This window comes from Drosophila kikkawai, chromosome 3R (genome assembly GCF_030179895.1).
Source record: "Drosophila kikkawai strain 14028-0561.14 chromosome 3R, DkikHiC1v2, whole genome shotgun sequence".
NCBI lineage: Eukaryota > Metazoa > Arthropoda > Insecta > Diptera > Drosophilidae > Drosophila > Drosophila kikkawai.
The window spans coordinates 13,737,150-13,795,919 of NC_091731.1; the positions used below are offsets into that span (position 1 = coordinate 13,737,150).

The window sequence follows — 58,770 nt, forward strand, 5'->3', positions numbered from 1 at the left end:
GTACGTCTATATGGTATGGATGTTACAAAATCAAATCAATATCTTTTTGGGGCCGAAAGTAACAGTGTATCGCGGAGCCCAATACCGACTTAAAGTCAGATGACATAACGTTAAAATCGTATTTAATTTCCAGCAAAAACTGAGAAGCTTTACCTGGGAGAAGAGCAGAGATTAGAGTTATCCATTAGATTACTTTCCGCTCCTCGGATACTTTGGCAAAATAATAATATAACACCCACCACTATTGTGCATATGTAGACCTAAAAAGAGATCTTATATAAATATAAGCAATGTACATACATGCGTGCAGCAAATAATACACAGTAAATGTCGTAAAGAGAAGTATAAATAAGTATCCAAAGGCCCATGGAATGCAAGAAATTATGTAAACTGATATAAACGAGGCGATCATCATTCATCGAAACCCACTCACCATAAAGTAAATAAAAGTAAAGAGAGAATCAAATGTACAAACGTTTTATATTTTTTTTCTTTGCAACTTAGACACTGGATGCTGTGGGAAAGGCATCGCCAATTGCCGCATTCTCCTCCAAATGATTGGCAATTGTTTTCCAAAGCTTTTGGCCGCTTTGCTGCAGCATCTCCAGATTTCCAATGATATATAGACCCCAGCGAGCTCGGGAAAGAGCCACACACACGCGATTGGGTTGGCGCAGGAACCCGATTTGACCGGATGAATTGCTGCGCACCAGAGAGAGCAGCACAATATTGGCCTCCAGACCCTGAAAACTGTCAACGCTGGCTACTTGGACACTCGTGCGATATTTTTTGGGAAGCTGTAATGGGTTAAAATTATTTTGTATCGTATAATAAGCACTCAGACCTTGATATTTGGCCTTTAAGCAGGCTTTAGAGCAACACAACTTGCACTATAACCTTTTATAAAACTGAATACAAACCTTCTTCATAATGCACTCCACTTGTGCATTGTAAGGTGTTAGAATCACAATATCGCTGAGCTGGTATCTGGACTTTTCCACAAGAAACACCGCCAGCTTGGCCATCTGCTCAGCTTCGTACAGGTTTTCAAAGGACATGTCTGTTGATTGCTTCTCCGGTTGGCTGTGTTGTACAAAGAAGAAGTTCTGCTCCATGTGACGGACATCTTCGTAGGCTTTTACAGAGTCCGAGCTGAGAAGAGTGTCATAAATGCTCGGCACCAGAAGCTCAGCGATGCACGGCCGCATCCGGTACTGCGTATTGAGCAGAGTAAAGGGCAACCCGCCCACAATGAGGCGCTCGAAGAGGGAGACCTGAGGCACCTGATTGCTGCCGCTGAAGGGTTGCAGCTGCTTGTGATCGCCGACTAGGATCACGTGCTCCGTGTGCGGCGTGAGGCAGGCCAGGATATGAGCCTCCTGGATTTCAGCCGCCTCTTCAAAGACCACGCACTTGGCCTGCAGCAGTCGGAATAAGAAGTTAAGGCGAGCAGCGCACGTGGTGGTCATGACCAGCAAATCCTTATTCCTGGCCAAATAGTATTGGAACACAGTGCGCAATGTCTCGATCCGCTCGGCCACCTGTTGCAGCTCGTGCTGAGCCACCAGTGTCTCCTGGTAGCTCTCTTCGCTGCCATCGAAGTTGGTGTACAGATCCTGCAGCCGCTGGAACTTATCCTTGTACTCGCAATTCACTACCCACCAAATTCGCTTGAGGCGTGGTGGCACCAACTCCGGGTTGACCATGGAACGAACGTTAAACTTGGCTATTTGCGGATCCCTCGACTGACTGCCAAAGCGCAGGACCTCCTTGGTGTATCGCGATATCTTAACCAAGAATTTGTCCAGCGAGTCGTTGGTGTAGGTGAGTACAATGATGGGGCCGGTGCCCAAGGCCTTTGCGTTCTGTATCAGACAATTGACCAGCTCGACAGAAAGGTGCGTCTTGCCCGTGCCTGGAGGTCCTTGTATAATACAGAACTCCCTCTGCAGGGCATCAGTAAATGCTGTCTGCTGTCTGTCATTGAAGGGCAGATCCTTGGGCAAGCTTTTAAGGGTAAAGGGTTTCGCATTAAAGGAAAGCTTAGTTCCAGGCTTAATGTAGGCCGGCGGTTGTATCTCCGTCTAAAGAATAAGGAATGTAATATTTAATTTTGAGGAAACTTGGGCTACACACCTCTCCCTCGACAATATAACGACGCATTGCGAATTGCTCTGTGCTGCAGGTGCTCAGGTAATTGTGGACCCTTAAGTACGGCTCAAAAAACACTGGCGTCTGGAACATAATCAGGGGTCGATCATAGATTTTGCCTATGTTGTGCTGCCTGACAATCTCGACACTTAGCTGAGAAAGAAACAAAACAAATATATATTTGAATAATTGTTGAGAATATTTATATTACTAACACATCCTTTTTGGAGTCTATGTGTGTCTGTGTAGCCCACGCTGACCAGGATGAGATCCCCAAAGTCCAGGCTCGTCGTAAGGCAAAGCAGGGCGCCAGATTTGATATTTTTTATGTAGTTTATCAATATTTTCTTGTTGTCCTCAGGAGATTCCAGTTTCATAAAGACCAGGCTGTGGCGCTGTGACTCTGCAAACTCGGGATTTAAGACTAAGGTCGTTCCGGGCCACAGAAGACCTTGACACTCCAACGCCTTTATATCATCTCCAGATCGAAGCCGCTGCACAAACTCCAGTAAGGGAGCTTGAAAGTCTTGGCGCAGTAACTGCCGCTGCTTTCTTACATATTCCTCCACATTGTTGGACACAGGAGGATTTTCTTTGGTTACTTCTTTCCCCAGGCACTGGTCCAGCGTTGGGTAGATCTCACCCTTCACTCCTTTTGCGGATTGAGTGCCGTCAAAGGGTTCAAGGCCACCAAACGCTTCGCTTTTCGAGAGAGGTGCCAGCTGCTTGTAGAGCTCCACCAGCTCGTAACCTCCGTGGCCAAGAACTCCTTGCCTATGGGCTCTCAAGAGTAGCCACTTCATGTTCCCCAACAACATCTGTTCCGATTCCGCATCGCATTTCCCACCAGAAGCCTTTGCCAGGAGGGTCAGCAACAGGCGCTTGACCTTCTCCAGTAGCACCGACTGCCGGGCGAAACAGGATAGGAGCACGTCATCAAAGCCGCACAATTCCAGTTGACAAAGCGACTTCAAAACCTCCACAAAGAGGGAGACACGTTTCAAGCTATCATTGGCCGCCAGTTGATTGACAAACAAGTCTCGATCTTCGGAGAAGAAGTAGAGGAACATATCGATGGGCGACATCTTCAGGCCCTTAGTGAAGTCGGTCAGGGCGAAGCGATCGGCGGCGACTTTGCTGCCCCCATCCGTAGCACTGGCCTCCAGGTTCAGCTGTTGCAGGTAGTCCCCCACTGAAAATGGACAAAGTGCATTAGCGCCAATAAGTGCAAAGTTAAAAGCGCATGACATTCCACCTTCGGGCGCATGATATTCTATGTGCTCCTCATTCTCCTTCAACTCCTGCTGCTTCACCTTGTGCTCCAAACCCTGGACAAGCTCGTCCTCATCCTGATTAAACCAATCGTCGTCTTCGGAACCGGACATGGCGCTGGGTTTTGGGGTCAAATAGTCGAACGTCGTTTTCCGGCCACTTTGTTTACAAAACAATAAAAAAGTCCGGCAACTCGGCGGTGGCTCGTGGGGAAAATCCAGAATCCGATAACGATCGGATGACCGATAATAATAACAAAACAGCTGTTTTTGCTTAAAATATTGAGGAATTTTTATATTCATCGAATGGTCACACTGCGACTGGAAGACGCATATTTCTGTGGGCGAAATCCGCAAATTGTTTTAGCTATTGCGCTTCTTTTTGGGTGCTTCGGAATTTCCTACTTCGTCACCTTGAAGAAGACTCCTGTTTAAAAAAAAACTGACCAATCCAGAAAGGTTTGTAATACGCCATAAACCCGGAATCGTTTACTCTAAAATCGGCGCGCTTTTTTGTTAGAGCTAGATAAACATACCAAATGGAGCGGAGTCGGCAAAACGGCCGGATTCGCAAAGCGCCGACTTCTGGATCCGATAGCGACACTTCTGAGGCTCCGAGTCGCAAAAAGAGCAGGCAGGTGGATGAGGATGATGGCCTTGAGGAAGCGTCTACCTCGCAGGCAGCGAATTCGCGGAGCGCAGGCACGAACATGTCGCAGAATATGACCACTATGAATCTTACGGTAGGCATGCACGACCCAATAATTAAGACTTTACTGAACGGGAGTCACCCACCTCTTTTAGTCGGAGATGTCCATACCGAACGCCTTCAACCGCTGCGGCAAAGTCATTTCCATGCGCCTCACCAACTTCATGTGTCACTCCAATCTGTTTATGGAGTTTGGCCCGAATATCAACTTCCTGGTGGGCAACAATGGCAGTGGCAAGAGCGCCGTGATCACAGCATTGGCACTGGGCCTGACCAGCAGCGCTCGGGTGACCAGCCGGGCTAGCAGCATACAGAGTACGTCCCATAGCTGGTCAATAAATCCTGTAATAACCAAAAAATTCTCATATTACAGAGCTAATAAAGAACGGAGAGGCCAGTGCCACCGTTGCCATAACATTGTCCAATAATGGACTGCGGCCCTTCAAAGCGGAAATCTTTGGGCCCCATCTCACGGTGGTGCGCCACATTCGGCATTCATCGTCGGCCTATGACCTTCAAGACGCTCGCGGTCGAAGCGTGTCCAAGAAAGTGGGCGAAATCCGACGCATGCTGCTCTGCTTCGGCATTAACGTGGAAAATCCCATATTTGTGTTGAATCAGGAGGCGGCGCGAGAGTTTCTCAAAGAGTAAGTAAACTACAATACTAGGATTGCTATCACGGCACTTTTCCGTTATTGTTTACAGATTGGAGCCGGAATCGAATTACAAACTGCTGATGAAGGCAACTCAGCTTGATGTTTGCGCCGTCAGCTTGCTCCAATGTCATGAGCAGCGACGCCACTTTAGCCAGGACATGGAACACTTGGTCAAAGTACGTTGGCCCTTGGTCTGTTATCCTAAATCCCTTTTGATGAGTTTTTTTTTGAAATTGTTCAACAGAAAAGGGAAGTCGTGGAAAAACAAGTGGAGGCAGTAGAGGAAAAGCTTTCAATACTCAAGGATAAAGAAGTCGTTAAGGTAAGGAACTAGGTGTAACCCAAAAAAGTTGGACTTGGGCTTAAGTGTTTAATCCCCAGGTAAAACTTAAGCAATCCGAGGTCAAGTTGGCCTGGTTGGCTGTGACGCGTTCGCAGCAAGAGCTTGACCAGCTGGAGCACTCGATAAGCCTGATAGAAGCCAAGAAGGCCAAGCTAGAGCAGACCACATCCAAAAAGGAGTCCACCCAAGCCACGCTCACCCAGCAGCTTAAGTAAGTTAAGAATTATTTTTAACGAACAGTTTTTGTTTTAATCTACCTTTTATCCCATTTCCAGCCAATTTGAGTCTACCAAAAATGTAATCTTAGGTTCCTACAAGGCCCAAGAAGTGAAGGTAAGGACGGCCAAAAAGGCAGTGCAAGATCTCCTCTTAAAGATCAGCTCTGTGAAGGCCCAGCTTGACAACGCTGAGCGAAGAATGAGGGAGGAGCAGCACACGTACACTGCCTGCGAAAAGCATATTGGTAGCTACCATGCCGACTTCAATCGGGTTAAGGAACAGCGGGAGGAGCACGCCAAGCAGATGGAGGCTCTGAAGAAGCAAGTGGCTGAAAGTGACGAGCTCATTGCCCGTTTGCGGGAGGAGCAGCAGCAAATGAAGCGCGAACTAACAGCCGTTCAGGAGACGACAGAGACTGTGAAATATGAGAGAGCCCAGCTGCATAAATCAAAACGTAAGTGTACTTCTATTTAAATATAAAGAAACGGTTTACTTGAGATCCAAATCCTTGCAGAGAACATGCAATGGGAAATTGAGACGCTGTCCCGCAACAAATCCAACACTTTATCCGTGTACGGGGAGCAAGCGATCCAAGTGGTTCATGCGTTGCGCACTCAGTATGCCGGTGCCAATTTGCACAGGATGCCGCGCGGTCCGCTGGGCCAGTACATCAGTGCGCCCAATCCCAAGTACCGCGACCTAGTCGAGAATCAGCTCATGTCCTGCCTGCGCTCTTATATCGTGAGTTCGGACAGGGAGCGCCAGTCGTTGAGGACGCTACTGCAAAACAAGTACCCCAATGGCAACGTACCCACCATTATCACCAGTTCCTTCACAGATCGCGTCTACGACGTGTCCAGGCACAAGGTGCGGCCCACCACACCGAACACCACAGTGCTGATAGATGAAATCAGGTTGGTTTTATCTTGACTTCTTTATTTAGCTCCAACTCAAACTCTTACCTTGTCAGCTGTAACGATCCGGTGGTTATGAACTACCTCATTGACATGCTACGCATTGAGACGGTCCTGGTGACCGAGTCCAAGGAGATTGCCGAGTTCCTCACCTCGGATACGGAGAATGTGCCTCCCAACCTGACAAGGGTTCTGGTACCGAACTTGGGACTGGAGTACATACCATCGCCCAACTATGCCGTGTATTCGAATAAAATATTTCCGGCGAGATTTATTCATGTGAATGTCGACGATCGCATCCGCCAGCTGCACATCGAGCAGGATGCCATTAAGGAGCGAGAGGCGTCTCTAGAAGCCGATTACATGCAGCAGAAACAAATATTGGAAAAAATCAACCAAGAGATTTCGAAGAGAAGTGTCTTAATTGGCCAGCATCAGTCGAGGAATAATCGGGCAATGCAACAAAAAATTGAGTTGGAGAACTATGATTACCCGGAGCTGCCGGAATATGACCGCCTGGTAGGACTGGAAACCTTAAAACCTTGAGAAAAATAATATTTTTCTCCATTTCCCTTCTAGAAAACTCATTTAAGCGACAGCGGTGAGAAGATTAACAAGTGCAGGGAAGAGCGCGAAGCGCTACAGCAAAAACTGGACGAGATCAAGGAACGAAAGGAGCAACTTCGCCGAGAAGAGGCCGATGAGACGAAGGCCCTTGAAGACATCAATCAAAAGCTTTCCACCGTTGACACTGAGTTTCAGGAAGTCGAGTCTAAGATCCGTAGCCTGGATCTTCACTTTGAGGAAAACACTCGATGTTTGCAGAAAACGTTGCAGGTGGAGAAGAAAATGCGCGATGTGAAGGCGACAACGTTGGCAGAGTTGGAAAAGGTTCGCGCCGAAGCTGAGCAATTGGGGGAATTCATCGCCACGACGCAGACGGAGGAGAACATCCGCGAGTCGATTAGTCGTTACAAATCAAAGATTCGGCAGGTTGAACAGCTGAACTATATCATTGAGGATGTTGAAGGGGAGTTGTCTACGCTGCGAGACAATCTGGGGCAACAGGCCAAGCAATTAAATGTGGTGGAATCGGTGATCAAGAGGTTGCGCCAAGCTTACCATCAGCGGGCGCAGCTGTTCCAGAGATCACGTAAACACTACTTTACCATGGTTCAGTTTCAATTTGAGGTACAGTTCCACTCCTTTATCCTTTTAATTAATTAGTAAATTAAATTAATTGATTTCCCTTACAGCAAGCGTTGTCAATGCGCAAGTTTAAGGTGAGCTTCGATACCAATGACAGGGACAGGACTTGGAAAATTAATGTATTTCCGCCCAGTGGAAATAAAACATCAAATACCAGGAGCTTATCCGGCGGTGAACGCTCTTTTACCACAGTTTCGTTGCTGAAAGGACTTTGGAGCACCTCAGATCATCCGTTCTATTTTCTGGACGAATACGACGTATTTACGGTGAGCATTATTTATTTTGTATTATTCTAAGTTTTAAAAAATGTATTCTGTTCTTAGGATGAAGTGAACCGAAAGTTCATTACGGAAATCCTCATCAACGAGGGAATGGACTACAAGAATCGTCAGTTTTGTTTTCTCACGCCCCAGGACACTGAGGTCCAGGCCAGCAACTTTATTACGGTGCACAAGTATGTATTTAATTTGAATACAATTATTTCAGACTAACGAACCCTTTCTTCCAGATTGGAGGCTCCTGATCGTTAAGGTTTATTAGAAATCAATAATGTTGCAGGTCGACGTCAATACATATACAAAAAGTTTTTCCAAATGTACAATTACCTCTATCTTAAGTGGATGATCTAGTAACGTAAAGTTGTTTTCTAAACTAAAATAAAGTTAAGATTAATTAACCTAACCCTCTAATACCCAAGAATTCCTCAAGGCACTTATTATACAAATTGTATTATCTGAAAAACGAGGAGCCTTTTAATTATTTGAATTATACTTGTCAATTCACAATAAACATGTGAACTTATGCTCAAGCTCTCTTAAGCTTTATAACGGGACTTTTTTCGTGTTGTTTACATGCATCCAAATCGTTTTTAAATATTTCTTCGGTTGGGGCCTAGAGGGTTAAATAACGTATTTTAATTGCGATCTGGCAACGCTGCTTAAGTCTGGTCACATTAGTCGGGGAATTGCCAAGCTGCATGACAGACTGAACTGAAATAGGTTTGCAATATCAAAATTGGCTTTTCATTGATTCTTTTGTACTTGCCGTAACTCTAAAACTTAATATTATTAATACCATTTATTATACTCACTTCGTACAATGTTTACCTTTATTTAAATATAATTGCGATTTTCTATCAAGCGGTCTGATCGTGTATCGGGAGCCCCCAGCAAGTAACCTCAAAGCGGCGCGGCGACTGATTGATTTACTCTTATTTATTTGTTAAATTTGTTAAGCTCACAACAAAATGAGCCGAAACTACAAGGAAGATCAGACCAACGAGGTCGAAGCCCTGGACTCCATCTACTGTGGTGAAATGGAGAGTAAGTGGCCCGGAGCTTGCCCCAAGTCCGAGCTCACCTTTACATCTCGTCTGATTTATAGTTCTCGCCACGGAGCCGTTTCACAAATTCCAAATTCCCATTGCCACGGAGGAGTACAGCGCCGAGGAGAGCGATAACGGTCTGTCCTGCAAACTGGTCTTCACATACACAGCCAATTACCCCGATGGGGCGCCCTTGGTGGAAATTGAGGAGCCGGAAAACTTTGAGGGCAAGTTCGAGTCTCTTCTGCTGGAGCACCTGCGTAAGACTATCGAGGAAAACCTGGGCATGGAGATGATATTCTCGCTGGTGAGCAGCGCCCAGGAGTGGCTGAACGAGCGGTGGGACGAGCACAAGTTCCATCAGGAGGAGCAACGAGCCCAGAAGCTGAAGGAGGTCGAGGAGGAGGAGCGCAAGAAGTTCGAGGGTACACGCGTGACTGTGGAATCGTTCATGAAGTGGAAGCTGGACTTTGAGGACACCACGGGCATTGCGGCGAAGCGGGAGAAGAACAATGTGTCCAAAAAGCTAACCGGCCGTGAGCTCTTTATGTGCGACAACACGCTCAACGATTCGGATATCAAGTTCCTGCTGGAGGCGGGCGAGAATATAGAAAATGTCAAGATTGACGAGGCGCTGTTCCAAGATCTCGGCGAGCTAGACCTGGATGACGATGATGACGAGGATTGGGTGCCCGGAGCCGATGACGACGATGATTAGAGTTTCGCCGTTGCCGGTGACTTTATTGTAAAATAAACGTTTCTCATACAACATTTGGTTTATTGTTTATAACATTTAAATGCAAACTGCTTTATTGATTTATTAGTCCAATTTGTTCGGATTCTGCAAACTTAAGTCGGAAAGCCTAAGGCCGTGACTGGCCACCGAATGTATGTCGTCCAGGTCAAAGTCCTCGTCGCTGTCATCATCTTCCTGCTTTGGTTGCTGTGCATGCAGGCTCTTACGGGCCGCCGGCAGACTATCACGAGGGAAATTCAGTTTTGACCAAGAACCGGGCTCCAGTTTGGGCAACGTTATCTCCACTTTGGTGCCGAGCATCTGGGCACTAGCCTTGCTCACATCAACAATCTGTAAAGGAGAAAGAGAGCAACAATAAGTGATGTCCTCTAGGACATGGATTAACCTATAACTTACGCCACGCAGTTCCAGGTCCAGGTCAAACCTGGCGTTCTCCTGCTCGGGAAAAACGAGATTGACATGTAGTCTAATTGGGTTCACCTCCACCACACTGTGGGCGGGGTGATACTTCTTGGCATAAATGGCCACCACCACATTCGTGGCGGTTTGATGCCAGTCGTAGCGGCACTGCACCACCTTTTTATCTTCGTTCTGTAATCAGAGTGAGGGATTGTATGAAGATTTCAGGTAAGCCGGCAGAGACTCTCACCTCTTTAACCCAAACATGCTGGCCGTAGACACAGCCCTTTTGTGCCATAAACTGGGCGAAGTCCGAGGTCCGCTTCTGGCAGCACGACCAGAACTTCATGCCTTCGTGGAAAATCGGGACGCCCGGATGGTGGGTGCACTCGCCGTAGTCACTGCTGGTGCCCATGAAGGAGTAGGTGCAGCCGTTGTTCTTGCAGCTGGTGCCCACCTCGATGGAATCGTTGGATTTTGTGGCTGGTCTTGCATCCGCGGGCGACTTCGTTGTAAAAACAAGAGCCTTTAAAGCAGGCGCTACCGTCGACTGTAACACAGTCAGCGGGGTTTCGATGGGCGGACGGGGCAGAGCTTCTTTAATGGGAGCGCGCACCTCGATGACCTCGTCCTTGTCGGACTCCTGCTTCACGGGTTTCTCTGGCTCAGGCGGCTTGACATTCGAGTGCTGGGACAGGGTACAGCCCTTGATGTTGAGGAACTCGGTGAAGTCCACGGACTTCTTGTTGCAGCAGCCCCAGCCCTTGTAGGCATCGTGGAAGAACGGTTCGCCCGGATGGTGCCGGCATGATTCTATGGACAATTTTTTTGGGGGGGAAAACATCTGATCACATGTGCGGTTGCTACATGGAAGATGAAGTCTTACCATCGGTGTTGGTCGCCGGGTCGAAAAGCTGGCCGCAGCCTCTGTTGTAGCATTGTTCCATGTTGACTATTTTTGTTTAGTTTTTACTTGGTTTCATAGAAATTCGCTTAAATCTAGAATATTCGCAGTGTAAAGTGCCAGAGTGACCAAAGATATATAAAACTTACATACCTAATAAGCCTTTCAAAGAAGTGCGCTGGGAATGTTTGACATTGTCCGCAACGGTCACATTGCTATGGCAACCGCGAAGATTTAATTTGCAATATTATTATTATTGAATTTAGTGTTTATAATTACGGCCACAACAGTAAAACTCTTCTAAAATCTTTGTTTTCAAAATAGTCACATCAACGAGTGTTCCCATTGATCTGCATTGACAGAATCTATCATATTCTAAAACATATTTAAAAAAATTTTAAGAAGAAATCAAGAAAACGCTATTTTTCATAATTTTTCATTTTTAATAATCATAAAAATGGGCATGTTTTGTTTTGATAATAACTTCTAAACCAGAGGCATTATGCTTTGACTTTTGTCACGTGGGACATGTCTCGTGATTAAATTAAATATAAAACAAAGTGCCCTATATTTCTAATTGAAATTAAAAGCACAGGAAACGGACATTTCCACATGACAATTTAAAACTTGTTTAATTTAAATAATCCTTGGTGTTTCAGTGAAATCCGCTTTTAAACAGCTTACCTTAATTACCTTCATTTTGGTTTTAAATTTCTTAAAATCAAAAAATGTAAAATACTTCTTATTACTTTTTTACTTTGAAATTCAACATTTTAATTCGTACAAATTTCAAATTCCATAGAATATAAATGCCAATATATGTGTACTTTTTATATTAATAATTTGTTAATGCAATAAATTTATTAATATTTCAAGGTAAATTCTTTAAATTATATAAACAACTTTATAAATACTCTCTAGTACTTTATACCTTCAGAGTTAAAAAGGCTTTATTAATTTGTAAAAAAGAGCTCTAATAATTTCAATTAAATCAAAAGTCCTATCACATTCTAGTATTATTATTTTTTGCCTTTGTAATAATGATATGATACTGTTACTACCTTGTAACGGTCGTCAACTTTGATTGAGAGAATTTAATATTCAAACCTGATCTTTGAGAAAACCTGTGACTCGGCGACAATACCGATCATCGCTGGCGGAATTGGAAAGGCCACGCCAGAGTCGCGAATGCAGAGCAATTAAAAGTGATAGTAAATTTGGAATTATGTTAATTACTGCCACTGTTCCGCCGGTCTTGGCGGCGTGCTTTACTTTATAGAATTTGCTAATTGCAAGACGGAATTGAACTGAAAACCATTATTTGCAAATCACCTGAAGGTCAGGCGGCAGCGGCTACGTGATTTCGGACTCCAGCGACACTTCGAAATGGGTTCAGAGAGCTGCTGGTTGCTGGCTGCTGGGGCGGGACTCGGGAGTGTTTAGATTGTTTATTTGTCACACATTTTGGGCCCCGTACCTATGTTTTCACGGTTTCATTTTCATTTATGCAGTTATTGCCCGCGGTGTCAGAGCATGAAATGAACTTGCAGTCGGCAAATTGTCGTTTTGCTGGAAATTCTTGTGGTCGGTCAACAAGGTTATCAACGCTCTTGGCGGCGCTTGCCCTGTTTCAAATGAAAATAAAATTATGACAAACTTGGCTGGCTGCCCGCCCACAGCAGTGGTGGCGGCGTTGTCGCCACCTTTTCCCGCTTCCAATGCACACTACTTGGTTTCTTTTATTTGGCTGTGAATCATGCCATTGCTAATGATCCCCGGTTGCCCATTGTTGTGAAACCGCCCGAGAATTGTAAACTTTTTTACTGCTTTATTTCCATAAGACGACGGTGAGGGGAGCGGGTGTGGTCTCAGGCTCTGTAGATTTTGACAGTCGCAGAAATACAAATAAATAAATAAAAATAAATAAATATAGCGCTCGGTGGACAACATCGCTGGTCGCAACATCGCCAGTGTCAATGGAAATTAACACCGCCCGGCGGCCTGACTTTGTCTCTTGCTCCCTGGCCGCCCGGGCGTATACGTAATTTAGCATACAATGGCAACGGCTACAGCCAAAGCAACATGCAATTGTGGCGCTGCCTGTCATGTCATGCTGGTTTCGCCGCCAGTAAGCACAGATTTTCCGCAATTCGCAGCATTCCATAGCCGCTGACGATGCCCCAGCGATGTGCGTGCTCCGGTTTAGTTGCTTTTATTGCCAATACTCCCAGTTATCCTTATCGCTGATTGGCTGCCAATTTCGCAGCTGGCGGGATGAGGCAATTAGGTCGCCGCAATGCAAATGATCTGCCAGCACGCTCTCAAGTTCGTTTCCCAAGTCTTTTGTGTGTCAATCGAACTCTTGGGAAATTTCATAAATGCTTAAGTAAGAAGAAACTAAAGAAGGAAAACTATAAGACTTTTTATTGAACAATGTATTTTATTTAAATTAATGTTTTCTTTTATTTAAATTAAATACCTTATACGAAAGATAAAGAGATCCTGCGTATCATCAAGCAAAGGAAGTTTTCTCTCTCAAGGTCTTCCTTTTCGCTTTCAAGTTAAAGACGTTGTGCCTATTGGTTTGTTAATAAGAGTTAACGCATTTATTTACAAGAAAAATTGTTTCTAGTCTCCAGCTCTTGCTCCTAGTTCTCCGTCTCCAATCAGTTATCCTCGCTCTCCGCTACTGACTACTCAACATGACTCGGTTTGGGCTCTGGCCTCAGCTCCATCTCCATCTCCATCCGCCTCAGAAGTACCTAAACCGTGTGGTGTAGGGACTACCGAAGAAGTTATATGTCGCATAGGCGGTGTCGGGGCTCTGGAACGAGGTGCTAAAGAACGTCGGATCCGCTGCCACCGCCACCGCAGCCGCCGCTGTTCGGACAAACAAAAGCGATTTAATTGGGTTTCTCACTCGACGTGATTAATATGGCATTTATTGTTGGGCAAGTGCACTTGGAGTATTGGGGGGTATTAGTTGCGGTTGCTGCGGGTGCCAAGTGCTGAATTCCAAGCGTGGGCGTCACCCAATGACGCGGTCCGAAGGTTGATCCCCAGCCCCAGCCCCGGCCCCGGCCCGGCTCAAAGCTCGCTCGCTGTCAATCTCAATCACAATCGCAATCAAATCACAGAGTCGACGTCACACAGTCATTGGCCCGATCGCCTTTGATTGTCCAGCAAGTCGTTCGTCCGCCTAACAACGCCCAACGCTGCCACTTTGATTAGAATGTCGGTCACATTAGGCCACTTCTCCAAACCAAAAACCACTCGCTGAATACACTGGGAAAATTACTTAAATTAGCTAATAAAAAAAAATGTTTTCTACTTTCAAGAAAAGTCGAAATATGTGGGCGAAAAGTGGGTTTTTTAGAGCGCTTTTTGGTAACAATTTTTATGAGTGCGGGAGTAGAAGCTATCTCGAATGACTTTCTTACCTCAGTAATTAAGATTCAAGATTTTTTTTTCCTTTTTTCCCCTATCCTCATAAGGATTCTTCCTATAGGATTTTTAAGAATTTTGTATCCTAAGTTAACTTTTCTTTGTTAGTGTAACTGTGGTGGGTGGCTGCGGTTTGGCCAAACTCAGCAAAGCCAATCGCCGCTCGAATGCAGGCCTGGAACTAAACCAGGCGGGGATCGCGGGTGCTGCCATTAATCTACGCCAGTCTTGGGCAATTGTTACGCCGCGGCTTCAGTTATAGATTGGCGCTGCCATTACCATTACCATTGCCTGCCGGCAGGCCTCGGTCTCCTAGCCGCAGGCAGTCCTCATCAGGAAGCCGAATCCCACTGCGTAACCATTTGTGGCTCAGTCACTGCGTTTGCGGCTTCGGCGGAGAGAGAGAACTTTTGCTATGCAAAATTAATTACACAATGGCCAGACCATGTCCGCGTCCAGTCGCAGGCCCAGCGATCGTGCATAAATTGTCAAATTGTAAAAATTATCTCAACTTAGCGTCGTTTGTGTTCGTTCGCTCGATCGGTGGCTTTTTACTCTTTTTGTTCCAGTTCATTGTGAAATGTCTCCCCATTCATTTGTTTGAGTCGTAGTCCCAGTCCTAGTCCTCCAGCTAACTTAGAAAAAGCTGCTCCATTTCTGTTTATGTTTCGGTTTCGGCCTCCGACTCAAAATCGATATGCAAAAAAAGAGTCTGTTGCTCGCTTGCCAACATATTTTGCATGCGGCAAAAGCAAAGACAGAGTCGCGAAGTCGCATTAGTCGCGCATATCATTGACTCCGTCTGGTCGGTGTCTGCTCCGTCCCGTGGCTTCAAGCCATTCCATTCCTCCACTCGAGACTAGACCAGATTCCGTTAATACTCCGCTTGGAGTAGTAGCAATATTGTTGCTCCAGCACCTGCTTCTGCTGGGATCGTTAAGAAAACTGTTTGGATTTCACGGCAACTTGGGGTATCTCGGTTAGCCAAAGGCTTTTGTTCTGTTCGATCAGAGGATAAAAAGGATTTAACTTCTTAACTCCTCAACTCTATCAATTTGATAAATTTCAAGAAAGCTAAGCAGAGGGGATAAGGGGGATACTTTAAATGCTTAATATTAATATTTAAAGATTTAAAGAACTTCTTCATATGCGTCTGATATATAAATTTGAATCAGAATAAAATGTATGCAGTCTGATTTTACTTATCGTGATTAAAGAATATTTTCCCAAGTTAAAAACGTACTAAATCTTTGGATAAATTTAGAAATTGTAAGGTAATGAAAAACTTATTTTTTTGATTATATTTTCTCTAAATAAATGCTACCCAAAGTACCTTGTCTTCCCCTTTGCATATCGTTTTGTCCAACTTCCCCCCAATGGGCCACTTGGTCTACATATGTTCGTTTGTGGCTTCCGCGTGTGAAGCTGTGGGGGAGAGCATGCCCAGTTCGGACCGGTCATAGTCGTTGGTTTCCCAGGTTCCGTCTTCGTCTGCGTCTTGGTTTAGGTCTCCTTCAATGCGGAGTGCCGCTGCACTTCAAAGCCGGATCGTAGCCGTGTTAATTAGGCGCTAGTTTTATGTGCGCTTAAAATAATTGCTACCACTGGAGTGGAGTGCTTAAATCCATATGTAAAAATAAAAATATAAACAAATGGTGCATTGACAAACGTAAAAGGCAAAACGAACAAATAATATTGTGTGCCGAAACGTTTTTCCGGCTGCGAAAGGAGGAGGAATTTGGAGCCAAAACAAGAGGTGAGTGTGTTTTTTTGTTCATTTTTTGTTTAATAATATCTTTCGGTTTATTCATAATTTAAATTTAGCTCGTGGTTACAAATAAAATAAGGTAAAAATAAAAGGTAAAATCATAATACAATTCCAATTTGAAACATAAATTAAAAAGAAGCAGAAATCATAAGAAAATAAGAAACAATAAAGTGGGAATTAACATTGGGCTTTCAAGCTAATTAATCTAAGTAATGTTACATTGTTTAAGGGGGGAGTGGGAGCTGGGAGTTGGGAGTTGGAGTAGGAGGAGGTGCAGAGTTAGGGATGGGGCTTTTTGTAGGTGGTTAGCTGGGGGCTAAAATTAGCTAAGAGGGACGCACTTCCGTTTCCGGTGCTGGTGCTGGTGCAGGTGCAGGTGCTTGAGTTTGTGCTTTGTTTTGAGGTGTTGTGTGTGTGTGTTAATTACTGGTAATTCGGTGTGGGGAAGATTTGTTACTTTAACCAGAGCGTTTTCCTGCGAATAAGACATTTGTGTGTGATTGATTGCAAATTACTCGACAATTATTTAACAATAACAAAGAAATAACAACAAAACGCGGCTACATATTGCACTAATAAAGCTTTTCTTCTCTAGGAGTGTGTGTGTTGTGTGTGTATTGTGGGTGTTGGAGTGACTGTGAGTGGTATGGAGAGCTGCCTCAGACAGTGCGCTTAAAGAGGTTCGCATTACTTTGCTGGGGCGGCACAAAACCGTATCCAGAGGCGCCCACAACAACGCCGCTGGACTCGTCCACTGCATCTGGGGGAGAGGGAGGGAACACCACGGGTCCTGCAATAGAAACACAAATTAGATATATCCCAGGGAGCAGCGATTACCCACTACCAGTACCCCATACCCAAGATAACCAAATACTCACCTCGGTTCTGTCGGGGATCCCGCACTTGTGTGGCCGCGGGCTGTGCCAGAGTCAGGGGATCCGGGAATCCAAAGCGGGTCCTGCTGGGGAACTGACCCAGAAAGTATTGCTGACCCGCGGCGAAGGCCACGAACAGGCAGAGGGCGGCGGCGATGGTGACTAACTGCAAGTGGAAGAGGACAGAGATCGGCGGGGTTAATGCTTAGATATCGGAGCACATACTGTGTACATGTGGCCAATTGCACTGGTTACACGCTGGCCAAAGCAATTAAGCCGTGGAAATGTGTGCCAATGCCATAAGCCGACAATTAAATACCAAACGCAAGACGCAGAATGCCACATGGCTCGCTTTCGGCCCGGTCAAGTGCAGTCGCCTTGAGCACGAGCCACAAAGCCAGAAAGGCACGGTGCCAGAAGTGCCGGAGTGTCGGATTTGCCGTAGTGTGCCAGCTTACAGTTCCAGTTCAATTGCTTTCGGTTACGGTTCTGGTCGATGGCCAAAACACCTAGGCAATTCGCCACGCCAACTGGTGCAATAGGCCATGACGAATTTATGACAAATATGTCGGTTGTTAATAAGGGCATCGCCCAGTGGCATTTATAGGCTTACAATTATGGGTAATTATTTGAGAAATAAAGTAAAATACGTTCACTAGGAGTTTAATAATATTTGTGAAAAAAACAGAAATAATATACAGATGGCTGGGATCTTACTTTTTTATATTTATAGGCTTAAAAAAAGATCAAATAGAAGTTATTTGATTTATATTTATTAGCAGTATGTTTAGTTTTATATGCAAGAACAACCCATTAAAAAAGAAGGATTTGCTAACCACATTTTATGGTTATTTAAATCTCATTTCAGTTTGTTAATATCTGTTTAGTTGCCAAACACTGAAACATTAACAAATTTGTTGAAGACATATAAATTAATTAAAGAGAATTTAAGATTTATTTAGAAAGTGCTTGTAGTTCTTTTTGATTTTGTTTACTAAGATATAAGCTTATAAGCAAAAGGATTATTACCATTAAATTGTTAGGAAACCCAATTGAAATTTATTTTAAAAAGCCGCTCCTTTTCTAATTTAAATATCCACCTAAAGCATCCGCTTTGCCAATCTTAATTTGACTTGGAAGTAGTTTACACTTTGAATGGTTAATTTAAAAAACTTGAAAGACTACAGTTTAATTGTGATCGTTTTGGGTAAATAAAATCATGATTGCACCACGGCTCCAGGAAGTGGTCACGCTAGGAACGCTAAAGACTCACTCCCCGGGCCAACTAGGCTAGTTAGTTCCTTTTATGCGCTCTGTTTTATTGACTTTCAAAGCTGCAAGCAGAATTAAGCCAACAGGCAACACGAATACTGTGCGCTTTATTCAATGCACATCACGTTGAGCCGCCACAACTGTGCCAAAGTGTGATAAATTTGTTAAATAGCAATCACGGTTGCGATTATTTTCCCGCTGACCCCAATCTCCGCCATAGCCCGGGATGCTAATGGAGCTTAGGCTGGCGGAGAGTGGGAGTGGAGGCCGCCACATGCTGTGCAAATTGCCTGCCGACTGGTCCATAAATCCAATAGGCTGTCGGCACGGATCGCTGCTCTGCCGGTAGAGTGGACCTGGACATGGACATGGACCCGGTGTCGAACGTCTCAGTTAAGGCCGTCACGCAGTTGGCAGACTGACTTTAATCATAGGGCAGTTTTGACTTAATAGAACGGGTTTCTGGCCAAAGTCCGATTGCAATCGATGGGCATAAGTAGTGCAACCTGCACATGCAAATGTTGCAAAAGCTCCTCTGTGCTTCATTAATTGTTTAATGGGCCGCGCCTTCGGTTTCTAACTTATGTTTCTTAGTTGAGGGATATACACATGCTTTTCAGACCCTGTGGGCCAAACCAGGCTGTAACAATAAGGCTAATTGCTATTAGCCAAAATATGCTTCGAAAAATGGTTAGCCGTTTGAACAAAATAATCAAAAAATATGCAAACAAGGCGGCCGCAAAGTTGCAAACAAGACGGCAACGCGACTTGTGAAAAAATACTTTTAATTAATTCGTGTTTGTTGTGGCTGCTGAAGTTGTTGTCCGCCAGACAGAAAACTGAGAAACTGAGACTAAAACTGAGCCAGAGCCTCAGACGGAGACAGAGTCGTCGTCTATATTGCCACATCCAAAGTGGAAACAGTGGCAGCGCGCAGGAATCGGTTTCAGCTAAAGAGTTCTCGAGATCGGCGAACATGAGATCGTTAGGGGGAAACACAATCCTACGGAGAGTGCTACAGGTCTGTCACTTGAACAGTTTTGACTAATGATGTGATCGGGCCATTAAGTTATGGACTGCTTGTAATCCATTTGCGACGATTACTACACAAATTTTGACTGCAAATTGCGGAAACTGTGCCAGGTTTCATTACAATTTAATAGTGCGACGTGATTTTTTATTTTTACAAATTTCTGGCATTTATTTCTGGCTTTTTAGACTATCTTCTAGCAATTATTTGTGTAAATAATGATTTATGGTCAAGTATTTGTCGAGGCAATGTCATTAATTTCCATAAATATTTGCTGGAAATGGTACATAAAATTACAATTTATTATTGAAACCTTGAAAAGAAGATCTATGAGAACTAGAGCTGGACCTCTAAAGCTGAGCTGTAAGCAATTATAAATTATTTAAGCTAAAGTAACTTCTTAGCCAAAAAATTAACTATCAATTTGAATTGAATTTAAGTGCTGACAGCATGTTTTTCACCTGATTACATTCTGTGATATGCCCACATAAAAACCTAAACTGGCTTGGACGGAAAGGAGCACGAACCGCCTCTAGAAATGGCTTTCAAAAAGCGAGCTAAACAAATTAGATCCATCTGTCTTGGCCAGAGCGGTGCTCCCCTTCGCCTGAGCCACTACCGGTCACTCAGGCCCGTACTCCAGTTTGGCTCCAACTGCGGCTTGTAAACACATGTAGCCGTCACAATGTCGTCAGCCGGCGCTGTTTGCATCTGGAATTCCGCGAATGCCGCAGGAGCCCAGGTTGATTCGAAAGCAATCGTTTTGGCTAATTTAGAGGCTTTTAATTGGGCTAATTAGCTGATGTTAAGGGTAATAATGGTGGAGGGGGATCGGAATGAGAACAATGCCTACGGTCTTATCTTCCAGGGCGTACTGCCTCCCCTCGGACACGGATTCTAATGCAGACAAATTAGCGAAACAAATGACCTTAGATATGATTTCGTAATTGGGCGACTTGGACTGCTAAGTCACACTGCAATGCGGTGGCTCTGTGGCACTACACAATTCAGATATCGAGGCACGCAGACAGACAACTACTACTGCCCCGAGCTGTGGACACGGCGGAGTCGGTGGATACAAGTGGTGCTGCTGCCGCCGCCGCCGCCGCTGTTGGCCAACGGCGGCTCATGCGAAAACCCACCCACCCACAACAATGATTAAGTGCAGCAGCATGTGAGCGTGCCAGCGCATATAAAGTTAAATAAAAAATCACTAACGTTGGCCATGGACGGACGACGATAGCTGGTACATTGTCTCGTTAGCCCGAGAGCGCTGATAGCCTTTGGATTCGGGGTATAATAGCACTGTCATGCCGCTGATAGCTTCCAGTTAAAAATGCATAAAAATTAATATATAAAAGCACTGGTTTACAAAGGAGACTTTTGAATACGGGTATAGTCCTTAATACTTCAAATTTAAAGGGGGTTTAGCTCTGATCATTTAAATAGATTCCCCGATTCCTGCTCATTTATTCAACTTATCCTGTGGAAGTCCAGTCTGGCAACGCTTGGAATAGATAACATTTTGATATACATTTGCAACATTTTGATATACTAAATAAAATAAAATAAACCAAGTGCATTTGGAATTCAGTTTTATTGAATTCCGACTACCCCCTTCTAATTTTTCACTTATTTAATTGCTTTTTGCCTATCAGTGATCGTAATGTACGAATCTCGTTTCCTTGATCTTTATATTTCGATCATATTGGCTTTAAAAAATTCCTATCCTAAACCGCTCTTGTTTTCAAACACTTTTTAGCCTGGTTACCAAGCTGCTCCCTTCATATTTTCAATTTGATTTTTCCATTTCCATGCGCTGGCACTTATGGGTGTTTAGATTTTGATTGGCTCCCAATATGCGGCATAAAATAAATTATATTTATTGCCCGGCCAGCGCAACAGGTAATCGAAAAGTGGACCTCAACTGTGCACTGCACTTTCAATATATTCCCGACCCGTTCCAGAAGCTTAGCTCTCAGTTTAAATAATTTGAATGACTCAGAGGGAGTTTGAGTTTTGCATTTTCAGATTCCGATTCCAATGCCATTTCAGTTAGGGAGCCTGGAAAGCCGGGACTGATGGATATCCAGGTGGCAGGCGAGCAGCTGCTAATTAATCTTGTTTATGCTTAAACGATTTGTCATTTGCTTGGTCGGGCGTAATTAATTTTATGTGAAAACTACACGTAGATGGAAAAGTGAATGTGATTTGGGCGAGACAATTGAACTCGCCCCGAACACGACTTATTATTGTTATCTTTTGTCGGCGATAGCAACGCCCAGTTGCTTTTTTTCTCTCCCTCAATTTTGGCAGAGGGGTCAATGCTCGATTGAGCAACATTTTGGCTGACTTTCAACACGGAAGCTTGATGCTGGGAGCTGGGAGCTGCGGGATTTTAGAGCTCCCAGCTCGGACGGCCGGTCGTCCGACTTTGAGTGGCAAACGCAAATATCGCCGGGTCTGCTCCGGAGCTGGATCGGAGAGTGCAGAGTGCTTTAGATGTAGTAGGTGCAACAGCAACATCAACATCAACTCGGCAACATCAACAACGACTTTGGACTGACTGCCGCCGCTTCAAATTACTTTGAATTGTGTTTAATAGGTGGGAAACGGAGTCAGTTGGCGACTTCGTGGCCAGCTGCCCCGCAGATTGTGTTGCCTAATCCATCCCCATTGTCATTGCACGAGTAATTGTAATCGGAATTGTAATTGTAATTGTAATTGAATTATTAAACGTCAATTTGGACGCTAGGAAGTGCAAATTGCAGCGTGAGAATCGGCTATGGAGGGCGCTTTTCCTTTTTCCTGCCATCGAAATGGGTTCAAGTTCAAACTGGTTACCAGCTGCATGTCGGCCAAATTTGTATCGTTTAGAGTCTGACAAAATGCCAAACACAGCGCCAGCCAGCTAGACGCACATGCCTCATAAATATGGTAATGGACACGCGAATACTCCGCGATTTGCGATTTGCGCGACTCGCGACTCCTTCGATCGCCAGCGATAAATCTAACAGAAATACTTTTCGCAACCCGCAATCCGGCGCATGTGGGCAGTTGATTTTTAGTCGCCAACTGGACATGTGTACGTCGTCCATGCCATGCACTTGCCATGTGCACTGACTGACCTGCCAAGTGACTGACTACGCGGACAATTGCGACCGCAGCCGGACCCGAATCTGGCGATTGCGACAGCTGTGCCGAGCTCCAGCTCCAGCTCCAGCATCAGCTCTAGCTCGTGATCCTATTCCCATTCCGACTCCAACGCTAATCGCCGTCCTGCGACGCAACGGAGAGCTGTAATAAAAACTGTTGTGCCCGCTCCGCTGCGATGGGACGATATCGCATGACATGACCAACAGCTCCAGATAGCTATGGTGGCTTGGGAATGTTTAGGCCTCTTGTCAGATTAAAGTGTGGAATAATCTTCAAGTACTGACTTAAATGAATCTCCTGTCCCCGAACGAGGGGACAAGCATGTTTTAAAGCAATTCGAAAATCGCTCGTTATTTATATTATATACATTTTTTATCATATATATTTGTATACTTAACTGGAAGCGGAAAATAAAATGTTTGAGGTGAAAGGTCAATGTGAATTCTGAACTTATATTTTTAGCTGATTTATTACTTGTGTTTTTAAGCTTAAGTTCAACAAACTGCAGAAATGTTTGTTTCCTAAAGAAGTTTAAATATATTAAATTCGAAAAGAATAGATTTTAGAGCTGAGACCATTAATGATTATTGATACTCGCACAATTAAACACTAAAAACGAAAGACTTTGGCAACGAACTTGCAACTAGAAACTAATATTTAAAATCTTTTAAATATAATAAATCAGTTATTAAGCTTTACCTTAACTCAAATCACAATTTCATCCATTTTTAAGGCTACTCCCATTTTGTCACCCTTTTTAATTACATCTTTGTTAATTCCCACATTTCCCTCATCCTCCTTTTCATTCTTCTGCAACCGAGTGTGTCGATATCTCCGCCTGACCCAAAGCCCACATCCAAACGAAACCAAGCCAAGCAGCCCCAACCAACCAGCTGTGGTGGCGGTAATTATGCACGAAATGGACTTGTCGTCGTCGTCCCCGTACATGGGCATTGAGCAATCGGCACTTTCCGGCGTGACATCTTCATTAGAGGGAAGCCAAGCGCAACGCAAAGACCAAGTCCACAAACCCAAATCCAAAATACTAAATCACAAAATACAACATCAAATTGTACGAGTACAAGTACGTATGGCAATTAATTTGAATTTCCACACGCAAAGCGTGCAAAAGGCAGTAACTTTGGACCATGGAACGCGGACGGACATCTGCCGCAGCGATTAACCCAACGGGCTAAGCGGGAATGGAGCTGAAGAGCTGGAGAGCTGGAGCTGGAGCAGAAAAGGCTGCGAGCAATTAATAAATCTTGTTCGTGTGCATGGCCGAAATCCTAATCGAGAGCGACGTTGATTGCGGTTTCCCAGGGTGCCAGCTTTTGCCAGGTCCACTCCGATCCCCGTTCGCCGCGTGCAGCTGCCAACTCCATGTCCACACCATTGGCCCATTGCATAAGCACTTTTTCAATGCATTGCACGCTTGCATTTTTATAATGTTTAAGTTTGATTTCGCTCTGTCGTTGTCGGTGTCGTTTTATTTTCCATTTTCCACGCACAGCTTCGGTTCATTTGATTCATTCATGACTGCTTTTGGCGCCGGGATGGGGGATTGGCTCGACGGAGGGGCCCGAGAGCCGGCTTGGGACACGCAATTGGACACGAGAAGTTGGTCAGCCGGCCACTTTGGCTTGGTCTTGCTCTTGGCTTTGGCTTTGGCGATTGGCGCGTGTGTATCGCACTTTTCAATTAAGTTACAAAACGCATGCCCCAGCACGTTTTCGGCTTGTTTTCTTGTCTGCCCCGAACTGCGGAGATCTGGCCTTCAACATGAACTTGAAGCACTATATTGCGTTTTTTGCGTTTTTGCGTGCGTTTTCCCATGTAATTGCAGACTACTCAGGGGCGGAAACGCCGGCGACTTCTTATTAAACCCGGTTAGAGCTCTATAATTTTGGAGCCCAAGCGAAACGCAAATGTTTCATTGACCCATAAACATTATGACATGATTCAGAATCAGCCTGGGAAAAAATGCGACCGCCAGCGTTTATGAAAATTAGTTTAATTAGCAGCTGGGTCTTAGCCCATTATAAGTATATGCATATTTTTCTCATGGTGACTAAACTCTTTGATGAAATATTCAAATTTTAAGCTTCCGATTGTCAGCGGAATTCCATTATTGGTATTTATTTTAAGATATAATTAATGTTAAAGTGATAAATAAAATCAACCAAGTTGATCAGGATTTGAAACATTTACTTGACTTTTAAAGTGTTTTAGGCATTTCACAAGTTGACTTTAAAAAGTGATTGTGAATATTGTTCATTTGGAGCCAATAGCACTTAAAATCGTTAATAAAGTCCCAACTGGTTTAATTAAAAAATCAAACAAAGGTGAAAACGAAACTTTTATGTGAAATTAAAAGAAATTTCAAAAAAATAACGAGCATTGAAACGAAATGAGCTAGCATTCCAGCCGTGCGTTCATAATCTCCTTATCAAGATCGAATTATGTAGAAAGATCTGGCTTGGAATATGCATACTAGTATATTATGCATACGAGTTTCCATCAAATTTTCAACGGATGGCCCCTCATATTAATGCAGGCCCAGAAAAGCAAGCCATAAAGTTAAATGTGGCCTAGAGTGTATAGGAACTGATATAGACATATCGAGGCGGTGGCCTGGCTAGCTGGCTTTCATGGCCCGCTGGCTGACACACACGACTTTGTGACTCTGTTGGCCATAAATTAGAGTGCCAGGGCCCAATAAAAATTCTTGAAGAGAGCGAACAATGCAGCCTTCGTCATTGGACCCGACCGCAGCGGTCATTTGGCAACTGTCAAACCAAAATAGTTGACTTCATTTGCGGCTTAAACGAGGCTTGAACGTGTTAACAATTACAGGGCATAAGCGAGCACAATTGTCGCGAAACCGAAAGACTTAGGAAGCGAACTGGTCGCGAAAACGAAAGACTTAGGAAGCGAACTTGTCGCGAAAACCAAAGACTTAGGAAGCGAACTTGCAACGCAAAATGCATAATAAATACTTGAAAATACTTACGAATCTCATATTGCTGGCTGTTTGAGCTGCGTGTGAGAAGCTGCAATTAGTTAACAAATATTGAAATGATTATTAAACACTTGCACTTTTTATTTGCTTGAACACGAAAACGTTTTGGCTTTGAATTTCATTAATTTTTCAACGTCTGTTTGGTAAATTCTTCGGTTGCCAGTTTCGTAAACAAATGCAACAATGCGTTATTTTCTTTGTTGTTAATATTTTTTGTATTTGTTGTGTGTTTTTTCCGTTGCGTTTATTATGGTTACCGACGAGCACGCGAAGCCAGGAAAAAAAAAGCTGATTCCAAAGGCTGTGAACTGCGGACCGTCCGCTCGCAACAATGTAATGCCCGGAGTACTGACTGACTGACTGACTCTACTTCAAGTGCTGGCTCTTACACGGTGGATATTTTCGTGGACTCTCGGAGTTGGGATCGGATCTCGGACTGCTCTGTACGGCTGTGCAGTAAAACGTTTAATGAATTCCAACAGATATGCTCAGTTGATTTTATATAAAGCATGGCCCGAACGCCGACGTCGACGGCGCTGTCCCCGTCGCCGCGCGATTGTTCCGTGCGTTTGTCTTGAAGTGAGTTTTCTCAGCCGACTTGAGTGAGTTTTTTTTTCATCGGAGGAGCTGGTAGCGCGAATCTTGGTGGGGCTCCAAACGGTAGCAAACGTTGGCCTACGTGCAATTTGGCTTTACCCGGCGGCCACGTGATGTTTGTTCTCTTTAGGGGACTCGGAGTGGCAAACTGCAGCGCGGATTCAACTTTCTAGCAAATCAACATTCATTGGCGGTTGCCCATGGTGGTTCCGGTAACCAGTTTTGGGTCTCCAAACGGGTCGATCAGCTGCTGCTGCTGCTGGACGCCCATGCAAATCCGTTTATCTAGCATATGTAATTGGAAAGCTGGCCAGCAACACCTAGGTGCGCAGGTGAAAACAACAACTTGGCCTCTTCCGCCTCGGCCGGCCACTTCCACTTGACCGTGAAATTTGCCATTGTATTTGCTGGATTTAAATGACAATTTACGTTATGCTCGCTTCTGTGATTAAGAATGCCAATATGCATAATTATAATCATAACACAAACGGCGGCAGTGTCTCAACTATGATTGTCGTGAACACACAACACGCTCGTTCGTTCTCAGCCGGAAGCGGAGCAGTCCATGATGCCCCATAGAACCCCAACGGCAGCATCTTTCCGAGCTAAGTGTATCGTTAAACGATTGACATTTATGTGGCGGGCATGCATTATGGATGTGGCTAAATGTTTGCTGCTGTGCGGCGGCCCTTAAAAAACGGCGATAAATGTAAAATTCATGAGGAATGCTTGTCATGCTTGATTAGCTTTAATTTAATACGATTTGCACACTTGTCTGCTGCTATGCGAGAAATGCGTTTGTGTTTAGTCGAGTCTTGTTTTATGTTAGTTGTTTTATGCGCCAACTCTGCAGGGGGGGGCAGTGAGGGGCGGGAGAGAGCAAGTTCAAGTTCAATTCACAGCTGGCCACAAAAGCTCCTTGGCCAGAGCTGCAACCGCCAAAGTCAAAGTGATTGAATATTCAATTTATACTCTCCGCGAAAGGGTTGTGTCAGCTAAAGGTATAGACTTTACGGTTGCATGTCTGCAAAAATTGTGTTTAAAATGATTTAAATTGATGATTCCACATTTTTAATTGACTTATTTAATTTAACAAGAGTTTTAGATGAACATTAATTAAATTTAATCATTCTAAAGAGTTTGCTTTCTATAAAATAGATAAAGACAAATCGATAGCAAACCAATATACATTCCTTTGTTGAAGATAAATATTACATTTCACCAAATAGTACACGTTTAGTTTTTATTAAAATTTTATTTGGCTCAATTAATAAAGTATTTATTATAGTTAATCATTCAATTATCTAATAAATCCTTAAATATTATAAAATAAACTTCCTATTGCCTTAGATGCATCAATATTCCTGGAATTTCTGACAGCATCTATTGCCAGCTTTATTACCCATTCTATGGGCGATAGTTCAGATCTTTTTTTTGCGAGGGCATTGTCTCGCTGGCCTTCCGTTCTCCGTTCTGTTCTCTTTGGTTTTTGCATTGTATTTGAATCCACGGCGAGAGGGTCAAGTTCAGACTCAATTGCTGTAAGCGAGGCAATTAATGCGGCTAATTACTGATTGCCATTGATTTATGCTGAATCAATTAGCCAATTGCCTTGCGCGTACTTTGGCTTTCTTTGCCAGGTTCGATTCGCTGCTCGGCAGCAGGTTATCAATCATTGAAATGCCGAGCGGCCTCAGACTTGGCCTGTCTTGGCCTGGCCCCAGGTTATTGCCACTTTGAGGAATTGAAAAGTTCGGCGTTCGGGTCTCGGATTTCGGACTTCGGATTTGTTTGGGCCCCAGCTTGTCCGCACATGACAGCCGATAGCTACAATATACACCAGACAAATGAGCTTTTAAGCGTGCTACTAATTGCCAGATTCTATCTGGCCATAAATAGCCAGTGACGCGATGTCCCAGCTATGTTGATAGCCACATCCTGCTGTGGGAAAACTCTGCCACGCGAACCATTAATCACTCCAACTTTCATTAGGGAGCTTGGGCTTTCGGGCCTCCACTTGGCCCCCACTCCCCTTTACACTCCCTCTGAGTACCCGATCCCGAAATAACCGCCATATTTCACTCACAACCATGAGGAAGTCGATCGATCGCACAGCTGAGGTGACTCAAGCCGCCAATCGACAAGAACAAATGACGAAAAAAAATGTATATATCTCGGCGGAAACTGGCTCAGATAATACATTAAGCTTTGGGGAGGTGAAAAGTGAAATGATTTCATAAATGACTGATATAATTAGGCAGGTTATATGCCAATTAGCGGCGTGTTGAGGAAGCATCAGAATCTCCATCGCCGCCTTTCACAGCTGACGCACCTGACACAGGTGATCTTTCACCGTTAGCCGCTCTCTGGCTGCCAATTAGCTAATTGTGCCCAAATGCGCATTTGAATCGGACAAATGCCTGCATTCCTGTCGCATTTGCATTATCGGCGATCGATTGTTCTCACGATCACTCCACGACCTTGACAGTGACCCCCAAGCACGCGCCGAGAAGAAAGCTATCGGGTGGTGGAAGTGCCGCTGGAACCGCAAGTGGAACTGGAACTGGTTTTCCCCCCGCCCCGTTTTCAAGAGCCGAGGCGTGAAGGCGCCAATGTGCGTGTGCAATAAGCCATAAAAACGTCTCTCGCAGCAGCGCAGCGCCGACCGTTACCATGACAAACGGAGCTGCGTTGTTGGCGTTGTAAGCCGATCCAAAGCGATTAATAATAAACTGGTTGGACGCGTGAATTAAGCCCCGAAAAAGGGGGAAACTGTCCAAAACAATAATTTGCATTCATCAGTTTAGTGGAATTAGCTGCACTTCCGTAACAAATTTATAGCTGGTGCAATTTGTCCCATATTTGTGGAGTACTCCCATGTCCTACATTAGAGATAGAAAAATATTGCATGTATACAAGTCACATACTATTTCTTTTTTAATTTTATTAAATGAACACATTATTATTTGCTCAAGAAATTTCTCTTGACTTTCACAGGGAAATTTTAAATTATTTAATTTATTTGTTTTCATATTTGTATAAAAGTTCAAAGTTGTTCCAGATTGAATTAAAAGTGTTAGCTGCTTCATATGCTACTTCAAACTCGATTAAAAAACCTAACGCTTGATAGGCAGTTTCGATAACTCACCGAGAATTCAGTGGGACCAGAGGCCTGATGACTGCCAACCACAGCCGATAGTTGCCAATCACAGTAAGTGAGTCACTAGTACCCGCATTGCTCACCACTAATTGGCCGGCGAAAAAAACTTGTCTTTATTTTCGACAACTTATTAAGCAACTTGGAGGCCAACGAATGCAGCCATGACCAAGCCGACTGGCGCACACTGTTCCCTGGCGCTGCTGGCGCTCCTCGCCGCCCCGTTGGCAGTGCTGGGCGAAGTGGATATGCCGGACGAGGGAGAGTACATGAAGCGGGAGCACTCGCTGGTGCGTCCATTCCAAGGTGGGTTTCGCTTTAGGTCTCGGTTTTCGAAGCGAAGGTTTACGTGTACTTGGAACGTGGCTACATCTCCGCTTGGTTGCAGGTGTGGGTGTGCTTCTGCCGCACTGGGACTTCATGGGCAACACAATGGTGACCGGCAACTACATAAGACTGACACCGGACTTGCAGTCCAAAAGCGGCGCCCTTTGGAACTTCTCTGTAAGACTAATTGGCATTCACTCCCTTGCCTGACCTTATCAGCATTCTGTGTTTTTTTTTATTACTCTTCAAGCCCGTAATGGGGCGCAACTGGGAGGTCCATGTGGGCTTTAAGGTTCATGGAAAGGGCACTGAGCTCTTCGGCGATGGCTTCGCAATTTGGTACACAAAGCAGCGCATGGAGACGGGACCGGTGTTTGGCAGCAAGGACCACTTCTCCGGGCTGGCCATCATTCTGGACACCTACAGCAATCACAATGGGCCCCATAACGTAGGTAAATCCTAGGCAATACTTACCATGTTATGGAGGAACTTGCTCCTTTTGCAGCACCAACATCCTTATCTGAGCGCCATGGTTAACAACGGCAGCTGGAGCTACGATCACGATCGCGACGGCACACACACCCAGCTGGCCGGCTGCGAAGTTCGCTTCCGCAACGTGGATTATGAGACGCTCATCAGCATTCGATACGAGAACGACATTCTGTCTGTGTCCACGGATCTGGAGAATCGAAACGAGTGGAAGAGCTGCTTTGTGGTGGCCAATGTGGAACTGCCCACTGGCTACTACTTTGGACTGTCTGCCACGACGGGCGATCTGTCCGACAATCACGACATCCACAGCTTCAAGTTCTACGACATCGATGATGTAAATACAAGTGTAAGTGGTTATTATTTATTGTGTTGGAACCGACAAATAACCAATTATATTCCTTTGCTTACAGCACGAGGAGATTATTCGACGCATGAATATTATTCCGAATGCCAAGACCTTCGAGCCTCCGCGCGAACACAAAGACGATCCCAAGCCGGGCATGTCTAACGCCAAGATCTTCTTCATCCTCCTGTTTGTAGTAGTTGCGGCGGCGGCGGTGGCCATCTTCGCCATTTCCTACTTCAAGGATCGCAATGCGCGAAAGCGTTTCTACTGAGGCCATCCCTCGCCTCCTAAGCTAGTCCAACCAAGCATCTTGTTAAGAGTTTCCCGGACCTCACAGTTGATCGCAACATTTATTTATACACACAGCACAGAACAGACTGTATCCCATTCTGCCCCTAGTTTCCTTAAATGTCATTCCCATATACTATTTTTTCGAGAGATCAGGGTAGACATAATATCGCACGTGTTGGAGAGTTAAAATTAAGCGCAAATTTTTAATCTGAACTATAGGAAAATTGAGACCGTGAGAATATTATTGCATAGACAAGATTAAAAAGCCACCAAACAATCGCATGCGCTTCTCACTTAACCAGGCCACTCGTATTCACCGTTAGTGCTGGCGCCCAGCCAGCATGGACTCGATCTGACGCACCTGGTTGCTGACAAACCGATCCCGGGCGCTCGTCCCCTGTCGCTGCTGTTCCGATGGCTCGCAGCTCTCCGACTCCAGCGCATCGTTGGACTTGTGCATGCCACTCAGGATGCACTGCTCGAACAGGGACTTTGATCGTGCATCGTCGTCATCGTCGTCCAGCGAATCATCCGAGCTGTAGCTCGGCTTGTCACCATTCTCCTCCGGCGGCGGCTGCTGCTGCTTCTTTAGGCCATTTGTTGTCCTGGTCAGAGTGCTGGTGCTGGTGTTGGCCAAGCTGGAACTGGTGCTGGCTCCACTGGGTTGGGGTCGGCAGCTGCCCGCCGCAATGGCCTGGGGATAAGAGGGGAAAAAATAAACTAATATTTTAACAGCTTTCTCGAGAAGGGAAAATAAGCATATAAGTAAAAGACTTTCTTAAGAAGGAGGAAAAATAAGCTAATATTTTAATGACTCTCAAGGAGTGCAATTTCTTGGTCATACTGCCTAAGCCTTCCATAACATTCCGACTCGAAATCAAGGTTAATTGTTTCTTAAAGAAACCAATTCTTTAATTCTTATGTGAAAAACCAATATCAAATAAAAGTAAATTAAGACTGTGGTACGCATTTATCCTAAAATAATGTTGTATCTTTAGTTGACTAGCAAGGATCGAGAACTAAACCAAACCGCTCTCTACAGGTGGCCATTGAAAGAGCTGGGAATTTTTTTGGTTAGTTCGGTGCAAAACGATCCACTTTTCAAAAAATTGTTGTGAAGAAACAACTAAGATTAAGATTAATCAGTTCTTACCTGGCTTAGTAGATTGCTATCATCATCGTCCGAGTCCATGGACAGTGAGCTCAACGAATCGCTTCTTTTCGGCGGCAGGCGAGGCTCAACTTCCCCAGGAATGGCACTGCGTCTGGGCGGTAGCTTGGGCGCCTCTTCCGAAGCTCTCATGGGAAGACTTGAAACAGGGCCCGCTTTGGCGGAGCCTACGGTGAGATGAGATAGTCCGGAGATGACCGAAAAGGTGCATGGACTGTCCTCCACATAATACTTGCTCATTTCATCCGACACTGGCAGATAACTGGGCAAGGCACTTCCGCCGCAACGCATTTTGGAAATCGCATCCTCCGCCGGTGTCCGGGTGTCAATTCCTAAGACAATTGGCTTTTTCGTGGACACAGACTCGTCCTCGTTGGCGTTAATGTCATTGGGTATCGACAGAATGGAAAGATCACTGTTGCTGGGTGCCTTGGAGAGCACCGCCGGCGTGTCTTCCGTGCAATAGCTTCGAGGAGCATCCGCATTGCCATTGATGTCATTGACACGCGGTCCTCGATTTGCGTTCGCATTGGAGTCGTCCAGCATGCTCAGGTTACTCAGGCTGGTGGCACAGGAGAAGTTAGCAGGCGTGTGCTCCTCGTGGAACCGGCTAAGCTTATCCTCGAAAACATTGCCAGGCGGCTGGCGGACAGGCGTCTGCGTGCTCAGCTGTGCAGGATCCGGCATCTTTCGGTCTCGTTTGGGAGACTGAGGCATGCTCTGGGTGGGCGAGTCGGGTAGCTCCGATGGCGATATGACGCCACTTTGCATCCGGCTGTATTCGCTGATCACGGAGCCGTTGTCCTCGCAGGCAATGGTTTCGTCGTCGCCCACCAGGGAGTCCATCGAGCTGCGCCGCGAGAACATCAAGGGAGTTTCCAGCGCAGAGTCGATGATCTGAGGCTGGACAATGGGTTGTTTCGTGGGTGTTTTGGGGGGCACTGACTTCTCCGGCTTCTCGGACAGACTGTTGAGGGAGTCAAAGCGACTGAAGCTCCCAGGCGTGCCCTCCTCACAGTAGTTAATCGGACGCTCCCGCTCCCCAGTTTCCGTCTCGCCTTCGGTCGTTAGTTTCTGCTTCGCTGCTGAAACCGGCAAGTGACCTGCTTCATTGGGCAGCTTCGAGGCCGAGGATGACTTGGCCAGTGGCAGGGCATTGCTGGTAGCTTTGTTGGCCTCCACCTTTAGCTCTGGCTGCGCCGACGACTGCACTGATCGCCTCTCCTTATATCTGGCACTAAAGTCTGTGGGCTGGTCCAAGTCAATCTCGAAGGTCTTGGAGCTATTGGGTTTATGTTCCATATATTTCATGGAGTAATCAATGGGCTGCTCCTCGGTGGGCGTGACTATTTCGAACGGATTCTTGGCACCCTCCGACTTGGTCGAGTATTTTGTAGAGTCCGATTTTCCCGAGTAAATGGACTCGCGGCTCTCGCACTTCCTAGCGAGGAAACCTCCAGTTGCGCTCACCGTGGAAGGTCGTACCTTCTTCAGTGATCCTGTAGGATTTGAGCTCAGTCGGAGTGAGCTGTACCGACGGGGCAGAGTTCCTGCGTGGCCAGACTCCTTGTCCAGCGGCAACGATCCGCCGTCACCGTTGGGCATCAGCTCCATGGTGGCCCTAAAGTTGACCAGATTCTTAAGGGCCGAAGCGCTTCCCTCGGCGATCATTGAGTTCTTTGAGCTGATCAGAGCGCGCAGCAGTGGAATGGCGTTGTGGTCGATGAGGAACTGCTGATCTTCGGGACAGCGGGCTGAGAGGTTCCACAGGGTGCCGCACGAGTTGCTGACCACAGTCAGGCACTCGGACTTTAGCTGTTGCAGGAGGATGGCCAGACAATTGTGACGTCGCAGGATCTGGCGGTAGGGCTCACACACAGCAATGTGACTGGAAACGTTCCGCAGAATGCCACCAGCGTTTTCGATGATCTTGAGAGTCTTGCTCGGCCCCTCGTAGCTCAGCATTCCGACCAGAAAGGCCAACGCCCCATCCACCGCACAGAATTCGGCTTTGTTGGTGCTGCAGTGTGCGGAGAGATTCCACAGGGCGGAGAGTATGGCCTTCAGAGTATTCTCGCTCTTGTTCTGCATGGCCGCTCGGGCCAAGGACGTCACCGTGCCCAGCTCATTGAAGATGGTTTTCATATGCTTGTCCGCGCGCCACGAGAGATTGCGCAGCACTCCAGCAAGGACCTGCAGCAGTTCGTCCGGAGCCGTGTTTAGCTGGGCAATGACCACTTCCATGAACTGGCGCTGGCCGCACAGGTACGACTTGTTGTGGACGTTCTCGTCTCCGAACGTGAGATTCGTCAGGGCCATCAGGCCGTAGCTCCTCAAGGCGTTGCACTGTTCCCGTCCCGCTGCCGGGCCGTGGACCGCGTGGTCAAGGTGCACAAGGTTGGGAATCGCTTTAAGGGCGCCCAGCTCGCACATCGTCTGGCGGTGCTCCTCGTCGAAGCTGGCCTTCATTAGCAGCTTCATGGCCGCCAGGGGATGCCGATCCTCATCGTCGGCGATCGCCTCGCCCCCGCTCTGCAGTTGGGTGCGCAGGAAGTTGCAGTAGTCCAAAATCTGGTCCAGAAGGCGCAGAATCTTCACCTCCCGCTGGCGCTCCTTCTCCTCCGGATGGCTGTGGACGATGTTGTGCAGCGCCTGGCTGGCGTACTTTCGCGCCGTGACCAGTCCCTCGTCGTTAGCGTGCAGGATCTGCACCAGCAGCTGGATGCAGTCGGAGCTGCGGAGGGCAGTGCAGGTCTCAGCATTGCGCGATAGCTCCAGGAAGTTGCGCGTTAGCTCCAAGCGGGTGGCGTCGCTCTCGTTCAGCGTCATGGCTTCGAATGTATCCGTTCTGGCCCTTGGGCAGGTAGCAGGAGTTCCGAGAAGAGCCCGGTTTTACGTTAGCTCCGGCAGGTAGTTCACCAGTTGATCCTCTGAGCCGCGATCTTTGTTCTATGTCCTGCGTTTAGGCCATTTTCCAAGCGCTTCGCGCAGGCCTAGTGCTCTTGCCAGTGTTACCAAGTCCGAGGAATTAATCTCGGTCCAACGAATGCTTGCGATTGTGAGCGCAAATTTCAAAAGGTAATAAAATCCCTAAAAAAATTATAAAATTTAGACCATAAAATATAAACTATTTAAAAGGGTATGAGTAAACATTATGAAAGTTTAAACTAGAAAAAACCAATCTGTAAATAATTTAGCATTTTACACACAATACACATACAAATTTAAAATAACCAAATACCGTAAAGATTTGTGTTACGTTTTTCTTTTCAAATAAAAGTAGATTACTTAAAGCCGAAACTATAAATATAAATTAAATTTAAATAATTTTTTAATCTCAAGTTTGTTAACACTTATCGATTTCTTTCAGCACAAATCTCCCATCTCTAATCAGCCGTTACGTCACGCCAATCAGCTGTTGCTGGACGCAAAATTGTTCCTGCCGGAAAATAATGAATTTCCTTAAAAAGGTGAGTTAAAAATTGATATAAAATATGTTTTTAATCCCAACTATCACAGCTGGTGCCGCAGGTGGCGTTGGCGGAGGCCCAGCTGCTCAGTCGCTCGAGCATCCACACCAGCGCCGTGTGCTGTCGCGTGCAATCGGGGCGCTACCGCATAACCACAAAGCGGAACAGGCCGCTCACATACGAGATGGCTAATCCGCCGCATTTCATTGGCCACCGCAAGTCGTGGAACTCTTGGAACACTTGTGAGTTGCAAACAATTTATTAGAGATCAATATTCACGGAATCATTTGCTCCTTTTCAGCCACCCTGGAGGATGGCCTGCGCCCCTCCCAGACCGCCATCGAGGATGTGTTCATTCGCAAGTTCATGACGGGCACCTGGCACGCCCTCGTCTGCTCCGAGGTCATCATCAAGCGGCAACACAACACTATTCGAATCGCGGCCCTCATCCGGCAGGCGATTACTCCGCGCAAAATGTACTTCCTTATCGGCTATACGGAGGAGCTGCTCTCCTACTGGATGCAGTGCCCAGTGACCTTGGAACTGCAGACGGTGGGTGACAAGAACGATGTGATCTTCAAATACATTTAGTTGCTTTCTTTCGCCTTTATATGCCCAATATAAAAAAAATTAGAATAATGTAACTAGTGTGTGTACTCGACTTCGCTGTTGTTGATCTGCAGCGATTTGATGGCCTTGTTGACAATGACGCCATCGAGATCCTTTACCTGGGGGAGCATTAAAATGTTGAGAAGAAAATTGGTTTGGAAGGCACTTCACTTACCCCTTCTATCAGCCTTTTAACCTCTGCCAGGGACTTTTGCTTAAGAATCAGGGACCTTAAGTCCTTCACTATCTCAATAAATAGGAAAACGACAATCTTCCGAGATCCACCGCACACTTTGTCCCATATCTTAACCAGGACAGTCTCGCAAATAACGCCCGCAAAGCAAGTGATGTACCAGTTCTCGAGCAGCGTGGAGTTGCCATCGAACATTCCCAGCTCCTCCAGGTGGCTGTTGAAAGGATAATTTAAACAATAAGGCACTTCCTTTTAGGTCCAATTGGTAACTTACCTGAACAACGGATGGTCTTCGCGCTTGAGCAGCATCTGTGTTTGTTCCTTAAGCTTGGCACACTCCTTCTTTAGCTCGCGGGTGTACTTGTAGAATCCCTTGGCTATCCAGTAGGTGTCCACGTCGTCGTTGAATATCTGTAGCAGGGTCCGCACAATCTCGATAAAGTGGGTGTCGTCCGCCTGGAGACTGGGACTGGCGGTCCCGTGCCACAGTCGATTGGACTCCAGCAGCCACATGGTGTGCATCACTAGCTCCTTCTCCTTCTGGGCAGCACATTGAAGTACCGTCACCGCTCGCAGCAGATCCTCGTAGACCTCACGTCTCTGGTCGCGTATATAGGCCGTCGAAGCCTTGTGGAGCGGCAAGATGCCCATGACCAATGCCCACAGATAGCTCCTGTGTATGTTGGGTACCGTGTAGTTCATGCAGAATTGCTTTAGTTTGTTCAGGTTGCGGACATCATCTTGGAGGAGTTTGTTCAGTGACTTCTTCTCCTCCACGCTGTTGATCAGGCATTTCTCATAGTAGCTGGAGCGGAAGTTTCGCTCGTCCGTGTTCATGGTCTCGGCGGGATCTGGACAACCATGAAAGCTTTTTTAGATTCTCCTTGGAACAACAAATTGGCAATAGCGATGGTAAGTAGTTCGATATACCGTTCGATAATTCTTGAAGGCCGACTTTGCCAATACCGTTTAAAAAAAGGATACATATAAGGCATCTAAAAAATATTTTAAAGGATTTAAATACAATAAGGATTAAATACAATACTTAAATTTAAATTGACCAGTAATAAAAAACCATGCAAAATTCCGAATACTCTCTTTCAGGGTACAGTTATCGATAACGGCTCATGAAAATACACTGCTTTTGTCATCGATGGCTGCCCACCCCTAGTACCCACTGGATGCAAAAAATAAATGAGAAGGTAAACAAAATGTGCAAATCGTGGCTTAAAAAAGCAATTACACCTAAATGCCAAGCCTCCGGAAGTCAAACGGAAGTGCCAGAGTTACGGAGCTGAAGGGTTAAAGTCGGAAAACGGGATATCTGTGTATACACGCTCTCGAGGCTGTTGCTCGCCAGCATATGAAAATCAATAATTGAATCAGAAAATCAAAACACGGATTTTTGCCCAGATGCGAGCGGGCCCGCGATAAATTATGCAATTGTTGCAGCCATTAACGACCACCCTCCCACCCGCTGCCGTTCCCGTTTTCGGTGTCGGTGTCGGTCTTGTCTTGGCCCCGTTACCAGTTGATGTATTCAAATGCTGAGCTCGATTTTGGCCGTTGCCGTTGTTGTTGCTGCTACTGCCACTACTGCCGTGCACGTCGTTGTAATTGGGTGTCGCGATGGAGCAGGAAATCGGCACATGGGACTCAGTTCTGCTGGAGAACCTGTCCGAGGATAGCTTCATAAATAACATCCACCAGCGCTACAAGCGCGATCACATATATGTGAGTCTGGAGGATTGATCTCCCACACATTCCCTTACATTGTTTCTTCTTGCAGACCTACATTGGAACTTCTGTTGTGGCTCTAAATCCATATCATCACATATCCGAGCACTCGCTGGACAACGTCCGCAACTATGGCGACAAGGGCATCTTCCAGCTACCGCCCCACATGTATGAAGTGATCGATCTGTATGTTTTCAGCTCATTGTTACCACATCCATTTATCCCTTCTAGATATGGCCTCACGAACCTGGCCTACCAGTCGCTCAAGGACCAAAGCGAGGACCAATGCGTACTCCTCACAGGCGAAAGTGGGGCGGGCAAAACGGAGACATTTAAAATGATCGTGAACTTCCTGACCCACATCCAGGATCGCACGCACTGCCCTCCCACCCCGAATGTCCTGCGCAAGCAATCCTCGACCAGCTCGGCCAGTGGGGTATTGCTGCACGCGCACAGGCGCGCCTCCAGCAGCTGCTCCGGCACTGCCAATTTTATCATTTGCAAGAACCGGGCTGAAAACCCGGCCCCGGCCATTAATTCGCGGCGCCAGAGTCCCTCGCCAGGACCCTCGCAGCGTTCGCGAACCAGGGCCGAGAGCATCGAGCGTCAGACCAGACGCCACATGCGCGAGAAGATCGTGGACTTTGACTTCTCGCATCACAAGAGCAGCGAGAACATCAGCGGCCTGCTCGAATCGCATGCTCACCACTTGCACCCGACCAAGTCGTGTTTCAAGCACCAGCAGACCCAAGTCGGAGCTGCTGCCAAGGGATCGCCCAAGTATGCCGTGCCCTCCGTTTCGGGCTATGGAGGCTGCCGCCAGTGCGGTCACAGCAAGTGCGTTCGAGCCCAGAGTCTGGAGAAGGAGGAGCGGACCGAGCTTCGCGGCAGCAATAGTCGTTTGTCCACCACCGCCGCCCATTCAGCGCATCCGCACCGCGGCAGCTGCTCCAATCTGATGCGCCAGCACTCGACTGAGAGCCAGCCAGAGCGGGAAAGGGATCGAAACTCCCTTACGGGCTCGACGCAACGTATATCGCTGTACGATGCACACAAGCTTAGCAAGGTGCTGGGCGACCTGCCGCCCCCGCCGCCGCCGAGTTCAGTGTCACCCACGCCCTCGGCCAGCTCCTCGCTGCACAGGCGCCACAAGTCGCCCACGCAAAGATTGCGCGAGTGCGTCACCTGTGCGGATGTGTTCCTGGAGGCCATGGGCAATGCCTGCACGCTAAAGAATAATAACTCAAGTCGATATGTAAGTGTAAATTACCAAAAAATTGATTTTTTGTTTACGTTAAGTTGGAATATCTCAAACACCTGACGTATAGCTTCCCCTTCTTGATAAAAAAGAATTGATCCTTAATGTTTTGGGTTTCTCTTTAGGGCAAATTGTTTGATATTGAAATTGACTTCAAGGGCGATCCGATGGGAGTGCACATAACTCACTGTAAGTAAAACAACTAGCGCCATACACTAATTATATGTATAACAATCCGTACATTTTCTTCGTGCTTACCCCTAAGATATGTTGGAAAAGGTTTGCCCAATTTCTATACAACTGTTTACCCTTAAAGTTACCCCAATTTATAATGTATTTTCCCTCCACAGACCCGTATAACGGACACCATCATGGGAGAGCGAAACTTTCACATATTTTACCAGTTACTATTAGGGGCTGATCTCCAATTGCTAAGTAAGTTCAAGAGAAGCGTTTAAAGGAGATTACTAATACTCTTTGGTGTCTAGAATCCCTCAAGCTGTACAGGAATGTGGAGAAGTACGAGCTGCTTCGGAACACAACTGCCATGGAAGAGGATCGCATGAATTTTCACTATACCAAGGTACAAGCAAGTGTTTTAGATCCTTTAAAGTTTTCTATTAAAAATTAATAATATTATTATTTTAATATTTAATATATTTTTTTAAATTTTTTCTTTTAAAAATTAATAATAATAATATTTTTTATTATTACATTTTTGTTTTTAATATTTTTTTCTATAAAAAACTATTATTATTTTAGTATTTAATATATTTTTAATTGTTTTTTCTATTAAAAATAATTATATTTGAAAATTTATAATATATCTCTTGATATTTTAATATGTATATTTTTTTAATATTTTAGCGGTCTCTTGATGTGCTGGGCCTTAGCTGCGATGAAATCAGCTCTATTTTTCGAGTCATTGCTGTGGTGCTAAAATTGGGCAACTTCATTTTTGTGCCCATCACCAACATCGATGGAACCGAGGGCTGTCAGGTGTCGAATGTTTACGGTAAGTCGCAGGCTAAGCAAGCTTATAAAACAATTATAAATGAAATGTGCCCTTACAGAGGTCCAGGAGACAGCACAGCTCCTCAATATGGAGGCTCAGATTCTGATCAACTGCTTGACCAGAGCGAACAGCTCAAACAGCGCCCAGGAGGATGTGGGCTGCGAAATGGACGCCAGGCAGGCGGCTTGCAACCGGAACACGCTATGTCGCACGCTCTACAGCCGCCTGTTCACATGGCTGGTCAACAAGATCAACGAGTCCTTGAAATCGACGCAGCGCGAGAAGAACCTGGCCCTGCTGGACTTTTACGGATTCGAAGTGCTTGACCACAACTCCTTCGAGCAGTTTGCCATAAATTATAGCGCGGAGAAAATACATCAGGCAGGAATTATTAATTTTTAAAAAGTTTTGAGACTAATTCATAACTTAATTGGTTTTTATTTCGCTTCCAGAACTTTGTTTTCCATGTGCTGCGCTCCGAGCAGGAGCTGTACATCCGCGAGGGATTGGAGTGGTCGCGGATAGACTACTTCGACAACGAGTCCATCTGCGAGCTGATAGACAAGCCCAGCTATGGCATCCTCAGCCTGATAAACGAATCCCATCTAAACAGCAACGAGGCGCTGCTCTCGCGCGTTCAGCAGTGTTGTGCGGGGCATCCCAACTTCATGACCACCGGCAGCAATTCCATGTGCTTTCAGTTAGTATCTGGGGTTATTACCATCTCTCGGATATGAAATCCTAATTCATGGTTTTGCATTTTTTAGAATTCGACACTTTGCCAACGTGGTGAACTACTCAATACACCGGTTCCTCGAGAAAAACTCGGACATTCTGCCAAAGTACATCAGTGCCGCCTTCTACCAAAGCAAGTTGTCGCTAATACAGAGTCTATTTCCCGAGGGCAACCCTCGCCGTCAGGTCACCAAGAAGCCCAGCACGCTGAGTTCGAACATCCGCACCCAGCTCCAGACCCTGCTGGCCATCGTGAAGCATCGCCGCTCCCACTACGTGTTCTGCATTAAGCCCAATGAGGGCAAGCAGCCGCACCAGTTTGACATGGCGCTGGTGCAGCACCAGGTGCGCTACATGTCTCTGATGCCACTGGTCCACTTGTGCCGCACCGGCCACTGCTACCACCTGCTGCACGTCAAGTTCTTTCACCGCTACAAGCTGCTCAACAGCCTCACCTGGCCGCACTTCCACGGCGGCAGCCAGGTGGAGGGCATAGCCCTGATCATCCGAAACCTGCCGCTGCCCTCGGCCGAGTTCACAATAGGCACCAAAAATGTGTTCGTGCGCAGTCCGCGCACCGTCTACGAACTGGAGCAGTTCCGCCGCCTGCGAATCGGTGAGCTGGCCGTGTTGATCCAGAAGATGTTCCGCATGTACCATGCTAGAAAGCGCTACCAGCGTATGCGACAGAGCCAGATGATCATCTCGAGCGCCTGGCGGACGTGGCGGGTAAGTTCGGCTTTGCAATATCGGTCCTCTAACGCACAGCATGACTTGATTTTTTCTTTAACTTTAATTTTATGCATGTTAGGAGTGCCGTTTTGGCATTCCCTTCACGGGTCGTAGGCATTTATGGAGTTTATATCGTGTCGTAAGCATTGCCAATGTTCTATTGTATTCTTAATTTAATTTTAACAAATAATAGAAGCTACATATACCCTTGCAGTGTTCGTTTCCAAACTATAAAAAGTACTGAAACTGCTAGAACTATATGATATACGAATCTGGTTAGGATGTAATCGAGAGGAGAAGTCGGATATATAAAAAGAGTTCTATATTTAAAACATTGCTGTTTTTTTTTTCTTCCTGGCATTTTAATTTAATATTATATATATTATATTATATTATTATAATTTTTTCAATAAAAAATTTAGTATGCAGATTTATAAACCTTCTAAAAACTAGCAAAGAAAAGCTTTCCCTATTTGTTATGGTTTTTAAAACTTTGTTTTGTCAAAAAAATAAATAAAATAACATGAAAATTTAGATAAGTATCCATTGAAAGAATGCAAATATTTCCTTCTAATTTCTTCTTAAAGAATATTATGATTTTATTTAGTGAAGGAGTCATTTGCGACCCTATAAACCATATATGTTCTTGATCACCACCATCAAGCGAGTCTTTTAGCCTCGTCAGGAAGAACACAAAATTTGTTCATTTTCTTTGAAAATTTGATAAGGAATTACATCGTTAAAATTCTCAAAAAATAGGCAACATTTTCAAATTGTTTTAATTAAAAATTCGATATGCAGATTTATTAAAAATCTAACAACTAACATAGAAAATCTTTCCGAACTGAATTTGTTTCATTTTTAGTTAGGATCGATTTTTAATTCGATGTCATGATCTCATGTCAAGCTGCAAGGGTATCTAAATTTCGGCTTCCCGAAATTAATATTCTTTTTATTTATTTTATGTGTGTATATTTTATGTAAAAGCCTTATTAAATTCATGAAATATCAGATCAATTTAAATGTAAAATCCAAAAAAAATAAGCTTGTTATAATATTCGATTTGCATGTTAGTTTTTATTTCACACATTTTCACGATTTATGCATTCCCCTACCAGGCTCGCGAAGAGTATCGGTCTCTCAAGTACAAACGCCAGGTTAAGTGGGCCATCGACGTGATAGGACGCTACTATCGCCAGTGGAAGATCCGGCAGTTCCTGCTGACCATTCCCCTTCGACTGCCCCCGAACACGTTGAGTCCGCTTTCCACAGAGTGGCCGGCGGCTCCAGTCTTTCTCGCAGACGCCTCGCGACTGCTGCGATCCATCTACCATCGCTGGAAGTGCTACATTTACCGCAACTCCTTCGATCAGACGGCGCGCAATCGAATGCGGGAGAAGGTCACAGCCAGCATCATCTTCAAGGATCGGAAAGCCTCCTATGCACGAAGGTATGGGGTTTCAGACCGTTTTACTTAGCAGCTTGAGCTCATAAGGTTCCATTTTTTTTGTACACAGTGTGGGACATCCCTTTGTGGGCGACTATGTCCGACTGCGGCACAATCAGCAGTGGAAGAAGATGTGCTCCGAGACAAATGATCAGTACGTGGTCTTTGCGGACATCATCAACAAGATAGCTCGCTCCAGTGGCAAGGTGAAGCGCAGAATATGGTTCTCAAGTGGAAAATTGTATGCTTACATTGATGATTTCAGTTTGTTCCCATTTTGTTGGTCCTGTCCACCTCCTCGCTGCTGCTGTTGGATCAGCGAACGCTGCAAATCAAGTACAGAGTGCCTGCCTCGGAGATCTACCGAATGTCGCTGAGCCCCTACCTGGATGACATTGCCGTGTTCCATGTGAAGGCGGTAAGCGACGGCCAAGAGCTGTGAATTTGTAACAGATTCAGATTTTTTCTGTATCTTCCAGTCGGAATTTGGCCGCAAGAAGGGAGACTTTGTGTTTCAAACGGGTCACGTCATTGAAATTGTCACCAAAATGTTTTTAGTCATTCAAAATGCTACAGGCAAACCGCCCGAGATACACATAAGCACAGAGTAAGTACCCAGTCTCGCGAGTCTAGGGTCACGACTTTATGTACCTACTTCAACCCCGCAGATTTGAAGCCAACTTTGGCCAACAGACTGTCATCTTCTCGTTCAAATACGGCGGCATGTCGGACTTAGCACAAGGCCCACCCAAGGTCACGCGCAAGGCGAACCGCATGGAGATAATTGTGTGATCCACAGCAGCATCGGACGGGGAATCTAATCGGGACAGCTCTTCGCCTTAGGTGGAACAACTCCACGGTTTTCACTGGTCATCATGCAACTGCAATCGATGTATTGCTCTTTGCTGTCGTGTTGAGGTCTCTCGACTTTTATATGTGGTCCCAGGGATCAAAATACAATTTTAGCAATAATATACTTAATTCTCACACTCTCACACTCACGACACACACACATAGAGACACAGTATAGTTTTGTTCACAAGTGACAATCAGAGTAACCCATTTGTTGTCAGAATTGTGCCAAAAAGCAAGGAAAGCGAAGGAGTAGAACAATGAGCGAGCTAATTTTAAAACAGCACCTTATTTTATTTAAAAAGAAAAGCAACTAACGAAGTGAACAACTGAATTTAAGCCTCTAATTTCTCGAGCTAGGTTAAGAGTAATAGGTCATGCACCAAGTCAGTCGATTAGCATTGCAACAATACAAGATCAGGAGCAGGCGTAGGTTGAGTTGGATTTTACACAAACTATGATATTTCCGTTAAATAGAAACCAAGGCATTTCTCTTACATTTAAGGTTTCATACACAATAATTAGTGAACTAATGCTAGAGAACAGACAGACATATAAACCTCTCTTTATATACCGGAAACACAAATGAGCCCCATAAAAGTATATATGCAATTTGGTGCGACTTAGCGAGAACTTTTCCCCAAAAAAGAAAACAATAAGTGTTAAACGACTATTTACAAAAGCAAGGCAAAGATGAGTAGTTAAATATTTCAAATAAATATATATATAAATATATGTATACACCATATACGAAATTATAACGAGTCTATATAGAAGCGACAACAAGATATGGGAAAACAGAAGCAAATTATACGACAAGTTTTGTTACGACGCGTTGAGAGCGAGTGTATTGTGTGTAGTTGTTTATATATAACTTGTTATTGGTAGACCGGACATCCAAACGTATGTAATTCCATCGGAGTTCCCAGCTGCGGACTCCCAGCGGTTTTTATTTGTATTTAAGTTTTAAGCGAGCAAAGTTCGAAGAAAAGCCAAATATGAGTAAATCGAAAACCCAACCAGTTGGTAGTTTATAAAACAAAGTTTAGCAATAATAAATCATACACATAGTAAACTCTTTGTACACGCACACGAAAGGGGGGATCCGATCCCCTTACAACTTGGACTTTGGCTTCTTGAGCATGTTACGCAGGACGCGGCGCAGGATCTTCCCGCTAGGGTTCTTTGGAATTTCGTCCACGAAGATCACGCCACCCCTAAGCCGCTTGGCCGGCGAGGCGAGCTCGTTCACGAACTGAATGACATCATTCTCGCTCAGCTGGACATTGGCTTGCTTCACCACGAAGGCCAGCGGCAGCTCGCCGGCCTCTTCGTCCGGCTTGCCAATGACCGCCGCATCCTTGATCTTCTCGTGGGTGAGCAGCAGCGCCTCAATCTCGGCTGGAGGCACCTGGAAACCCTTGTACTTGATCAGCTCCTTGATGCGGTCCACGATGAAGAACTCGAAATCGTCATCGTAGTACCCAATGTCACCCGTGTGCAGCCACCCGTCCTTGATGGCCGTCTGGGTGGACTTGGAGTCCCCGATGTAGCCCTTCATGATGCCGTCGCCCTTGAAGCACAGCTCTCCGCGCTCGTTGGCACCCAGAATCTTGCCGGTATCCGGATCGATGACCTTGGCGTAGATGCCCACCTTGAGCACGCCCACGCTACCAGGTTTGCAGAAGTCATCGTTCTGCGTTAGCACGCTCAACGTGGACTCGCTCAGTCCGTACCCCTGGCGGATGAATGGCACACCGATGCGCTCCTTGATCTGGTCCTCGGTCTCGCGACTCAGGGGTGCGGCTCCACACAGCAGAACCATCAGCGAGGACAGATCGTACTTGTCCACGATGGGGTGCTTGGCCAAGAACACCATTAGCGGGGGCACCATGAAGGCCATCATCACGCGGTACTTCTCGATCGCCGACAAAAACAAGTTCTCCTCGAATTTGGGCAGGTACACCAGGCGGGCACCCCTGCAGGCAGTGGTGATGAGAGTAAGACAGCCGAAGGCATGGAACCAAGGAATGACGGTCAGCAGAGTAACCTCCTCCATGGGGATCACCGTGGGCTGGCTGTTTAAAGGAGATCAATTGTCAAGTCTGCTGTCATGTGGCGAACAGAAACTTACATTTGTGAGTCGAGGGTGGCCGCCAGATTCATCTGAGTGAGCTGCACGCCCTTGGGCAGTCCCGTGGTTCCCGAAGAGCACACAATCAGGGCCACATCCTCGTTCTTATTAGCCTGCGGGGACGTGAACTCCGATGGGGTCTTGAACTTGTCGTTGTCCATCAGATCCTTGAGGTCATGGATGTTCTTGAAGTTCTTGGAGCTGCCGTTGATGGCGATGATGCCTTTGACGAACTTGTTTTTGCTAGCCACCTTGGCCACTCGATCCAAAGTAAGCTTGGAGGCGAATATGATCTTGGGCTTGGATAGGTTAATGGCATGATCGACCTCGCGATCCGAGTAGGTCACGTTAAGAGGAGCCACTGTAGCACCCACTGCAAAGCCGGCGAACATGGCCAGGGCAAAGTTAACGCTGTTCTCGCTGGACAGACCGATGACGTCGTTCTGTTTCACGCCCAATTTCTGGAGAATGTAAGCGAGGCGGACAATGGACTTGTGCATGAAGCTGGCGGTGTACTCCACTCCGTTGACGGCATCCACCAGCACAGTCTGGTCGCCGAAGCTCTTGTATTGGTCCAGTACATACTGGCCGACGGATCTAGAGTCCTGGGCCTCCCGAGCGGTCACAGGACCGCCGTACACAATGTTACCGGGCAGGAGAGACGAAGTCATATTGGGGCTGAAAAAGATTAGAGTAAATGCAGCAATTACAACAGATAACAAGTGAATAAAGCTACTAATCTACCAGAAATATGTGCTAGTTGTCAGATCAAGTTAATAGTTTTTAAGGGAAAACCGTATGTAGTTTGTATTGGCCCGGGGGTGGAACGTTATGCCAACCCTCGAACTCGAATCGAACGGTTTCTTGCACTCCAATTACCACACTTTGAACCCGGCGGCTATCTAATCGTATTCGGCCAGTAGATCTTTGGGTGCCACCCAAGTTTCAATTTTTCGATGTTAGCAATATACGCGCTATCTCAGTTTGTGGATTATAGAGAATCTGCATGTTAGCCAGTCCACGTTCCAAAGGTCGTAGGTCTCAGCAGATGAGGCGACACATCTCGCATCTCCCGCTCGCTGGGCACTTGATTTTAAGGCACACACAGAGTCAAAGCTTGTAATGTTTATATTTTCCGCGGCCAATACGTCGACTGTCATTGATGTATTACCCATGATCCACTTACAGTCACTTTTTCTAGGTTACACCTCCTGGGCGATGCGAGCGGGAGCGGCTTCGGAGCGAAACTAACCGAGTGCGGTTCGGCAGAGGATGAAAATCGGGGCGGGCTGCGCTTATGCCAAGATTAGATTAACGAATTTGATAAGTCCGCTGGATCCAGAGCGCAGGCGCGTACAGTGACACTTTTTTCTATTCTAAGTAAACTAAATAGTGCAATTACGGTCGTTCAGGGGGTGGCGGCAGGGAGAGAATTCGCAGCTGTTCGGTTTAAAAACATCGCCCGTAGTGGCATCCCACAATCATGTCAAATTTTAATGAATACTCTGGCAACACCGTTTACATACATTTAAATTTTAAAACGTTAACATAAGTATCCTTGAATAAGGAATAGATAATTGCTTTATCTCTTTCACAACAAATATTCAAATCTAATAGTAAATCTTATGATTTTTATAATAAGGTAACTTTTTTATTTTATTATTTTTAACGCAGTGAAGAAGTGACTTATAAACTTATCTTAATAAATCTTTCCAGACAGTCTTATTTCTATTCCCATAAATACATTTTCAAGTATAAACGGGCCACTATATCGTATAGATGGAACAATAGGAGAATTTAAATAAAAATATATTAATTTGTCGTATTTCAACAAATTTTCGGGGAAATCAAAATTTAACAAAAAAGGAAGCTAACTTCGACACGCCGAAGTTTGTATACCCTTGCAGATTGCAATTGGATCACTAAGAATCGAGCCATTCTGGTTAAATAACACAGGAACACAAAATTAAACTTTGTGAAATTTCCACGAACCATTTCAAGTTTTCCATGATATTTGGTAAAAGTCCCATACAAAATTATTTTCCATCACCGACAGGTTCCGCGGTATACCTAAGAATACAAAAAACCGATGTTTGCCGACATTTTGAATTACGTGGCCTATATAATCGGACTTACCTTTATTATTTTCGGTAGGACCTACTCTCAATACATCACGGCACTACTAAAAAATAGTCCCAATCGTGGACCATTGCCCATGTCTTTGGAATTCGACGCCCAAGTTGAAACTCCCAAATTTTCAACATTTCTGTGATGAAAAAACAATTCTGAGAATTAAATCTTATATGGAACTAATTTTAAATATTCATTGAATCTATTGTTCATTGTATTCTTTAATTTCGGTTTAAAGCGTTTTCATGAGGACATTTTATTGGATTTATTAAACGAATAAAACCGCTTTTTTGGTTTGATTATCTACTACTATTTTCTGTCAAAATTCAAATAAGTCAAGGCAACCTATAGAATGCGAGTAAATATGTATCTTTTTATATATACATAATATAAAAAAAAACTCATTTTCAAATGTTCATAACTCAGCCAAAAATGCATGAAATTCAATTCGGAAAGCTGTTCTGAGTTGCCTTTTCTAAGCCTAACAAAACTGCATACTACGTTTAGGGTTCTTTTCAATTTCATTTTTTCTCAATTTTTTAGAATTTTAATGATGGTACCCCTTACATATTTTGCAAAACTAACTAATTTTCAAAGGTTCATAACTCAGCCAAAAATGCATGAAATTCAATTCGGAAAGCTGTTCTGAGTTGCCTTTTCTAAGCCTAACAAAACTGCATACTACGTTTAGGGTTCTTTTCAATTTCTTTTTCTCAATTTTTTAGAATTTTAATGATGGTACCCCTTACATATTTTGCAAAACTAACTAATTTTCAAAGGTTCATAACTCAGCCAAAAATGCATGAAATTCAATTCGGAAAGCTGTTCAGAATTGCCTTTTCTAAGCCTAACAAAACTGCATACTACGTTTAGGGTTCTTTTCAATTTCATTTTTTCTCAATTTTTTAGAATTTTAATGATGGTACCCCTTACATATTTTGCAAAAATGGTGCGATATATTTTTGGGGAAAATAACTAATTTTCAAAGGTTCATAACTCAGCCACAAATGCATGAAATTCAATTCGGAAAGCTGTTCTGAGTTGCCTTTTCTAAGCCTAACAAAACTGCATACTACGTTTAGGGTTCTTTTCAATTTCATTTTTTCTCAATTTTTTAGAATTTTAATGATAAGTACCCCTTACATATTTTGCAAAACTAACTAATTTTCAAAGGTTCATAACTCAGCCAAAAATGCATGAAATTCAATTCGGAAAGCTGTTCAGAATTGCCTTTTCTAAGCCTAACAAAACTGCATACTACGTTTAGGGTTCTTTTCAATTTCATTTTTTCTCAATTTTTTAGAATTTTAATGATAGTACCCCTTACATATTTTGCAAAACTAACTAATTTTCAAAGGTTCATAACTCAGCCAAAAATGCATGAAATTCAATTCGGAAAGCTGTTCAGAATTGCCTTTTCTAAGCCTAACAAAACTGCATACTACGTTTAGGGTTCTTTTCAATTTCATTTTTTCTCAATTTTTTAGAATTTTAATGATAAGTACCCCTTACATATTTTGCAAAACTAACTAATTTTCAAAGGTTCATAACTCAGCCAAAAATGCATGAAATTCAATTCGGAAAGCTGTTCAGAATTGCCTTTTCTAAGCCTAACAAAACTGCATACTACGTTTAGGGTTCTTTTCAATTTCATTTTTTCTCAATTTTTTAGAATTTTAATGATAGTACCCCTTACATATTTTGCAAAACTAACTAATTTTCAAAGGTTCATAACTCAGCCAAAAATGCATGAAATTCAATTCGGAAAGCTGTTCAGAATTGCCTTTTCTAAGCCTAACAAAACTGCATACTACGTTTAGGGTTCTTTTCAATTTCATTTTTTCTCAATTTTTTAGAATTTTAATGATGGTACCCCTTACATATTTTGCAAAAATGGTGCGATATATTTTTGGGGAAAATAACTAATTTTCAAAGGTTCATAACTCAGCCACAAATGCATGAAATTCAATTCGGAAAGCTGTTCTGAGTTGCCTTTTCTAAGCCTAACAAAACTGCATACTACGTTTAGGGTTCTTTTCAATTTCATTTTTTCTCAATTTTTTAGAATTTTAATGATAAGTACCCCTTACATATTTTGCAAAACTAACTAATTTTCAAAGGTTCATAACTCAGCCAAAAATGCATGAAATTCAATTCGGAAAGCTGTTCTGAGTTGCCTTTTCTAAGCCTAACAAAACTGCATACTACGTTTAGGGTTCTTTTCAATTTCTTTTTCTCAATTTTTTAGAATTTTAATGATGGTACCCCTTACATATTTTGCAAAAATAACTAATTTTCAAAGGTTCATAACTCAGCCAAAAATGCATGAAATTCAATTCGGAAAGCTGTTCAGAATTGCCTTTTCTAAGCCTAACAAAACTGCATACTACGTTTAGGGTTCTTTTCAATTTCATTTTTTCTCAATTTTTTAGAATTTTAATGATGGTACCCCTTACATATTTTGCAAAAATGGTGCGATATATTTTTGGGGAAAATAACTAATTTTCAAAGGTTCATAACTCAGCCACAAATGCATGAAATTCAATTCGGAAAGCTGTTCTGAGTTGCCTTTTCTAAGCCTAACAAAACTGCATACTACGTTTAGGGTTCTTTTCAATTTCATTTTTTCTCAATTTTTTAGAATTTTAATGATAGTACCCCTTACATATTTTGCAAAACTAACTAATTTTCAAAGGTTCATAACTCAGCCAAAAATGCATGAAATTCAATTCGGAAAGCTGTTCTGAGTTGCCTTTTCTAAGCCTAACAAAACTGCATACTACGTTTAGGGTTCTTTTCAATTTCATTTTTTCTCAATTTTTTAGAATTTTAATGATGGTACCCCTTACATATTTTGCAAAAATGGTGCGATATATTTTTGGGGAAAATAACTAATTTTCAAAGGTTCATAACTCAGCCACAAATGCATGAAATTCAATTCGGAAAGCTGTTCTGAGTTGCCTTTTCTAAGCCTAACAAAACTGCATACTACGTTTAGGGTTCTTTTCAATTTCATTTTTTCTCAATTTTTTAGAATTTTAATGATAGTACCCCTTACATATTTTGCAAAACTAACTAATTTTCAAAGGTTCATAACTCAGCCAAAAATGCATGAAATTCAATTCGGAAAGCTGTTCTGAGTTGCCTTTTCTAAGCCTAACAAAACTGCATACTACGTTTAGGGTTCTTTTCAATTTCATTTTTTCTCAATTTTTTAGAATTTTAATGATGGTACCCCTTACATATTTTGCAAAACTAACTAATTTTCAAAGGTTCATAACTCAGCCAAAAATGCATGAAATTCAATTCGGAAAGCTGTTCTGAGTTGCCTTTTCTAAGCCTAACAAAACTGCATACTACGTTTAGGGTTCTTTTCAATTTCATTTTTTCTCAATTTTTTAGAATTTTAATGATAAGTACCCCTTACATATTTTGCAAAACTAACTAATTTTCAAAGGTTCATAACTCAGCCAAAAATGCATGAAATTCAATTCGGAAAGCTGTTCTGAGTTGCCTTTTCTAAGTCTAACAAAACTGCATACTACGTTTAGGGTTCTTTTCAATTTCATTTTTTCTCAATTTTTTAGAATTTTAATGATAGTACCCCTTACATATTTTGCAAAACTAACTAATTTTCAAAGGTTCATAACTCAGCCAAAAATGCATGAAATTCAATTCGGAAAGCTGTTCTGAGTTGCCTTTTCTAAGCCTAACAAAACTGCATACTACGTTTAGGGTTCTTTTCAATTTCATTTTTTCTCAATTTTTTAGAATTTTAATGATAGTACCCCTTACATATTTTGCAAAACTAACTAATTTTCAAATGTTCATAACTCAGCCAAAAATGCATGAAATTCAATTCGGAAAGCTGTTCTGAGTTGCCTTTTCTAAGCCTAACAAAACTGCATACTACGTTTAGGGTTCTTTTCAATTTCATTTTTTCTCAATTTTTTAGAATTTTAATGATAGTACCCCTTACATATTTTGCAAAACTAACTAATTTTCAAAGGTTCATAACTCAGCCAAAAATGCATGAAATTCAATTCGGAAAGCTGTTCTGAGTTGCCTTTTCTAAGCCTAACAAAACTGCATACTACGTTTAGGGTTCTTTTCAATTTCATTTTTTCTCAATTTTTTAGAATTTTAATGATAGTACCCCTTACATATTTTGCAAAACTAACTAATTTTCAAAGGTTCATAACTCAGCCAAAAATGCATGAAATTCAATTCGGAAAGCTGTTCAGAATTGCCTTTTCTAAGCCTAACAAAACTGCATACTACGTTTAGGGTTCTTTTCAATTTCATTTTTTCTCAATTTTTTAGAATTTACATATTTTGCAAAAATGGTGCGATATATTTTTGGGGAAAATAACTAATTTTCAAAGGTTCATAACTCAGCCACAAATGCATGAAATTCAATTCGGAAAGCTGTTCTGAGTTGCCTTTTCTAAGCCTAACAAAACTGCATACTACGTTTAGGGTTCTTTTCAATTTCATTTTTTCTCAATTTTTTAGAATTTTAATGATAAATACCCCTTACATATTTTGCAAAACTAACTAATTTTCAAAGGTTCATAACTCAGCCAAAAATGCATGAAATTCAATTCGGAAAGCTGTTCAGAATTGCCTTTTCTAAGCCTAACAAAACTGCATACTTCGTTTAGGGTTCTTTTCAATTACATTTTTTCTCAATTTTTTAGAATTTTAATGATGGTACCCCTTACATATTTTGCAAAACTAACTAATTTTCAAAGGTTCATAACTCAGCCAAAAATGCATGAAATTCAATTCGGAAAGCTGTTCTGAGTTGCCTTTTCTAAGCCTAACAAAACTGCATACTACGTTTAGGGTTCTTTTCAATTTCTTTTTCTCAATTTTTTAGAATTTTAATGATGGTACCCCTTACATATTTTGCAAAAATGGTGCGATATATTTTTGGGGAAAATAACTAATTTTCAAAGGTTCATAACTCAGCCACAAATGCATGAAATTCAATTCGGAAAGCTGTTCTGAGTTGCCTTTTCTAAGCCTAACAAAACTGCATACTACGTTTAGGGTTCTTTTCAATTTCATTTTTTCTCAATTTTTTAGAATTTTAATGATAGTACCCCTTACATATTTTGCAAAACTAACTAATTTTCAAAGGTTCATAACTCAGCCAAAAATGCATGAAATTCAATTCGGAAAGCTGTTCTGAGTTGCCTTTTCTAAGCCTAACAAAACTGCATACTACGTTTAGGGTTCTTTTCAATTTCATTTTTTCTCAATTTTTTAGAATTTTAATGATGGTACCCCTTACATATTTTGCAAAAATGGTGCGATATATTTTTGGGGAAAATAACTAATTTTCAAAGGTTCATAACTCAGCCACAAATGCATGAAATTCAATTCGGAAAGCTGTTCTGAGTTGCCTTTTCTAAGCCTAACAAAACTGCATACTACGTTTAGGGTTCTTTTCAATTTCATTTTTTCTCAATTTTTTAGAATTTTAATGATGGTACCCCTTACATATTTTGCAAAACTAACTAATTTTCAAAGGTTCATAACTCAGCCAAAAATGCATGAAATTCAATTCGGAAAGCTGTTCTGAGTTGCCTTTTCTAAGCCTAACAAAACTGCATACTACGTTTAGGGTTCTTTTCAATTTCATTTTTTCTCAATTTTTTAGAATTTTAATGATAAGTACCCCTTACATATTTTGCAAAACTAACTAATTTTCAAAGGTTCATAACTCAGCCAAAAATGCATGAAATTCAATTCGGAAAGCTGTTCTGAGTTGCCTTTTCTAAGCCTAACAAAACTGCATACTACGTTTAGGGTTCTTTTCAATTTCATTTTTTCTCAATTTTTTAGAATTTTAATGATAGTACCCCTTACATATTTTGCAAAACTAACTAATTTTCAAAGGTTCATAACTCAGCCAAAAATGCATGAAATTCAATTCGGAAAGCTGTTCTGAGTTGCCTTTTCTAAGCCTAACAAAACTGCATACTACGTTTAGGGTTCTTTTCAATTTCATTTTTTCTCAATTTTTTAGAATTTTAATGATAGTACCCCTTACATATTTTGCAAAACTAACTAATTTTCAAATGTTCATAACTCAGCCAAAAATGCATGAAATTCAATTCGGAAAGCTGTTCTGAGTTGCCTTTTCTAAGCCTAACAAAACTGCATACTACGTTTAGGGTTCTTTTCAATTTCATTTTTTCTCAATTTTTTAGAATTTTAATGATGGTACCCCTTACATATTTTGCAAAAATGGTGCGATATATTTTTGGGGAAAATAACTAATTTTCAAAGGTTCATAACTCAGCCACAAATGCATGAAATTCAATTCGGAAAGCTGTTCTGAGTTGCCTTTTCTAAGCCTAACAAAACTGCATACTACGTTTAGGGTTCTTTTCAATTTCATTTTTTCTCAATTTTTTAGAATTTTAATGATAGTACCCCTTACATATTTTGCAAAACTAACTAATTTTCAAAGGTTCATAACTCAGCCAAAAATGCATGAAATTCAATTCGGAAAGCTGTTCTGAGTTGCCTTTTCTAAGCCTAACAAAACTGCATACTACGTTTAGGGTTCTTTTCAATTTCATTTTTTCTCAATTTTTTAGAATTTTAATGATGGTACCCCTTACATATTTTGCAAAAATGGTGCGATATATTTTTGGGGAAAATAACTAATTTTCAAAGGTTCATAACTCAGCCACAAATGCATGAAATTCAATTCGGAAAGCTGTTCTGAGTTGCCTTTTCTAAGCCTAACAAAACTGCATACTACGTTTAGGGTTCTTTTCAATTTCATTTTTTCTCAATTTTTTAGAATTTTAATGATAGTACCCCTTACATATTTTGCAAAACTAACTAATTTTCAAAGGTTCATAACTCAGCCAAAAATGCATGAAATTCAATTCGGAAAGCTGTTCTGAGTTGCCTTTTCTAAGCCTAACAAAACTGCATACTACGTTTAGGGTTCTTTTCAATTTCATTTTTTCTCAATTTTTTAGAATTTTAATGATAAGTACCCCTTACATATTTTGCAAAACTAACTAATTTTCAAAGGTTCATAACTCAGCCAAAAATGCATGAAATTCAATTCGGAAAGCTGTTCTGAGTTGCCTTTTCTAAGCCTAACAAAACTGCATACTACGTTTAGGGTTCTTTTCAATTTCATTTTTTCTCAATTTTTTAGAATTTTAATGATGGTACCCCTTACATATTTTGCAAAAATGGTGCGATATATTTTTGGGGAAAATAACTAATTTTCAAAGGTTCATAACTCAGCCACAAATGCATGAAATTCAATTCGGAAAGCTGTTCTGAGTTGCCTTTTCTAAGCCTAACAAAACTGCATACTACGTTTAGGGTTCTTTTCAATTTCATTTTTTCTCAATTTTTTAGAATTTTAATGATAGTACCCCTTACATATTTTGCAAAACTAACTAATTTTCAAAGGTTCATAACTCAGCCAAAAATGCATGAAATTCAATTCGGAAAGCTGTTCTGAGTTGCCTTTTCTAAGCCTAACAAAACTGCATACTACGTTTAGGGTTCTTTTCAATTTCATTTTTTCTCAATTTTTTAGAATTTTAATGATGGTACCCCTTACATATTTTGCAAAACTAACTAATTTTCAAAGGTTCATAACTCAGCCAAAAATGCATGAAATTCAATTCGGAAAGCTGTTCTGAGTTGCCTTTTCTAAGCCTAACAAAACTGCATACTACGTTTAGGGTTCTTTTCAATTTCATTTTTTCTCAATTTTTTAGAATTTTAATGATAAGTACCCCTTACATATTTTGCAAAACTAACTAATTTTCAAAGGTTCATAACTCAGCCAAAAATGCATGAAATTCAATTCGGAAAGCTGTTCTGAGTTGCCTTTTCTAAGTCTAACAAAACTGCATACTACGTTTAGGGTTCTTTTCAATTTCATTTTTTCTCAATTTTTTAGAATTTTAATGATAGTACCCCTTACATATTTTGCAAAAATGGTGCGATATATTTTTGGGGAAAATAACTAATTTTCAAAGGTTCATAACTCAGCCACAAATGCATGAAATTCAATTCGGAAAGCTGTTCTGAGTTGCCTTTTCTAAGCCTAACAAAACTGCATACTACGTTTAGGGTTCTTTTCAATTTCATTTTTTCTCAATTTTTTAGAATTTTAATGATAGTACCCCTTACATATTTTGCAAAACTAACTAATTTTCAAAGGTTCATAACTCAGCCAAAAATGCATGAAATTCAATTCGGAAAGCTGTTCTGAGTTGCCTTTTCTAAGCCTAACAAAACTGCATACTACGTTTAGGGTTCTTTTCAATTTCATTTTTTCTCAATTTTTTAGAATTTTAATGATAGTACCCCTTACATATTTTGCAAAACTAACTAATTTTCAAAGGTTCATAACTCAGCCAAAAATGCATGAAATTCAATTCGGAAAGCTGTTCTGAGTTGCCTTTTCTAAGCCTAACAAAACTGCATACTACGTTTAGGGTTCTTTTCAATTTCATTTTTTCTCAATTTTTTAGAATTTTAATGATAAGTACCCCTTACATATTTTGCAAAACTAACTAATTTTCAAAGGTTCATAACTCAGCCAAAAATGCATGAAATTCAATTCGGAAAGCTGTTCTGAGTTGCCTTTTCTAAGTCTAACAAAACTGCATACTACGTTTAGGGTTCTTTTCAATTTCATTTTTTCTCAATTTTTTAGAATTTTAATGATAGTACCCCTTACATATTTTGCAAAACTAACTAATTTTCAAAGGTTCATAACTCAGCCAAAAATGCATGAAATTCAATTCGGAAAGCTGTTCTGAGTTGCCTTTTCTAAGCCTAACAAAACTGCATACTACGTTTAGGGTTCTTTTCAATTTCATTTTTTCTCAATTTTTTAGAATTTTAATGATAGTACCCCTTACATATTTTGCAAAACTAACTAATTTTCAAATGTTCATAACTCAGCCAAAAATGCATGAAATTCAATTCGGAAAGCTGTTCTGAGTTGCCTTTTCTAAGCCTAACAAAACTGCATACTACGTTTAGGGTTCTTTTCAATTTCATTTTTTCTCAATTTTTTAGAATTTTAATGATAGTACCCCTTACATATTTTGCAAAACTAACTAATTTTCAAAGGTTCATAACTCAGCCAAAAATGCATGAAATTCAATTCGGAAAGCTGTTCTGAGTTGCCTTTTCTAAGCCTAACAAAACTGCATACTACGTTTAGGGTTCTTTTCAATTTCATTTTTTCTCAATTTTTTAGAATTTTAATGATAGTACCCCTTACATATTTTGCAAAACTAACTAATTTTCAAAGGTTCATAACTCAGCCAAAAATGCATGAAATTCAATTCGGAAAGCTGTTCTGAGTTGCCTTTTCTAAGCCTAACAAAACTGCATACTACGTTTAGGGTTCTTTTCAATTTCATTTTTTCTCAATTTTTTAGAATTTTAATGATGGTACCCCTTACATATTTTGCAAAAATGGTGCGATATATTTTTGGGGAAAATAACTAATTTTCAAAGGTTCATAACTCAGCCACAAATGCATGAAATTCAATTCGGAAAGCTGTTCTGAGTTGCCTTTTCTAAGCCTAACAAAACTGCATACTACGTTTAGGGTTCTTTTCAATTTCATTTTTTCTCAATTTTTTAGAATTTTAATGATAAATACCCCTTACATATTTTGCAAAACTAACTAATTTTCAAAGGTTCATAACTCAGCCAAAAATGCATGAAATTCAATTCGGAAAGCTGTTCAGAATTGCCTTTTCTAAGCCTAACAAAACTGCATACTTCGTTTAGGGTTCTTTTCAATTACATTTTTTCTCAATTTTTTAGAATTTTAATGATGGTACCCCTTACATATTTTGCAAAACTAACTAATTTTCAAAGGTTCATAACTCAGCCAAAAATGCATGAAATTCAATTCGGAAAGCTGTTCTGAGTTGCCTTTTCTAAGCCTAACAAAACTGCATACTACGTTTAGGGTTCTTTTCAATTTCTTTTTCTCAATTTTTTAGAATTTTAATGATGGTACCCCTTACATATTTTGCAAAAATAACTAATTTTCAAAGGTTCATAACTCAGCCAAAAATGCATGAAATTCAATTCGGAAAGCTGTTCAGAATTGCCTTTTCTAAGCCTAACAAAACTGCATACTACGTTTAGGGTTCTTTTCAATTTCATTTTTTCTCAATTTTTTAGAATTTTAATGATGGTACCCCTTACATATTTTGCAAAAATGGTGCGATATATTTTTGGGGAAAATAACTAATTTTCAAAGGTTCATAACTCAGCCACAAATGCATGAAATTCAATTCGGAAAGCTGTTCTGAGTTGCCTTTTCTAAGCCTAACAAAACTGCATACTACGTTTAGGGTTCTTTTCAATTTCATTTTTTCTCAATTTTTTAGAATTTTAATGATAGTACCCCTTACATATTTTGCAAAACTAACTAATTTTCAAAGGTTCATAACTCAGCCAAAAATGCATGAAATTCAATTCGGAAAGCTGTTCTGAGTTGCCTTTTCTAAGCCTAACAAAACTGCATACTACGTTTAGGGTTCTTTTCAATTTCATTTTTTCTCAATTTTTTAGAATTTTAATGATGGTACCCCTTACATATTTTGCAAAAATGGTGCGATAT

The 58,770-nt window shown here is 42.9% G+C and overlaps 11 protein-coding genes across 17 annotated transcripts; 5 read left to right on the forward strand and 6 right to left on the reverse strand.

The window, feature by feature from the left end:
- Positions 1-461: 461 nt before the first annotated feature.
- LOC108084548 (NFX1-type zinc finger-containing protein 1) lies at positions 462-3,627 on the reverse strand. The gene is made up of 4 exons (XM_041777523.2): positions 2,367-3,627; positions 2,137-2,304; positions 921-2,084; positions 462-797 (listed from the first exon to the last, which is right to left on the reverse strand). Exons 1-4 carry the CDS (start codon positions 3,534-3,536, stop codon positions 501-503), a joined length of 2,799 nt encoding a protein of 932 aa, XP_041633457.1. The 5' UTR covers positions 3,537-3,627; the 3' UTR covers positions 462-500.
- Positions 3,628-3,721: 94 nt separating this feature from the next.
- Positions 3,722-8,153, forward strand: SMC6 (Structural maintenance of chromosomes 6). The gene is made up of 14 exons (XM_017180890.2): positions 3,722-3,881; positions 3,943-4,165; positions 4,227-4,446; positions 4,505-4,778; positions 4,837-4,963; positions 5,032-5,109; positions 5,169-5,341; positions 5,406-5,803; positions 5,864-6,263; positions 6,320-6,782; positions 6,843-7,454; positions 7,520-7,738; positions 7,796-7,926; positions 7,981-8,153. Exons 2-14 carry the CDS (start codon positions 3,962-3,964, stop codon positions 8,000-8,002), a joined length of 3,321 nt encoding a protein of 1,106 aa, XP_017036379.1. The 5' UTR covers positions 3,722-3,881; positions 3,943-3,961; the 3' UTR covers positions 8,003-8,153.
- A 351-nt stretch (positions 8,154-8,504) lies between these two features.
- On the forward strand, positions 8,505-9,612 carry LOC108084609 (RWD domain-containing protein 1). Its single transcript, XM_017180892.3, has 2 exons — positions 8,505-8,794; positions 8,856-9,612. Exons 1-2 carry the CDS (start codon positions 8,719-8,721, stop codon positions 9,512-9,514), a joined length of 735 nt encoding a protein of 244 aa, XP_017036381.1. The 5' UTR covers positions 8,505-8,718; the 3' UTR covers positions 9,515-9,612.
- On the reverse strand, positions 9,511-11,034 carry mora (CHORD-like protein). Its single transcript, XM_017180891.3, has 5 exons — positions 11,010-11,034; positions 10,839-10,951; positions 10,203-10,765; positions 9,950-10,144; positions 9,511-9,883 (listed from the first exon to the last, which is right to left on the reverse strand). The coding sequence occupies exons 2-5, from the start codon at positions 10,897-10,899 to the stop codon at positions 9,617-9,619; spliced, it is 1,086 nt and encodes a 361-aa protein (XP_017036380.1). The 5' UTR covers positions 10,900-10,951; positions 11,010-11,034; the 3' UTR covers positions 9,511-9,616.
- A 2,401-nt stretch (positions 11,035-13,435) lies between these two features.
- LOC108084537 (uncharacterized) lies at positions 13,436-25,872 on the reverse strand. The gene is made up of 5 exons (XM_017180774.3): positions 25,813-25,872; positions 25,415-25,454; positions 16,947-17,109; positions 16,760-16,858; positions 13,436-13,736 (listed from the first exon to the last, which is right to left on the reverse strand). Exons 2-5 carry the CDS (start codon positions 25,421-25,423, stop codon positions 13,609-13,611), a joined length of 399 nt encoding a protein of 132 aa, XP_017036263.1. The 5' UTR covers positions 25,424-25,454; positions 25,813-25,872; the 3' UTR covers positions 13,436-13,608.
- Positions 25,873-29,246: 3,374 nt separating this feature from the next.
- On the forward strand, positions 29,247-31,617 carry LOC108084600 (vesicular integral-membrane protein VIP36). Of its 2 annotated transcripts, XR_011445300.1 has the most exons (6): positions 29,247-29,483; positions 29,566-29,681; positions 29,755-29,952; positions 30,010-30,342; positions 30,407-30,865; positions 30,936-31,617. XR_011445300.1 is itself a non-coding variant. In XM_017180878.3 (5 exons), the coding sequence occupies exons 1-5, from the start codon at positions 29,342-29,344 to the stop codon at positions 30,611-30,613; spliced, it is 996 nt and encodes a 331-aa protein (XP_017036367.1). In that variant the 5' UTR covers positions 29,247-29,341; the 3' UTR covers positions 30,614-30,910. The 2 variants fall into 2 exon arrangements, 1 of the variants encoding a protein (XP_017036367.1); XM_017180878.3 differs by lacking the exon at positions 30,936-31,617 and having other exon boundaries at positions 30,407-30,910.
- Apc2 (Adenomatous polyposis coli 2) lies at positions 30,817-35,158 on the reverse strand. Its single transcript, XM_017180877.3, has 3 exons — positions 35,046-35,158; positions 31,787-34,894; positions 30,817-31,327 (listed from the first exon to the last, which is right to left on the reverse strand). Exons 2-3 carry the CDS (start codon positions 34,631-34,633, stop codon positions 30,953-30,955), a joined length of 3,222 nt encoding a protein of 1,073 aa, XP_017036366.1. The 5' UTR covers positions 34,634-34,894; positions 35,046-35,158; the 3' UTR covers positions 30,817-30,952.
- A 16-nt stretch (positions 35,159-35,174) lies between these two features.
- Positions 35,175-35,918, forward strand: mRpS24 (mitochondrial ribosomal protein S24). 2 transcript variants are annotated; one of them, XM_017180765.3, is made up of 3 exons: positions 35,175-35,274; positions 35,324-35,516; positions 35,576-35,918. In XM_017180765.3, the coding sequence occupies exons 1-3, from the start codon at positions 35,257-35,259 to the stop codon at positions 35,863-35,865; spliced, it is 501 nt and encodes a 166-aa protein (XP_017036254.1). In that variant the 5' UTR covers positions 35,175-35,256; the 3' UTR covers positions 35,866-35,918. The 2 variants fall into 2 exon arrangements, with proteins under 2 accessions (XP_017036254.1, XP_017036255.1); XM_017180766.3 differs by having other exon boundaries at positions 35,203-35,274; positions 35,336-35,516.
- On the reverse strand, positions 35,857-37,023 carry TBC1d7 (TBC1 domain family member 7). Its single transcript, XM_017180764.3, has 3 exons — positions 36,351-37,023; positions 36,059-36,290; positions 35,857-36,002 (listed from the first exon to the last, which is right to left on the reverse strand). Exons 1-3 carry the CDS (start codon positions 36,911-36,913, stop codon positions 35,919-35,921), a joined length of 879 nt encoding a protein of 292 aa, XP_017036253.1. The 5' UTR covers positions 36,914-37,023; the 3' UTR covers positions 35,857-35,918.
- A 132-nt stretch (positions 37,024-37,155) lies between these two features.
- Positions 37,156-44,742, forward strand: Myo95E (Myosin 95E). 4 transcript variants are annotated; one of them, XM_017180879.3, is made up of 17 exons: positions 37,201-37,810; positions 37,866-37,981; positions 38,045-39,068; positions 39,197-39,260; positions 39,337-39,350; positions 39,422-39,506; positions 39,560-39,654; positions 39,939-40,086; positions 40,145-40,467; positions 40,539-40,786; positions 40,854-41,550; positions 41,633-41,692; positions 42,672-43,003; positions 43,071-43,206; positions 43,266-43,418; positions 43,480-43,607; positions 43,669-44,742. In XM_017180879.3, exons 1-17 carry the CDS (start codon positions 37,706-37,708, stop codon positions 43,790-43,792), a joined length of 3,852 nt encoding a protein of 1,283 aa, XP_017036368.1. In that variant the 5' UTR covers positions 37,201-37,705; the 3' UTR covers positions 43,793-44,742. The 4 variants fall into 4 exon arrangements, 3 of the variants coding, with proteins under 3 accessions (XP_017036368.1, XP_070143249.1, XP_070143248.1); XM_070287148.1 differs by lacking the exons at positions 39,337-39,350; positions 41,633-41,692 and having other exon boundaries at positions 37,202-37,810; positions 39,197-39,244; XM_070287147.1 differs by lacking the exons at positions 37,201-37,810; positions 37,866-37,981; positions 39,337-39,350 and having other exon boundaries at positions 38,998-39,068.
- A 113-nt stretch (positions 44,743-44,855) lies between these two features.
- On the reverse strand, positions 44,856-47,370 carry LOC108084603 (luciferin 4-monooxygenase). Of its 2 annotated transcripts, none has more exons than XM_017180885.3 (3): positions 47,173-47,370; positions 45,987-46,664; positions 44,856-45,930 (listed from the first exon to the last, which is right to left on the reverse strand). In XM_017180885.3, the coding sequence occupies exons 2-3, from the start codon at positions 46,655-46,657 to the stop codon at positions 44,967-44,969; spliced, it is 1,635 nt and encodes a 544-aa protein (XP_017036374.1). In that variant the 5' UTR covers positions 46,658-46,664; positions 47,173-47,370; the 3' UTR covers positions 44,856-44,966. The 2 variants fall into 2 exon arrangements, with proteins under 2 accessions (XP_017036374.1, XP_070143250.1); XM_070287149.1 differs by lacking the exon at positions 47,173-47,370 and adding an exon at positions 46,731-47,002.
- Between the last annotated feature and the right edge of the window lie 11,400 nt (positions 47,371-58,770).

Coding starts and splice junctions, on each gene's coding strand:
- LOC108084603 (XM_017180885.3), bottom strand. CDS start 46,657: ATGACTTCGTCTCTCCTGCCCGGTAACATTGTGTACGGCGGTCCTGTG. Junction 45,931..45,986: donor GCCACCCTCGACTCACAAAT/GTAAGTTTCTGT, acceptor TCCTTTAAACAG/CCAGCCCACGGTGATCCCCA.
- mRpS24 (XM_017180765.3), top strand. Junction 35,517..35,575: donor GTGGAACTCTTGGAACACTT/GTGAGTTGCAAA, acceptor GCTCCTTTTCAG/CCACCCTGGAGGATGGCCTG.
- Myo95E (XM_017180879.3), top strand. CDS start 37,706: ATGGAGCAGGAAATCGGCACATGGGACTCAGTTCTGCTGGAGAACCTG. Junction 40,787..40,853: donor AGCAATTCCATGTGCTTTCA/GTTAGTATCTGG, acceptor TGCATTTTTTAG/AATTCGACACTTTGCCAACG. Junction 43,608..43,668: donor GAGATACACATAAGCACAGA/GTAAGTACCCAG, acceptor TCAACCCCGCAG/ATTTGAAGCCAACTTTGGCC.
- LOC108084548 (XM_041777523.2), bottom strand. CDS start 3,536: ATGTCCGGTTCCGAAGACGACGATTGGTTTAATCAGGATGAGGACGAG. Junction 2,305..2,366: donor ATAGACTCCAAAAAGGATGT/GTTAGTAATATA, acceptor TTTCTTTCTCAG/CTAAGTGTCGAGATTGTCAG. Junction 798..920: donor TGGAGTGCATTATGAAGAAG/GTTTGTATTCAG, acceptor AACCCATTACAG/CTTCCCAAAAAATATCGCAC.
- LOC108084537 (XM_017180774.3), bottom strand. Junction 16,859..16,946: donor GGATCCCCGACAGAACCGAG/GTGAGTATTTGG, acceptor TTTCTATTGCAG/GACCCGTGGTGTTCCCTCCC. Junction 13,737..16,759: donor TTTTGTGCCGCCCCAGCAAA/GTAATGCGAACC, acceptor TTGTCCGAACAG/CGGCGGCTGCGGTGGCGGTG.
- SMC6 (XM_017180890.2), top strand. CDS start 3,962: ATGGAGCGGAGTCGGCAAAACGGCCGGATTCGCAAAGCGCCGACTTCT. Junction 4,166..4,226: donor TGACCACTATGAATCTTACG/GTAGGCATGCAC, acceptor CACCTCTTTTAG/TCGGAGATGTCCATACCGAA. Junction 7,927..7,980: donor AACTTTATTACGGTGCACAA/GTATGTATTTAA, acceptor CCTTTCTTCCAG/ATTGGAGGCTCCTGATCGTT.
- TBC1d7 (XM_017180764.3), bottom strand. CDS start 36,913: ATGAACACGGACGAGCGAAACTTCCGCTCCAGCTACTATGAGAAATGC. Junction 36,291..36,350: donor GAAGACCATCCGTTGTTCAG/GTAAGTTACCAA, acceptor TCCTTTCAACAG/CCACCTGGAGGAGCTGGGAA. Junction 36,003..36,058: donor TTAAAAGGCTGATAGAAGGG/GTAAGTGAAGTG, acceptor ATGCTCCCCCAG/GTAAAGGATCTCGATGGCGT.
- Apc2 (XM_017180877.3), bottom strand. CDS start 34,633: ATGACGCTGAACGAGAGCGACGCCACCCGCTTGGAGCTAACGCGCAAC. Junction 31,328..31,786: donor ATAGCAATCTACTAAGCCAG/GTAAGAACTGAT, acceptor TCTTATCCCCAG/GCCATTGCGGCGGGCAGCTG.
- LOC108084600 (XM_017180878.3), top strand. CDS start 29,342: ATGACCAAGCCGACTGGCGCACACTGTTCCCTGGCGCTGCTGGCGCTC. Junction 29,953..30,009: donor ATCACAATGGGCCCCATAAC/GTAGGTAAATCC, acceptor CTCCTTTTGCAG/CACCAACATCCTTATCTGAG. Junction 30,343..30,406: donor TCGATGATGTAAATACAAGT/GTAAGTGGTTAT, acceptor CTTTGCTTACAG/CACGAGGAGATTATTCGACG.
- LOC108084609 (XM_017180892.3), top strand. CDS start 8,719: ATGAGCCGAAACTACAAGGAAGATCAGACCAACGAGGTCGAAGCCCTG. Junction 8,795..8,855: donor CTACTGTGGTGAAATGGAGA/GTAAGTGGCCCG, acceptor TCTGATTTATAG/TTCTCGCCACGGAGCCGTTT.
- mora (XM_017180891.3), bottom strand. CDS start 10,899: ATGGAACAATGCTACAACAGAGGCTGCGGCCAGCTTTTCGACCCGGCG. Junction 10,766..10,838: donor CCCGGCGACCAACACCGATG/GTAAGACTTCAT, acceptor AATTGTCCATAG/AATCATGCCGGCACCATCCG. Junction 10,145..10,202: donor AGCATGTTTGGGTTAAAGAG/GTGAGAGTCTCT, acceptor CTCTGATTACAG/AACGAAGATAAAAAGGTGGT.